Genomic DNA, 72,089 nt, shown 5'->3' on the forward strand with positions numbered 1-72,089 from the left:
ACAGTAACATCTTTTCCATGACTACGGGATCCATCTTCCGAAATTGTTATTTAAGAAATGAAAAACTACACACTGCATCAGTTAGGGTTAAAAGAATTGTTGCTTGCGGAAACATAATAATCACTGCAATAATGATTCAGTCATAGGCTCTTAACTATCTGCTTATTTAAATCCAAATGGTGATGTAATGAATAGATTACATCAGTGTAATTAATAGATAAGTGTGCTGTAAATCTACTGAAAATCTACTGAACTCTATACAGGTCATTTTTGATCCGAACATCACAGGGTACATATGCCTCGATTTGAGATCGGGTTACACAAATTATATAATAAAACACCAGATTTAGCTGTTTAGAGGTAATTGTATTTGCAAGTTACGCTGCATTTACGTCCTTTGACTTGGCTCGGGGATGTCTTTGTTTGTGCTGGTTTGATGGTTTAGAGTTCAAATGAAGAACATCATGTGCACGCCGGATGGGTGAAGGAAGAATCAGGCGGGGCGTCGAAGCGACTGCAGAAGGAGTCTCATAACTTCTACATTTTTAGAAACTTTAAATAACTCAGAACACACAGACTCCCGCGATTGGCAATCTCGTGGAATTTGAGCTTGGAACTCTAAATTTCTGCAAAAATTGCAAAAATGAGGAATCCTGCAAGGGGAGTCCGTCCTGGTTACTTTCGTAACCTCCGTTCCCTGATGGAGGGAATGAGACATTGTGTCGATGTAGTGACACTAGGGGTCACTCTTGGGAGCCCCAAACACCTCTGCTTTTTTTAAAAAAGGCCAATGAGAATTGGCGAGTGGAATCTGCATGCCACTTCCCCGGACATATGGGTATAAAAGGAGCTGGTATGCAACCACTCATTCAGGTTTTGTGCTGAGGAGCCGAGACCAGGTCCCGGCCATTTCAGTGGGTAGTTCAGCGTTGTTGCAAGAGGGACACAATGTCTCGTTCCCTCCATCAGGGAAAGGAGGTTATGAAAGTAACCAGGACGTTCCCTATCTGTCACTCACTCGATGTTGAGTCGATGTAGTGACACTAGGGGTCCCTATACAAAATGGCACAACTATCTGAACTGTGTTACGTGAACTGGTGGTGTGTGACGGGCAGACTGCTGTGTGCCTCATAGCCAGCACACCAGGCCGTCACATAACCTCCCCCAATGCTCTTATGAGCGTCGAATGGTCCATCAGGAACAAGTCGACTGCCCAACTACAGGGACAGGCTAGCCCAGCCGAGGCCTCTTTCCCTCTCTTTTCTCCCCATAAGTGTCTGCATCGGGGGGGTGTCCCTCCCAAGGGGAAGACACCGCGGAGACCACACCCTGCCCAAAAAGGGGGGTATTTTGAGTGGAATACGTCACATGGTCTTACCGAGTCTTGTTGGAAGTATGTCATGTGGAGAGGTCCCATGGTAGGTCCTACCCGAAGGGGGAGGAGTTTTACAGAGCATGGCAACTGGGGGCAGAGTGGCCTCTGCCCAAGGAAGACGCAGTTTGCCAACAGGGAAACGATTTTGCAGAAAATATCACATGGGGTCGCCTTCGGGGAACCAGCCCATGTGGAGCACCTACCTCAGTACAGGGGCTCATTAGCGCACGTACTGGGCTGGTCAGCAAGTTTCTCCGCAAACTCAACTGCCAGAGGGCTAAGGAGGAAAGTCATCCAGGGATCACAGTCTGTGAACACGACTGGGAGTCAAGAGTGCACGTCTTCACCTCAAGGGAGGGGAAAGGCGCTATGCGCAAGCGGTACATCCGGCCAGCTGTCCCGGAACTTACCTGCTCGTGCCTGCCAATACACGGGACGAGACCGGCTCAACCCGGAGATTGTAGAACCTTGCAAAGGTGTTGGGTGTTGCCCAGCCGCTGCTCTGCAGATGTCTGCCAAAGAGGCGCTGGGGGGACTCGATCCCCGTGGCCATGCTGAGTCCAGGGACATTGAAGCACTTACCTGGCTCCTGCCACCCACCATAAGATTGGCCAAGGAGGGGGGAGGAGGAATCTTGTCCCCGTAGTCCACTGGAACCAATCCCATGTTGGCATGTTTGTGCCACAGCTGGGCGCACAGGGACCGGAGGGTCTACCACTGGAGTGCCATACCTGCCAAAATTGGACGGTGGATGGTGGTCGTGACGACGGCCATGCATTCCGGATATGTGACCCAGGAGATGAGGGAACCGGCTGAGATGAGCCGGCGGTCTCATGCGAGAGCCCAATCGGGGCAAGCGAGCATGCTGGGGAATGGGAGGTCCGTGGGGGGATACCCGGCGGAGGTGGTCCCATTGATGTCCCCAAATCGCCCCCAGTGCTAACCGACGCGGCCTCAAACCCGTAGGTAGAAGGACCGGTGCATGGAGCCGCTGGGGTGGCTTGCTTTCTTATGAAAGCAAGCTGCGACTGCAACGTTGCCATGCTCATGTTCTCGCAATGAGGACATGACTCATCCACAAACGATGTCTCCGCGTGGGCAGTGCCCAGACACATAAGACAGCGATCGTGGCCGTCAGAAGTGGAGAGATAACGACGGCAACCAGGAATAACACACAAACAGAAATGCATCTTTAAAAAGACATTCCGTGTGTGTGCCGCTATTTTTGTGAATGAAAATGTACTCTTTTAGAATTTACTCTCTTATTTTCGCTCTGCCGAAGCACCCAGGGGTGTTCTCTGCACTCCACGGGTGCAGGGGGGAGAAGCCGATGAAATGCACCATAAATCCAGCAGTTTTGAGGTGCGTCTTTGGAGGGAATTGAATTCAGTGCACTGAATACAACCGCTCGGCTCCGAAGAGAAAATCTGAATGAGTGGTTGCATACCAGCTCCTTTTATACCCGTATGTCCGGGGGAGTGGCATGCAAATTCCACTCACCAATTCTCATTGGCCTTTTTTCAAAAAAGCAGAGGTGTTTGGGGCTCCCAAGAGTGACCCCTAGTGTCACTACATCGACACAACATCGAGTGAGTGACAGATAGGGAACTTGTGATCTCCAGGGTGCCCTTGAGAATTTTTGGAACTGCTTACTCCCCTCTGTTTGTTAAGGCGTGGTGTTTTTGTGGAGTTGGGGTGGCCACACCCCAAATAGGCTTTAAGCCAATCAGAAGTTACATTTGTGATGTCATGTGATCAACTCTCTCTCCTCCTCTCAAGATAAGTTCTCCCAGTTCCCCGCTCGAAAAAGGAAATATTTTAATCATGGGTTTTACATCATGAATACAATAGGAGATTTCAGAGACTGACTTGCATGAGCATTCAAAACATGCAAAATTAAATTCAGTGAAAGCAGACATGGTGTACTTTCATGAATATTCAACGTGCTAGTTACGAAACATGAAAATATGAGATTAAAATCATAATAGTTAACTTGTTGGTTTTAAAACCTGGTAAATACATGACACGAGTCATTAAAACAATTTGCTTGGCTATCATTTGTGTAAGGTGAATTTGGTCCAGCTTTGGTATCAAAAATAGACTGTGTAGAGCCATTCATCTCTTCAAATGTACAGTTCTGTGTCTACGGGAGAGTTCAATAGGGTCATTCCCTTTTGCAGTCTGTTTAGATCAGTAGTGACTCAGTAGTGCCTGATAACTGTTCCTTTGTTCTGAGTGTTGAGTTTTACATATATTTTTAAGTGTGCATTTGTTCTGACTGAATGAAAGAGACAAAGGAGGTCTCAGTCCTGAGTGGGGGCGAGTTCTGCTATGTCTCTCTGTCTTGGGATCATGTTTGCGAGTCATAAAACTCTGGGGAGGAATCCTGTACCAGTTTGTGATTCGGTTGGGGGTATATTTTCAGTTGAACAAGAGAGAGAATAAAGGAGGTGTTGCTCCCACAAATCGGCCTGTTTGTATGGCGGTGAGTTTGTTCAATGACTGTTTTAGAGGTCCAGATGTAGATTGGGAAGAGTTTAGAAGAGTAGATTGCTCTGTTTGTTAAATGGAAAGTGTCACTGCCTACAAGCTCCAGGTCCAACAGATGTCCATTCCTCATTTTTTAGGTCGCTTTGGATAAAAGCGTCTGCTAAATGAATAAATGTAAATAAATGTAAATATTAGCTAGTCACGATGAAGTTCACTGCTTTCTTCCTCCAGTAGCTGTTGCATCTCCATGCCAGTCTCTAGGTCCACCTCACCAAGATAAGTGACTAAGTGGCTGAATACTTCTGGCTGGCAAGCCAGATGTTGCACACATTCATCCATTCATTCACTCATTCACATACACCAGGGTGTTGGTAGTTTGAGAAGAAACACAACAACTCTCAAAGCTGTTTCTGGTTGTTTACTGAAATAGAGTAAACAATAAAAAGAGAGAATTAGTCCTATATATATATTTATATATAGTGCTGGGCAGACTACTTGTAATCAAACACTTTTTTTTTTTTTTTTTTTAACTTTTGGATTAAGTTTTGATTACTTTTAACCTAATTATATTTTATTTAATGTCACATGCATTTGAGTAGGATAATCATTTTAACAAAAAAGTACAAAGAGGAAGAAAATGTATTCCATTCTTTATTACAAACAAAAAGAGCCTCACAAAAAGAGCTCCTTATGACATTTTTAAAAAGTGCATTAAACATTACATGAATTTAAAAAACCTAATAATAAATCTAACAGGAATGACAGTGCATGGCCAAAGTTTATAATTCAAAACACTGAGACATCAAGTTCATTTTAAGTGCATAAAACAATAGCAGAATTATGAACATTAATGACAATATAATCAACATAAAATGATCATAAAATGAACGAAAATAATGACTATAAAATCAACAGCAATGACGTTGCCTAGGTCAAAGGTTTCATCTAAAAACACTGAAACACTTTGAACCTTTATTGCTTACTGATAGTCCATCGCCTATTCCAAAGCTGAGGTGCAAGATATTATCTTTTGAACAGCAAGTATATTTTAAAAGAGCAGAATATTTTTAAACAGCACAGTTCCACTGAGTTACACAACAAGCAATAATTGTGTCAAGTTTCATGCAGTGGACTCCATTGCATCAGCAACAACAGTAGAGTGATGGGCTTTGTTCCATATTGCAGTTGAACTATTGTGTACCTTAGAGATGGCATCCACTAGATCCTTTGAAACAATTAAGTTCAATGTGTGAGCTGCACACAATTGGTGAGTTAGTAAGAAATATATATATATATATATATATATATATATATATATATATATATATATATATATATAAACATATCTAGTTCACTTTAAGTGCATAAAACAATACAAACATTACATGAACAAACAGTACTGAACCTGGAATCAACAGCAATGACATTGCTAAGTCAAAGCTAACAGCTCAAAACTCTGACACCCTTACTTTTGTTTTTAGCACCATTCAGAGTAAATTCTAGAGACTGTTGTGTGTGAAAATCCCAGGAGATTAGCAGTTACAGAAATATTGTTGCCAGACAATTGGTTGAATAGATAATCACATTAATAAGTAGGTGTACAGATGTACCTAATTAAGTGGTCAGTAAGTGTATAAAAATGTTTTTTAGATGTAACAAATATGATTTTATCATATAATTAATGGTAAAAATGTATAGTATGTCTATCAAGAGAATACTTGTACTTTTACGAAAAGCTATGTGTTAAATGTTGGTTAAAAAACGATAACCGGCCGTTCCCAAAAGTCCCTGCTTGTCCCATATCATATATTTTTTATGCTAAATTATTGTTTCTTCATATATATATATATATAATTGGTCATGTACATTGGATGTTCTGTTATATTTTATGTAGTTTAGTTATTGTTTATTGTTTTAGCGTCACATGTTTTACGCTGACGGTGTTTTGTGTTTTTGTGAGTGACATTTGTGTCTCTTTGCTTGCTATGTTCCTCATTTGTAAGTCACTTTGGATAAAAGCATCTGCTAAATGACTAAATGTAAATGTACACATGTATTCATCGCTACTGAAAGGGCTACTCTTGATGAGCATAAAATCATAATGTGGCCTGCTCTTGTTACCGTAGTATTTAACAATACATTTGAACCTAAAAAAGGAGGTTTATTGTTTCTTTGTTTGTTTTTTACAGTGTTTTTGCAGTAATTGAGTGTTAATTAAATTATTGCATGTGTTCTTTTAACTTCTTGGCACTTTTTTGATTTACAAATGAGTTTCTAAGGGCTTTTTGCATATAATGATATGAGATTGACGGGATGGGCCAGATATTTCCATTTGGTCACGGGAAGAGAACAGAGAACAGTGGAGAAGGAGATGAAGTGAAGAGCGTGAGAGAGAAAACAGGATACAATAAATAAAAGAGTCATCTTTAAAAAAAAATAAAAAAAATAAAAAAAGAAGGTATGTTCTGTCTTTCTGGAATACATAGTGTAACGTAACTTGCATAATTTATGTTACAGTGCTGAATCAGAGAAAATACGTAAGTCATTTGTCTCATATGTCATGCAGAAGCATCTGTGTGTCTGGCAGTGACTTAGTGAGAAGTGAGATGTGGATGCCCAGATGTCTGTTGGTACTTTTAGGTGAGTTAACAATGACTATGTTAATTTAGTCAAAGAAATCTTCATCCAAATGGTCTGATAACAAAAAGTGTATTGAAGCTTGGCTCCACTGTCAAGCTTTCCTTTTTTTTTTTTTTTTTTTTTTTTTCGGTGTATGCTAAGGTAGTTTTCATACAATAAATACATTTGGTACAGTGTTGGGTTGCCATATTAACATTCAAAATAAAATCTAGGTCATGAAGTAAATCCAGCTGAGAACCACAGGGCTATTTAAAAGCTGCAAATAAATAAATAAATACATGAATAAATATGAAACTATTCATGAAACATAAAAAATACACATGTTTTAACCAACAGAAAACTTGATTAATAATTTGCATAAAATGGTAGCTTATCAAACACATAACAAACAAGTCACCCAAATGTGAAAATCATAAAATAATGACCTCATTGGCCTACTTACTAAGATATGGCCCTTAGAACTATCCCTGGTCTTTTTGTGATGTTCACTGATGTCTGTTTATCATTTGTCATTTGCCTACTTTAGGAACAGCCGTCTGTTCCATACAAAGCAGCCCACCCCATCCACAAGGTATGTAAACACTACCATCAAACTTTCTATACTGCAGAACAAACTATATGGAGAAGGGTTGTTGGGGGATGTGTATTTCTTATTTCATGGTTAAAGCACCACATCTTTTGTTTTAATAGTGGTTCGTCTTTCTGTGTACAATGTACGAACCACATTTATTTATTTATTTATTTATTTATTTATTTTTCCATAAGGCTCCATAATATCTGTTAAGATCTGCTGAAAGAAATTTTGTTGAGTGTTAATTGTAAATTATATAAGAATAATATTAATATTAGTAGAGCCTCGATGTGCATATGGATAAATCCTGATTGATTTTTTTTTCATAAACCTTTCTAGAGAATTTGGCATTAAGAGGACAGGCTGTGCAGTCATCCACATATGGACACCTGGTTGCTGCAAATGCCATAGATGGTGATAAATTTAAGTCCTGTAGCCATACAGCGGTTGATTTTAATGACCCATGGTGGAGGCTGGATCTTCTGGATTCTTACTATATTAGCCGAGTGATCATCACTAACAGAGGAGACTGCTGTCCAGAACGACTCGACGGAGCAGAAATTCTTATAGGAAACTCTCTGGAGAACAATGGCAACAACAATCCCAGGTAAAATTATTGATGCAAGATGTATTCAGTGGCTGGTGGTCTAAGGAAAGTTGAAAAAATCAAACAAACATCAAAACAGAGAAACACCTCTCAAAATGCACATTAACATGAAATATGTACAATCTTTTTCTTTTGTAGATGTGCTGTGTTATATAATATTACAGCGGGTGAGTCCTTTTCTGTCTCCTGTGGTGGTATGGAGGGAAGATTTGTGAATGTGTTCATTCCTGGAAATTCTAAGATTCTCAGTCTGTGTGAAGCAGAGGTGTATAAAACAGGTAATTCGTTGACTCGCTTATAGGCAGACGTTTGAGTATTGGCATAAAGTCTGGCACACATTACAGCTTACTGTGGCAAAGAACCACACACTTAAAAAGAAAGGGGCTCTCTGAATGACATGTAAAGCATTCAACCCATGTTTATTTATGTATTTATAACATTAAAGGACAGGCATTTTCATGCAAAAGAGGTACAAATTCAAAGCAAAATATCCATTTGTGCCAAAATATTTCCTTTTTTATATATATATTTATTTATTTATACTAGTAATTGCCTCCAACAAAATTCTGAATATCTTGCAATGATTTGATGCCACAAACCTTGCAAAGTTTGGCAAACTATTAATTCTTCCTCAGAGGCGCTCACTGCAGCAGCCTAGTAAAGATCACTAAAGTCATCAATGCTAAATGTGATGACAATAGATGAGGAATGTAAATTAGACAGTCAAATGAATTCAGCTGTTACCATAAGTGTTCAGAAGCCCAAATCTAAATTCATATTTCTCAGTCAATGAGTATGAAGAATTAAATTCTAAAAAAAATAAAAGAAGAAGAAGAAGAAAAAAAAGTCTTTATATCTTGGATAAGGATGGTCTACTCAGAGTTGACCTTTGACCTTTAATAGTAGAGCCATCAGTGACTTAATGGTGCCCAGACACATGTGATACAGAACTTTTGTGAGATAAATACTGGGACTGTATTTTCTGTGTAGTGTGTTGTTTAATGATTCCCTGTATATGCACATGTTGTTTGTTGTCTCATGTTAGTGCAGCATTTGTCTTTCAAAATTGTGATATATAGAGATCATTAGTTGAATCTTTGCTCTTTGTAACCCTATAAGACCTCCTAAAGCTCTTAATTAGTATTATAATAAACATCCCCAGTTACAGCTTAGTATAGCCAAAAGTATTCTACCATCATTTAGATTTGTTTACTGAAATGCAGGCTTTGGCTGTTTTCATACTTGGCTTGAATTTGTTTTGATATCTGATTCCCACAGTCCTTCCAGAGGAGTTTGGCTCATTGGCATTTTGTTTGTGCATTTTAAAGGTGACATTTGTTCTTCTCAATGTATGTTAACAAAACAAGCCCTCCTCTTTTTTTTCTGTGTTTGTTTGACTTGAATTATGTGTTAATTTGTTTTTCTAGATTTTACAGGAAAAACCTTTGTTAGGATGAAGTTTCACTCCAGTGCCGATACAACTAACCCATCAGTGAGAAACACAGTTCTTAATCAGGTAATAGATTGGAGAATTTTAATTAAGAAATATTTTAGTTTTGTTGTAGTTATATCGTTTTTTTTGTTTTTTTTGTTTTGTTTTTAGCTGTTTTGGTTAGACAAATCTGAGTTCACAAATCTCCACTTTAACCCTCCTATGGTATTGAAAAAGGGCACCTCCCTTTCGTATTTGCATTCATTTTTGACCGGAAGGGTCAGATGTATAACCCTTTTTTATGATGATAATGATACAATTTCTTCTTCTCTGATGTAAGAACAATACAATTATGCATTTCCTTTGGGATTTTATGCTATTTTGCTTATTTACATGTACATTTCTAAATTGTAGCAAGATATGCATTTGGATATAAATTTAGACACTATCAAACTATTATTTGTCAAAGTTTAGCATTTTAAATTGATTTGAAGTGTCAGTTTTTGCAGTTTATGTCATTATAATTGCAATCAAACCTGACCATGGCATTACAAAGACACAGAATAAGCATTTTTCTACCAATAATTTATTTCAAATATACAAATTTAATAACTCAAACTAAATACATAATAATGTCAATACAATGAACATCAAGAAACAGAAATAAACTGCTAAATTTAATTAGAGTATAAAACAGAAGAATCAGAGTAAAAATGTATTTTGAAAACGTGTGTCAGATTGCTGGAAAACAACAGATGACTTGTAATGCCAACAATGACCAAAAGATGGCTGTACAGCTCCACTTATTGATGCCCTGGTTCTGCATGTGCATGTGTGTGTGCGTGTGTGTTCTGCATTATGAGCGTTTTATCAGTGTTGGGTAGTAATGGATTACATATAATCTGGATTAAGTAATCCGATTGCAAAAATCAAGTATTTGTAATCGGTTTAAATTAAAAAACTCGTAATTGGACTACAGTTACCAATTTATAGATTACATTATTACATATTAACAAGGCAACGGCAGTAGACTGTTAATAATTTATTGATCATTTTCATATCAATATCCAGTGGGGTGTCCAGACGTTTTTGATTAGGCTGGCCTATGTGGGGCACAGACTCATTCAATGGTGCCATGAAGTGTATCTCAACACCCCTGATATTAATAATAATGACAATAAATATATCTGCAAGCAGCAATTATCGGGGCCAAGCACAGGAATGGCAAAAATATTTGAAAATTACATTTTTGTGAAGATTTTAGGCAAACTGCTCAAAAAGCAATGAACAGAATCACTTGTAATGTAATATACATTGTTCTTGGCATCAGCCAAAGAGACTATCAGTGACATCAGACTACAATTATCAAAAGGTATCAGCATTTTTACATCATTTTGTTAGGTAGAACATACATTCTATCAAGTCTTTCTGCTCTCCTGATCTGGAATTTCTCATGCTTCTGTGTCGACCATTCTGGCTACCGAGGGAATTCACAGCGGTCATTATCACTGCTGTGTACATCCCGCCACAAGCCGACACAGACCGGGCACTCAAGGAACCGTACGGGATTATAAGCAAACAGAAAACCGCGCACCCTGAGGCCACGTTCATTGTGACCGGGGACTTTAACAAAGCCAGTTTCAAATAAGTCGCACCAAAATACCATCAACACATTAGTTTTAACACACGAGGGGACCGGGTTTTGGACCATTGCTACTCTCCCTTCCGGAATGGCTACAAATCCCTCCCCCGCCCACCATTTGGTAAATCGGACCACTCTTCCATTCTGCTTCTGCCCGCTTACAGGCAGAAACTGAAACAGGAAGCACCCACCCTCAGAACGATTCAGTGCTGGTCAGACCAATCAGACTCTATGCTACAAGACTGTTTTGATCACAGGGACTGGGAGATGTTCCGGTCCGCCTCTGATGATGACATCGAGCTTTACGCCGATAGCGTAACGTGTTTCATCAGAAAGTGCGTAGAGGACGTCGTTCCGACCAAAACAATACGGATCTATCTGAACCAGAAGCCATGGATTAATAGCGATGTTCGCGTGGCACTTAATGTGCGGACCTCCGCTTTTAATTCCGGGAACACGGAGGAGCTTAAACAAGCCAGTTATGCCCTCCAAAAAAATCAGAACAGCAAAACGCCAGTACAGGAACAAGATTGAAGGACAGTATAACACCACCAACTCTAGAAGCATGTGGCAGGGAATTAATATCATCACGGACTTTAAAGGGAATAAAAACTCTGCCATGAACACCGCTGCCTCTCTACCGGATGAGCTACATACTTTTTATGCTCGGGCCGCGTCATCAGAGCGTGCTCGAACCAACTGGCTGGTGTTTTTACGGACATTTTCAATCTTTCCCTCTCATTGTCTGTAGTCCCCACATGCTTCAAAACATCCACCATTGTGCCTGTTCCAAAGCAATCCAAAATCACTTGCTTAAATGACTGGCGTCCTGTTGCTCTGACCCCCATCATCAGCAAATGCTTTGAGAGACTAATCAGAGATTACATCTGCTCTGTGCTGCCTCTCTCACTTGACCCATTGCAGTTTGCTTACCGCAACAACCGCTCCACTGATGATGCCATTGCATCTACAATACACACTGCTCTCTCCCACCTGGAAAAAAAGAACATTTATGTGAGAATGCTGTTTGTAGACTACAGCTCAGCATTCAACACAATAGTGCCCTCCAAGCTTGATGAGAAACTCTGGGCTCTGGGCTTAAACAGCTCGCTGTCAGCTGGATCCTGGACTTCCTGTCAAGCAGACGCCAGGTGGTTAGAATAGGCAGCAACATCTCCTCATCACTGACCCTCAACACTGGAGCCCCGCAGGGCTGTGTTCTCAGCCCACTCTTGTATTCTCTGTACACACATGACTGTGTGGCAACACATAGCTCCAATGCCATCATTAAGTTTGCTGATGACACGACGGTGGTAGGTCTGATCACTGACAATGATGAAACAGCCTACAGAGAGGAGGTGCACACTCTGACACACTGGCGTCAGGAGCCCAACCTCTCCCTCAACGTCAGTAAGACAAAGGAGCTGAAGAAAATACAGAACACAGTCCCATCACCATCAATGGAGCACCAGTGGAGAGAGTCAGCAGCTTCAAGTTCCTGGGTGTCCACATCACTGAGGAACTCACATGGTCCATCCACACTGAAGCCGTTGTGAAGAAGGCTCATCAGTGCCTCTTCTTCCTGAGACGGCTGAGGAAGTTTGGGATGAACCGCCACATCCTCACATGGTTCTTCACCTGCACTGTAGAGAGCGTCCTGACTGGCTGCATCTCTGCCTGGTGCGGCAATAGCACCACCCACAACCGCAAAGCACTGCAAAGGGTTGTGCGAACTGCCAGACACATCATTGGAGGTGAGCTTCCCTCCCTCCAGGACATATATACCTGGCGGTGTGTGAAAAAAGCTCGGAGGATCATCAGAGACTCCAGCCACCCAAGCCATGGGCTGTTCTCACTGCTACCATCAGGCAGGCAGTATCGCAGCATCATGACCCGCACCAGCCGATTTCATGATAGCTTCTTCCCCCAAGCAATCAGACTTTTGAACTCTTGATCTCCCATGATTAAAATACATCAGCACTGCACTTTATTACTCTTACTCTTATATCTCACACCGGACTGTCATAAATTATATATTATTATATTAGATTCTCTCTTAACAACTTACTATCAACCGACAGCCTGAATGTCAATACAGTACAATACAACCTACTGTACATTCTATATATACTATATATACTTTTTTATTGTATTGTGTGTATTGTATACTGTACAGTGTATGTTATTATTTGAATATTGTGTTGTGTGTAATTATGTGTATATTAGACTTTAATTGTGTTGTGTTAATCTGACGTTTATTGTAAATTGGTATATGTCTCATCAATTTCACGACTGCTATGTTGCTCAGAACTGCACCCAAGAATTTCACACACTATTGCACTTGTGTATGTGGTTGTGTGACAATAAAAGTGATTTGATTTTGATTTGATTTGATTATAAAATAAGTCTTGATGCAGCATGATACATCTTATCGTATATCAGTTATTTATCAAAATACACACTCAGATAGATGTGAACTCTTTTTTCATTTCAAAATAAAATTGATAAAACATTTAAATACTATAAATTAAAATGAAAGAAATTCCTTGCAAAATGTTGCAAATGTTTTCTTCTTTAGTTGTCATATAAACAATCAGACAGTAAGTATACTGAAGAGCTACTTTAGCCCGTTAACTGGCATCGTCCCATGTATGCTTTTTTAGTGTTTTTTATAGTTGAAGTCAGAAGTTTACATACACTTAGGCTGAAGTCATTAAAACTCACTCCACAGATTTCATATTAGCAAACTATAGTTTTGGCAAGTCGTTTAGGACATCTACTTTTTGAATGACACAAGTAATATTTCCAGCAATTATTTACAGACATATTGTTTCACTTTTAATTGACTATATCACAATTCCAGTGGGTCAGAAGTTTACATACACTAAGTTAACTGTGCCTTTAAACAGCTTGGAAAATTCCAGAGGTCTGGGCACGGGTGCCAGATAGTGCCCCGTCCCTGAGAAAAAAGGTCCTTCCTCAGGGGAATTCGCCAGGGGGGAGCTGTCGCGAGGAGCATGAGGTCCGAGCACCACGTCTGGGCGGGCCAGTAGGGTGCTACCAGAATGACCTGCTCCTCGTCCTCCCTGACCTTGCACAGGGTCTGTGCAAGCAGGCTCACTGGGGGAAACGCATATTTGCGCATGCCAGGGGGCCAGCTGTGTGCCAGCGCGTCTATGCCGAGGGGGGCCTCGGTCAGGGCGTACCAGAGACAGGGAATTTTTCAAAGGATAAATGTCAGGAATTGTGAAAAAGTATGTAAACTTCTGACTTCAACTGAATGTTTATTTGACTATATTACCTTCATATTCGACTTTAATCTTGACAAACCTTATATTGCTTGAAAGTTACAAGTCTCTAGCTTCGAAATATACCCACTGTTTTGCGATCTGAATGACATTATTACAGAAATGCATTAAAATACTGAAAGAGCAGATTTTAAAACAGGCAACATTTGAGTGGTATTACTTATCTTTTATATCTTCTGGTTTTGATCCGATCGGATGATGGCAGGAAATTCAAGCATACAATCCATGGTAAATGTCCACGATTGAAAGTAGACTTGACCATTTTATCCAAAACAGTGAAAATTTAGAAAAAAAACGACTGATCATCCTTTGCTTGCGTTATCACATAAATTAAAATGTCTATTATCAATAAAATATTGATTATAAAACTTATTTCATCAATCAGCATCGAGGTCTTGAGGTCTCCGCTATTCTGGTGAAACGTCCGCGTTATTTGAGCCCACCCACGAGTCTCTCTGTAATTCTCAGGTGGAGCTGTAAATCAAAACCAAATCAAAACCACAGGAGCGAACACTTGGACACACACACACACACACACACACACACACACACACACACAAACCAGGTGCATGTGGCAGTGGACTCAACGCATATACAGCAGGCGAGTGTTTCAAACAGCTAGACAGAGCGCAGCTAAACGGAACTGAATGCAGCATCTTCAAAACTGAAAGTGATTTGAAAATAGACGGTTCAGACAGTCACAAATAAAACTGGTGCGCGCTTACTAAGATTACTTCGGAAACCCGAAGGAAGAACAGACAGACCCGGGTTGTGCACATTCTGTCATTGATTTGGACAGCGAACCTTCACATAATGACAAAATATGTTGCATTATATTTTGATTATGCAATTTTTGTACATTTTGTAACAGATTATTTTATAACAGCCTATAAAAATGAATAGATAATACACTGGAACAACAAGATGCAATTCAGCAGCCAAAGATGTTTGTCAGACATGTTATTATACATACATTTATGTACATGTCATTGCCCCTCGAGTACTCGTGTAGATAAAATGACCAACAATGCCCATCCCTTGCAGCTATAGGGCTAAAGCTAAATGCACAGGCACTGATCAGTGTGAATGAATGGGCTCTTTGGATCATTTATTATTTTATATAGTGGTGTAAAAAAACTATTATATAATTTATGGCAGAAAAATATTATATATTTGTTAGAAATGTGAAGAATTACTGGCTCCACTGCTAACAATATTTTCACTGTAACCATGCATTATAAATATAATTATAATAATTATAATCTGTAATGAATTGTATATAATGTTTAGCAATAAAATAGTGTGTCCTCATGTGGTTTGAGTGGTGTTTCCGAAATGATTTTTTCAAAAAATTTCTGAATTTACTTTTCACTCTTGCACTAATGGAGTTCTGATTTCATTCTGTGGCCACTTTAATAAAAGAAAAGTTAAAGTGCATTACATTTTCATTTCAATAAACTTAAACTTCTATAACTTTTTATTTATTTATTTATTTATTTATTTTTAAATAACTTCACTTGCACAATAATCTCCCAAGTGTCTTCTTTAAAAAGAGTCCATAAACAGGTCTGTAGACCCAGGCATTTAAATCTGAGTATGTCACACTTGGAACAATGGAGCTTTGATATCATCTTGTGGCCACATTTGGTACTGCATCTACAATAATTCTCAGAAATTTGGCATTTTATGATTTATTTTACTTTACCAAAATTAGGTCTCTAGTCCCAAGCATTCAATAGTAAAGTTGAAAATGTAATTTTCTGGTAAATTCTAAAAAAAGGGGAGTGCCAGTTAAGGGGATAGTATACTGAACATTTGTTATTTGAGTCAGATGTTCATTTATTAACTGTTCTGGGCTGTGTTTCCCAAAAGCATCATTACTGTAAGTTGATCATAGGTACCATAGGCAACAACAGTCTTTAAGGGCAACTTGGGCTAACAATGCTTTTGGTTAACACAGTCCTGAGTGATTCCATTCATTTAGTTGAATGATTTAGCAGACTGAATCAACATGCAAGTTTGTGAGTAAGAGTGAATTATGGCGATGCTACAGAGGTGATGCTATAGATTAATTTTTTTAATTTGAGTAAATTTAGTGGAATGAGTGAAAATGACAATAAGAAAGAAGTGTTTTTTGGTATTATTTGGTGGTATGTGTTTTTTTTTTTTTTTTTGGTGTTGTTACATTCAATTTAGACTTCAAGCTCACCAAACTTTTGATTAGCATGGTCTGAAGATGATCTGAGCAAAATTTGGTGAAAATTTGATTATCGCTGTGGGAGGAGTTAAAAAAAGTAGGTTTTCAGGAAGTTTGGCCGACCATGACAAATGTGGTATCAATAAACTTGGCTTGACCCAAGGAATCTATCAAGACCAGTGTCATACCCATAGGCTAAAATTATCAAAAGTTATAAGTATTTTTATGTTTCATTATATTTTTTGACCACAAACTAGTGCTGTCCTGAAACTTGTTGAGCACATTCAGGGCATTGTGCCGATGACACAGACAGAGTTTTGTAACAATATGCCAAAGCGTTTGTAAAATACAGTATTTTACAACAAAATTAAAATAGTCAACACCCGAAATGGCCAATATAGGCAAAACTGGTATCATTCGACACGGTATGCCCCACAGAATCTAAAGAATCCAGATTCTTGATTTTAGGACAAACCGTTCATAAGTTATAAGTAAAAATATACATTTATTTTTTTTGCATCTCGTAAACAGTTGGTGGCACTGTGCCAAAACTGCTCAAGTACCCTCAGGTCATGGTTGTCATAACACACACCAAGATTGGTCTGAATACGCTAAATCGTTGCGGAGTTATAGGCTAACAATTGATTTGGAGTGCTCGTCGTCAAATTTCTTCACCAGTTATTCGAGAACGGTTTAGTCTTTCATAAATCTTTGAACTACTTTTTGTCGGCATGGTCTAAATAGGATCTGAGCCAAATTTGGTGAAATCTGACCAACCGTCTAGGAGTTTGAAAAAGTAGGTTTTCAATTAAATTAATAATGGCCGAAAGGAAGTTTGGCCGACCATGACAAATTAATATCGTTAAACTTGGCTTGACCCAAGGAATCTATCAAGACCAGAGTCATAACTACAGGCTAAAATTATCAGAAGTTATTAGCATTTTTATAGATTTTGTTATATTTTCCTAAAATGTGTTGAGCACCTTCAGGGCATCCTGCCGATGACACATACCGAGTTTTGTAACGATACACCAATGCATTTGTAAAATACAGCATTTTACAACAAAATTCTAAATGGCTGACACCCAAAATGGCTGACACAGGCAAAATTCAACATGGTATGCCCCACAGAATCTAAAGAGTCCATTTTCGTGATTTTAGAACAAACCGTTCAGTTATAAGCAAAAATAGCCGTTTTTTATATATCTCCTGACCCGTAGAGGGCACTAAGACGGAACGCTGCAGGTCACCTCAGGGCATGATGGCTATGACACAAACCAAGTTTTGTCACAATCCGTCAAAGCGTTGTGGAGATACAGCCTCAAATTCAATTTTGCACGTTCTTGTTGAATTTGTTGAAGCGGCATTCAAAAACGGTTTGGTCTATCAAAATTCTTTAAATAACTTTTTGTCCTGAGTGTCTCCAGATGACTTACGTCAATTTTCATGCAAATCAGAATTACGTCCTTGGATGAGTTTGAAAAAGTATGTTTTTCTGAAAATTCAAAATGGTGGAAAATCTAGTCGTGTGGAAATTGAAACCATGGTATGCTTTCGACTCCGCATGAGCTCAGGAATCAGGAGAAAAAAGAATTTTGTCTCTAGAACCATAAACATAATAATAATAATAAAAAGAACACTAACAAACACAATAGGTGCCTACGCACCTTCGGTGCTTGGCCCCTAATAAGATATGTACATTTGCAGAACGTTTTAGTCAAGTCAAGTCAAGTAATTTTTATTTGTATAGCGCTTTTCACAACACACATCGTTTCAAAGCATCTTTACAGGAAATCATGTATTAACAAAACATTTAACTGTTTTAAATATATACACTATATTGCCAAACGTATTCGCTCATCTGCCTTTAGATGCATATGAATTTAAGTGACATCCCATTCTTAATCCATAGGGTTTAATATGACGTCGGCCCACCCTTTGCAGCTATAACAGCTTCAACTCTTCTAGGAAGGCTTTCCACAAGGTTTAGGAGTGTGTTTATGGGAATTTTTGACCATTCTTCCAGAAGCGCATTTGTGAGGTCAGACACTGATGTTGGATGAGAAGGCCTGGCTCGCAGTCTTCGCTCTAATTCATCCCAAAGGTGCTCTATCGGGTTGAGGTCAGGACTCTGTGCAGGCCAGTCAAGTTCTTCCACACCAAACTCGCTCATCCATGTCTTTATGGACCTTGCTTTGTGCACTGGTGCGCAGTCATGTTGGAACAGGAAGGGGCCATCCCCAAACTGTTCCCACAAAGTTGGGAGCATGGAATTGTCCAAAATCTCTTGGTATGCTGAAGCATTCAGAGTTCCTTTCACTGGAACTAAGGGGCCAAGCCCAGCTCCTGAAAAACAACCCCACACCATAATCCCCCCTCCACCAAACTTCACAGTTGGCACAATGCAGTCAGACAAGTACCATTCTCCTGGCAACCGCCAAACCCATACTCGTCCATCAGATTGCCAGATGGAGAAGCGTGATTCGTCACTCCAGAGAACGCGTCTCCACTGCTCTAGAGTCCAGTGGCGGCGTGCTTTACACCACTGCATCCGACGCTTTGCATTGCACTTGGTGATGTATGGCTTGGATGCAGCTGCTCGGCCATGGAAACCCATTCCATGAAGCTCTCTACGCACTGTTCTTGAGCTAATCTGAAGGCCACATGAACTTTGGAGGTCTGTAGCGATTGACTCTGCAGAAAGCCTCAGCATCCGCTGACCCCGCTCTGTCATTTTACGTGGCCTACCACTTTGTAGCTGAGTTGCTGTCATTCCCAATCCCTTCCACTTTGTTATAATACCACTGACAGTTGACTGTGGAATATTTAGTAGCGAGGAAATTTCACGACTGGACTTGTTGCACAGGTGGCATCCTATCACAGTACCACGCTGGAATTCACTGAGCTCCTGAGAGTGGCCCATTCTTTCACAAATGTTTGTAGAAGCAGTCTGCATGCCTAGGTGCTTCATTTTATACACCTGTGACCATGGAAGTGATTGGAACACCTGAATTCAATTATTTGGATGGGTGAGCGAATACTTTTGGCAATATAGTGTATATATATATATTTATAAAGTCTTAGTCATCATTGTGTAGTTTGATTAAATATGATTGCAAATTGTGTATAGAAAATAATTAAATAATAATTGTATTTATAACCCCTGTGAGCAAGCCAAAGGCGACTGTGGCAAGGAACACAAAACTCCATAAGATGTTGGTTAATGGAGAAAAATAACCTTGGGAGAAACCAGACTCACTGTGGAGGCAAGTTCCCCTCTGGCTAACCAGCATGAATACTGTATAATGGCAATATTAGTTCCCTATCTGTCACTCACTCGATGTTGGTGTCGATGTAGTGACACTAGGGGTCACTCTTGGGAGCCCGAGACACCTCTGGTCTTTGATAAAAGGCCAGTGAAAATTGGCGAGTGGTATTTGCATGCCACTCCCCCGGACATACGGGTATAAAAGGAGCTGGTATGCAACCACTCATTCAGATTTTCTCTTCGGAGCCGAACGGTCATGCTCACTGAGCTGAATACTACTGTTCATTCACCTCTGCTGGATCTGACGGCACATTTCAGCGGCTTCTCCCTCTTCTGCACTGGTGCACTGCAGAGAACGCCCCTGGGTGGAATAACACACAGTCGGAAAAGCATCTTTAAAAAGACACGTCTTTAAAAAGACGTTCCGTGTGTGTGCTCTTTTAGAGAAATTTATACTCTTTTAGAGGGGAAAAATGCTCTTTCAGAAAATATACTCTCTAGTTTTTCTAGATCTTGGACCTGTGAGCTCTGAACTAGGCTTTACACAGACTCCCATTCAAGATGCTGACGCAAAAACGCATTCTGGCGAGCGTCCGGCATCAAGATTGGTTCGCGGCGGTAGACCTGAAGGATGCGTACTTCCACGCCTTGATCCTTCCTCGACACAGACCCTTCCTGCGGTTCACGTTCGAGGGTCAGGCGTATCAGGTCAAAGTCCTCCCTTTTGGCCTGTCCCTGTCTCCTCACGTCTTTATGAAGGTCGCAAAGGCTGCCCTTGCCCATTTAGGGAGGTGGGCATTCGCGTTCTCAACTATCTCGACGACTGGCTAATCCTAGCTCACTCTCGAGACGTGTTGTGCACACACAGGGACCTGGTGCTCTCACACCTCAGCCGACTAGGGCTTTGGGTCAACTGGGAAAAGAGCAAGCTCCTCCCGGTTCAGAGCATCTCTTTTCTCGGTTTGGAGTTGAACTCAGTCTCCTTGACGGCACGCCTTACGAACGAGCGTGCCCAGTCGGTGCTGGCCTGTTTGAAGGCGTTCAAACAGGGAACAGCAGTTCCACTGAAACTTTTTCAGAGGCTCCTGGGGCATATGGCATCCTCGGCGGTGGCCACCCCGCTCGGGTTGATGCATATGAGGCCGCTTCAGCACTGGCTCCAGACTCGAGTCCCGAGACGGCCATGGCACCACGGGACACACCGCATGGCCATTACGTCGGTCTGTCACCGTCTTTTCAGCCCTTGGACCGACCCCTCATTTCTACAGGCAGGTGTTCCTCTAGAACTGGTCCCCAGGCACGTCGTGGTCATGACAGACGCCTCCAAAACGGGCTGGGGCACTGTTTGCAATGGACACGCAGCCACCGGCCTCTGGATGGGTCCGTGACTGCATTGGCACATCAACTGCCTCGAGTTGTTGGCAATTCTGCTTGCCCTGCGGAGGTTTCGGCCGTTGATCCAGGGCAAGCATGTGTTAGTTCAAACAGACAACACGACAACGGTAGCATGTGTCAACCGCCAAGGTGGTTTGCACTCTCATTGTATGTCACAACTCGCCTGCCGTCTCCTCCTCTGGAGTCAGCAGCACTTCAAGTCGCTGCAAGCCACTCACATCCCGGGCAACCTCAACACTACAGCGGACGCGCTGTCACAACAGGTTACCCTCAGGGGAGAGTGGAGACTCCACCTTCAGGTGGTCCAGCTGATTTGGAGTCGATTTGACAGGCACAGGTGCACCTGTTCGCCTCCCAAGAATCCTCCCCACTGCTCGCTCTTGTACGCCCTGACCGAGGCCCCCCTCGGCATAGATGCGCTGGCACACAGCTGGCCCCCTGGCATGCGCAAATATGCATTTCCTCCAGTGAGCCTGCTTGCACAGACCCTTTGCAAGGTCAGGGAGGATGAGGAGCAGGTCGTCCTGGTAGCACCCTACTGGCCCGCCCAGACATGGTGCTCAGACCTCATGCTCCTTGCGACAGCTCACCCCTGGTGAATTCCCCTGAGGAAGGACCTTCTTTCTCAGGGAAGGGGCACCATCTGGCACCCACGCCCAGACCTCTGGAATCTCCATGTCTGGCCCCTGGACGGGACGCGGAAGACCTAAGCTGTCTCCCACCTGCGGTGGTAGACACGATCACTCAGGCTAGGGCCCCCTCTACGAGGCGCCTGTATGCCTTGAAGTGGCGTCTGTTCCCTAAGTGGTGTTCTTCCCGTAGGGAAGACCCCCAGAGATGCGCAGTCGGATCAGTGCTTTCCTTCCTGCAAGAGAGGTTGGAAGAGAGGCTGTCCCCTTCCACCTTGAAGGTGTACGTTGCTGCCATAGCAGCACACCATGACGCAGTCGACGGTAAGTCCTTAGGGAAGCACGACCTGATCATCAGGTTCCTAAGAGGTGCCAGGAGGCTGAATCCCTCCAGACCACGCCTCGTTCCCTCATCGGACCTCTGTAGTTCTTCAGGGTCTACAGAGAGCCCACTTTGAGCCTTTGCAGTCAGCCGAGCTTAAGGCACTCTCCTTGAAGACTGCCCTCCTGACTGCGCTCACTTCCATCAAGAGGGTAGGTGACCTGCAAGCATTCTCTGTCAGCGAAACGTGCCTGGAGTTCAGTCCAGGTTACTCTCACGTGATCCTGAGACCCTGACCGGACTATGTGCCCAAGGTTCCCACCACCCCTTTAGGGACTAGGTGGTGAACCTGCAAGTGCTGCCCCAGGAGGAGGCAGACCCAGCCCTGTCGTCGCTGTCCGGTGCGCGCTTTACGCATCTATTTGGATCGCACGCAGAGCTTTAGAATCTCTGAGCAGCTCTTTGTCTGCTTTGGTGCACAGCGGAAAGGAAGCGCTGTCTCTAAGCATAGGATCGCCCACTGGCTCATTGACGCCATAACTATGGCATATGTTGCCTAGGACATGCCGCCCCCAGTAGGGCTACCAGCCCATTCTACCAGGGGTGTAACGGCTCCCTGGGCCCTGGCCAGGGGTGCCTCTCTAACAGACATTTGCAGAGCAGCGGGCTGGGCAACACCCAACACTTGTGCAAGGTTCTACAACCTCCGGTTGGAACCGGTTTCCTCCCAGGTAGTGGCACGCAACACAAGCAGATAAGCCCGGGATAGCTGGCCGGGTGTATCGTTTGCACATAGCGCCTTCCACCTCCCTTGGAGCTGAAGACATGCACCATTAATTCCCAGTAGTTTTCACAAACTTTGTTCCCTGGTTGACTTCCTCCAAGCCCTGTGGCAGTCGAGTTTTCGGAGAGACTCGCTGCCGGCCCAGTACACGCGCTAATTAAGAGCCCTGTTCTGGGGTAGGTGCTCCGCATGTGGCGGTTCCCTGTAAGGCTAACCCCATGTGATCTATATCTTCCACTAGTTCGTTTCTCTGCTGGAAAACTGCGTCTACCTTGGGCAGAGCCCCTCTGCCCCAGTCTCCATGTTTGTAGTAACTCCTCCCCCATTGGGCAGGATCTACCTTGAAGGCTGTCCACATGGTTGGAAAGACCATGTGACGTATTTTTCCACTTAAATATCCCCCCCTCTCTTTGGGTGAGGTGTGGTCTCCGCGGTGTCTTCCCCTTGGGAGGGACACCCCCCGACTAGGCCCAGTCGGATAATCCCCCTTCTTTTTTAGGGAGTGGAAAAAGAGAGGGGGAAAAGAGGCCACGACTGGGTTAAGCCTGTCTCTATCTTTGGGTAGTCGACTTGTCCCCAAAAAGGGCCGTTTGACACTCATAACTATGTTGGGGGAGGTTACGTGTCAACCTGGTGTGCTGGCTACGAGGCACACAGCAAGTCTGCCCACCACACACCACCAGTTCGCGTAACACATTTCAGCCTTGTGGCATTTCGTATAGGGACCCCTAGTGTCACTACATCGACACCAACGTCAAGTGAGTGACAGATAGGGAACGTCATGGTTACTGGTGTAACCTCCATTCCCTGATGGAGGGAACGAGACATTGTGTCCCTTCTGCCACAATGCTGAACTACCCACTGAAATCGGCTCCTCAGCATAAAACCTGAATGAGTGGTTGCATACCAGCTCCTTTTATACCTGTATGTCCGGGGGAGTGGCATGCAAATACCACTCGCCAATTTTCATTGGCCTTTTCTCAAAGACCAGAGGTGTCTCGGGCTCCCAAGAGTGACCCCTAGTGTCACTACATTGACACCAACGTCTCGTTCCCTCCATCAGGGAACGGAGGTTACACCAGTAACCATGACGTTATTTATATGCAGTGCAAGTCATGGTTTAAAATGAGTAAACTAAGAAAGTGTTAAGGTCCAGTGTTTAAAAAAAAAAGATTTTGTATGAACTGTAAGATTAATGACTAATGTCTTTTAAATTCATCCTGGATTAACTGCAGAAGTTCACATAGATGCAACTGTCCTTTGTTAGTTGGCTGATGAAGGCTTTTGTTGGCAATTAAATGATAGTCTATGTATTCTATTTCAAGAGTGTAGTCCATCAATCAAAGGTGATGCAGGCAGAGATCAATGAGGTGCATCGCAGTTCAACCGGCAGGTCATTTCAGTGAGGTTTGGTGAGGTCTATCCTAAGTCCAAGGTTCAGGCAGTGGCATATGAAGTATCCCATGTCTTACAGTTGAAGTTAGCATCAGTTCATCCTCTGAGGTCCATTATAAAAGACTGAAGTGATGTCTGGTTAGCACCGGCTGTAGTTTTAATAGTCAAATGTTACTTAGCTAAATAATGGATTAACTGTTATTAAATGTTAATACTGCAAAACACAAAAGACTCCAAATAGCATTTCTTTTTATATCTTGTATTTTTTCAGTATCATTTTTTATGTATTTACTGTCCCTTGAAACTTTCTGCTAATAAAAAAAAAAAAAAAAAAAAAAAAAATGGATAGGTGTCTTAATTTAATTTTACCTCCAACTCATGATTATGATAAAGAACCTGCCAAAGTTTACAAAGTTCGTGGCAATGTGGCACTGTATCTTTTAAAGATTTTTAAAAACTTTGTTTGAGGCAGATAATTTTAAGTAAACGAGATATCCCCGCATGTTAAAACACAATACCTATAATGCACATATCAATGTTATACACTCCCCAAAACATCACGTGGGAAAATAGCCAGATATTTCATATCTAAATGTATGAACGGTTCTTGGCTAGAATAAGGTGATTAAATATGCAGGAGTTTACAGCATTACAGTTTTTTTTAGTTGGGATAGAAGAGATTACTGGCCTGTACACTTCAAGCACTGGTGACGGGACATAGAGTTGCATTCTCGCGGAACTCCTGCAGGGTGTTTCTTGTGGTGTGGGATTACATTTCCGAGTTGAGGGCGGGAGCAGATGGTGATTCCTTGAGATGTGGACGGGAGCAGGCGGTCAGAAAATATGCTGAAAATTCCAGTGTAGATTTTTTTTATTTTTTTTATTTGATTAATTAATGAATGCAAAAAAATAAATAAAAAATGAATAAATTACCAGGTAAAATAAATGTGCACACAGCATGTGCATCAAATTATACAATATTTAGGGCAGGCAGGTAGTCAACAGGGCATCTGATAATTGCAATAACGTCAATAAAACGTTTTTACATGTGCACACTTGTTGTCTATTTGTGTGGCTTTCGCCCTATGAGGAAAACAAATGCGGGGTTGAGGGAATGGGAGCGGTCGGAAACAAAATCCAGAGAGTGGCAGAGAGTGGGTGAACATGGAGTAAAATTCAGTGGGAGAGTTCAGGTGCGGGATAGAATCTTGCGGGAGCAGGAAGGAAAAAACATTTCCGTGCAGATATCTAATGGGACAGATGATCACAGTGCTTTTTTGTCACATTGTACAGTGTTTGCAGTGAATGTATCCATTGTTTATAGTCAAATGGTCCCTCACCTGATTTCCTCAAGCCCAATTCATGGGTGCATTTCAGTGTCACGGTCTCGCGATCATGTGAAATGCAGCACGATCAACCGTGCTCGTTCAAGACATATTTAATTTCGGATGACTGTACAGAGTGTTTCCCCTGAGTCCACTGGAATAAAAGTAGTTTCCTGACACTGCTTTCTGCTCTGATTTAAACCAACAGTGGTGTAGTAGCCCGGTTGAATAAAACAAATTTGCTATCTTCCATTGATGTTTGTGATTGTCTTCCTTTTATTCTTTTCACATATTTTGACTCCACAACACACCATAAGAGCTAAAAACAAGCAAATAAAATAGTATGGGATTTTGCAGTGGAAATGGATTTAAACAAATAAATGGGACAATACAATTGGCTATTTTACAACAAAATCACACATTTAAACCAACATCTAAGCATAAACAACATAAAACTGACAATAAACCAAATTAACTGACATGAAGACAAAGATATTGTTGGGCCTCATGTATTCAGATAGAAGACAAAGGCAGGCCTAACACAGTCGTAAAAACCTAACTCAGGCCCCCACATACCAAGTCGTAAATCTTACTGATAAAAATCGCGCCAAAATCAAACAAAGGGAGTCCAAAACAGACTACAAATCCCATGAAGCCTTGCTCACTAAAGGATCGAACTCTCAACTCCTATTGGATGAGGCACATGACAGAACGCACCTCAACCATGACATCATCAGGAGTAGAAATACCTCTGTAATGCTTCCGGGATTTGCTTCCAGCATCTTTGCTCGCCGTGGGTAGACGCAGCTCATCGCTGCTCTCAGGTGCAGTCTCGTGGCACAAGGAAGTAACGTCCGAATTGAAACTGTGGCCATACAATCTCCATCTCGCTGGACGAGTTGAGATTACTCTGTGTTCAACCGAACACTCTAACGGATCTGAAGGAGACCGCCGAGCAATCCGCATCGTCATCCGTTTGCCTGCAGAAGTGAAGAGATTAAAGATTTCTCTTCCATCTTCAATCAAGTCAACGTTTCTGATTTCTCCGCCAGCCCGCCGAGAATCAGCAGCTGTACTGCCCGCCGACAGAGTGAGGAAACGGCCTCCCGTCATCACTCAAGCCTTGAGGAACCGAGTCGGAGTTAAAGGACGGATGAACACACATTCTGCATCCTCATGTGATTCAAGTTAGAGGTTTACGTCTGGGCAGAGATAGAATATTGTAGTGTGTTATTCTTGTGTTTCAAGGTTTTTGCTTGTACAGTTTACAGACCGCCATGTCCGCTCATTATTAATACTCAGGGTATTAATTATGACGAATTTGATTTGCTGTATTGTGGTCCAACCACATTGGACTTTTGTGCATTTTCGCCATTGCGGGTGAGACCGGCAAACTGAGTTTATCCATTAAAGAATCAAAGAACGTGGGAATGTTTACGAGCCGTCCACTGCGTCTCTGAGTGATAAACTAACAGCTGCTTTCTCTCCCACGATCGTGAAATCGGCTTTAGGGCCGTCACTTAATTCTCTCTCTCTCTCTCTCTCTCTCTCTCGTACTAACCACACACACACACACACGCGTGACCCCTCACAAACATTCTGGCACACATTTTTGGCTAGTAGATAGCTTCATGATAAAGTTCAGCTTTGTCCCTAAGCTTCCATTGACTGGTTTCCCTCTGCCCACATTTGCGGTCATATTCCCTGGCCGGAAGTCTCGCGTGACATACTCTCCACGAGAGTCACGTCTGCCATTTTGTGCGCGTCCCTCCTTACACACACACACACACACACACACACACACTCTCACACACACACCCTTATGTGTTATAGGATTTCTTTGATTTCCATATCTAATCATATCACTGTTTAGTTTGTAGTTGTAAGTCGGAAGTTTATTGACTGCATTGTATTAATTATTAATTGATATTACTGCATAAATAAACTTTGTTTATATTACAAAGAGAAGTGTTTTGGTTTGTTTTGCATACGCCTGTGTCATGCTGATGGGATGTCAGTGCTCGGATTCAAACCTTCATTCATTGTTTTTTTCTGAAAATCTATATTCTTCGGATGTCGATTTTCCTAAGAAAACAATCTAATATTGAGACTGTTATACTATCTGGTTATTAGTCCCTGATTCCAGGGTGGTGCCCCGTCAATGTTAATCCTTATTAATATTCTGTTGATTTTTGATCATTGATAATTATCTTTGATGATTGTTGAATTTGAATGATCAATAAGCTAGTGTTAATTTTAATTTTAATGTTTCATCGATGTTAATGATTAGTGATTATCTTTGATAATTGTTGATTTAAAGGATTAAAAAAGCTAACATTGATTCTCATCAATGTTCTATTGATTTTAATAATTAATAATTATCTTTGATCATTATTAATTATTGCTAATAACCAAACCCACTCCTAAACATAGTGCACTACATTTACTGGAGCCCCATATGAGATTTTAATGAGTTAGATTCAATTAATTAATTTAAATATTAATTAATAACTAAAGAAATAATTACCAATTATTTCTGATAGTAACACTGATCTAAACAACCTGTAAAGCCATACAATATACAAAATATAAACATAAAATAAACATTACTGACCTTGTACCCTTATCAACCAGGTACTAAAATAAAAACAAAAAAACTAAATGGGCAAATTTCCACTTTACAGCTCCACCCCATGCCCCACATCTGGACACGCCCATGTCAATACCATGATATTATTATGCCGAAGCGCAATAGTCTCACAGATGAACATTTTGAGCGTGTGCTCTGTTTACATTACAACAGTAAGATATGCACCTCAGATAAGGAATTGGTGATGGACTAATACTAAGTAGTAAGGGTTAAAAGTAAGGGTGTCAGAGTTTTGAGCTGTTAGCTTTGACTTAGCAATGTCATTGCTGTTGATTCCAGGTTCATTACTGTTTGTTCATGTAATGATTGTATTGTTTTATGCACTTAAAGTGAACTACATATGTTTATATATATACATATTATATATATATATATATATATATATATATATATATATATATATATATATATATTTTTTTTTTTTTTTTACTAACTCATCAATTGTGTGCAGCTCACACACTGCTTCAAAGGATCTAGTGGATGCCATCTCTAAGGGTACTGCCCTTAGTTCAAAGAATGGAATACATTTTCTTCCTCTTTCGAATATCCTACTCAAATGCATGTGACATAAAATAAAACATAATTTGGTTGAAAGTAATCCAAACATAATCCAAAAGTAATTGGATTATAATACCCCCAAAATGTAATAAATAAGATTACATTACTGATTGCATTTTTTGTCATGTAATTTGTTTGTTCACAAGTAATACACCCAGCACTGTGTTATCATTTTTTGACAAATGTAAAAGAAATAAAAAGGTGTTATAGTATGTGTTATAGTCTCACCAGTTTATTTTTGTGTGTGTGTAAGTGTGTTTATGTGTGAGTGGGCATGTATGTTTTGCACTGAGGATGTTTTAGAGTCTCACCCAGTAATTTCTGTCTGTTTTTTTTTTTTTTTTTTTCACTGTGGCTGATTTATTGATTATATTTGACAGATCAAAAAAACACGTGCTCTGTTTTTTGGTCTTTCCCATTCATTTTCAATGATCGGTCAATTTTGACCATGAATATCAAAAGTGTCGGGGGTTTTTTATGACCACTTAGACTTATCGAATCAAGCCCATTTTTTATTTTATTTTTTATGTTCAGATGGCAAATGGAGGGAGAGTCACCAAGTCTTGTACTGCTCAGATAAAGGAAACCATTTTTATTAAATGAGAAACATTTATTTCAGTAAAAAAAAAACAAACAAAAAAAAAAACAGAACAACATAGGAGGGTTAAGTCTCTCAAGTTGACAAAAAGCATTTGCTAAAATAGCTCCACATGATGCCCCTTATCTACCATGTTCTGCTTAATACTGTTGTGCTTGCCCATTCATTAGCTGACTTTCATTACAATGAAAATTGTAAAAACTATAAAGCAACATTGCATTGAAACACCTCACTTACAGAATGTCGATAAATAAGAAGGTATAATTTACAATTAACCTCAGACCAAAATACAGAGATTTTATAATATAGACCTATCCATCTACATAACTATAAAACAAGATAAAATAATCTTTACATGGAGGATCTGGATCTTTTGTAATGAAGTCTTACTGCATCACATCAAAATGCCTCAGACCATAAAACTAACCCACAACACACAAGTCAAAATTTAAAAGTTATCGTATCAACAGACAAACAAATCATAGTGATCGTCCAGTGGTTGCTAGAGTCTGTTACTATTCCAGAAAGCACTTAGAACATATAATTTGCAATAACTTTTAAAAGAAACCATGTAAACAAGTAAACAGTTGTATATTTATTTCAGCTCCAGTCTGTTCTGGCATCCAGAGGGCTCTCTGATGTCAAACTGTCCTGGACACAACTCCCTCAGCCACTGAAACAGGCAACAGAGCAGGGTAAGTATCTTTACACTTCAAAGGCCTCAGTATATATATATATATATATATATATATATATATATATATATATATATATATATATATATTAATTACCATTATTATTCTTATTTTATTTTTTACAGGTACATGTGTTGAAAAATATGTCACCTGAATAAACAAATCGTCTTTCAAGGGAAAATAAATTAATATATTCATTTAGCTAAATATGTATTGTATTTAGTAGTTTCTTTGTTTCTAGTTATTAACAGATTTTCAGTTATTATTCCATTAACTATGCCTGTATTATAATTATAACTAGATATTTTTGCAACATACATGTGGAGGCTAAAGAGTAGAAAAGCACTGAAGAGAAACTTTTTGACTTCTTGGACAAGCAACCACACATGACGATTCACTTGTAGCCCCATTGCATGGTACTGTTTACAGCCACACATATTTGGAATTTGACATTGTCAGAGGTGGGTAGATTAGCCAAAAACTGAACTCAAGTAAAAGTATAATTACTTTAAAAAAAAAATACTCAAGTAGAAGTAAAAGTACTAACATAAATAATTACTTGAGTAAGAAAGTATCCAATTAAAAGAGTACTCAAGTAGTGAGTAACTCGTTATTTTCACAAATGACATAATGGACGTTAACTCCCCTATATTCCATTATATAATTATTATTATGATTAATGGAAATTCTGTCATCATTCACCATCATGTTGTTCCAAACCCTTGTGACTTTCTTTCTTCCATGCAACACAATGAGATATTAGACAGAATGTTTGCCTGAGTCACTCTTTACTTTCTGTGAATGTGTTTATTTTGAAAGTGAATGGACTGTCAGTCCTTAACATTCTGTCTAACATCTTTTGTGTTCCACAGAATACAGAAGGTCACATGGGTTTGGAACAACATGAGGGTAGGGAAATGATGACAGAATATTAAATTATCACTTTAAAGGGATAGTTCACCCAAAAATGAAAATTCTCTCATCATTTGCTCACCCTCATGCCATCCCAGATGTGTATGACTTCCTTTCTTCTGCAGAACACAAATTATGATTTTTAGAAGAATATTTCAGCTCTGTAGGTCCATACAATGCAATTGAATGTGTGCTACAATTTTGATGCTCCAAAAAGCACATAAAGGCAGCACAAAAGTAATCCATTTGACTCCAGTGGTTAAATCCATGACTTCAGAAGTGATATGATAGGTATGGGTGAGAAATAGATCAATATTTAAGTCATTTTTTGCTAGACAGCAGGGGCGATATGCAGAGAAGAATGTGAATCACCAAAAACACAAGAAGAAGAATGTGAAAGTGATCTGTTTCTCCGTTTCTCATCCACACTTATCGCTTGAAATATTTATTTAACCACTGGAGTCTTATGGATTACTTTTATGCTGACTTATTTGATTTGTTTTTAGCCTTAAAATGTTGGCACCCATTCAATTGCATTTTATGGACCAAAGGAGTTGAGAAATTCTTCTAAAAATCTTAATTTGAGTTCAGCAGGTGAAAGAAAGTCATACACATCTGTCATGAGGGTGAATAAATGATGAGAGAATTTTCATTTTTGGGTGAACTATCCCTTTAAGGGCTCTTGTCAGGTCTGCATGAATTTGTCAGTAAGAAGAGAGGTTTGGAAACCTTTCTAGTAATTATTACGATGAAAATGTGAAAATGTCCCACAGGGACATTATATATAATGCTGAAATATAAACCAAAGCAAGATCATATTTAATTAATGCCTACTTTTGCTATTTCATAGCTTTTAAAGTCCTATGTGGAGTCTTATTTCAGTGTAGTTACAGTTTTCAGTCAAAATAATTTAGATCATTAGTTCTGTACAGCAGTACCACCGCTCTCTAAACGCAGAGTATGCAGCCTGTGTAGGGCACCAACCCCGGTCACGCAACACTCGCTGTGTCTGAAACCACCCCCTATCCACTATATATCATTCATTATTCCTTTTTTTTAAATTTCTTTATAATTTAATTTTTTTATACTGTGTATGTTGTTTATATATGCCAATCGTGATTTCTGATGTCTGTGTGATTATGCTGCAAACCCATTTTCCCTACGGGGACAAATAAACAAACAAACTAACTAACTAACTATAGTGCACTTTTTCGGGTGTCCGCCATTTTGTAGAAGTGTCTGAATTCTGAGTGAGCCACTCGTTCCCTAATTTTATTCACTCATTCTTACCCACAGTGCACTCTAATTTCGAGTGTACATTCGACATACACTCAATGACGGTTAATTTCCCACAATCCACCACGGGGAAGACGTACGAGCTGGGAGTTTACTGCTTCCTTCACTCCTGCAATGTTTTATTTCATACTGAATGTATTAAATTACTTTTTTTCATTATTTGATTAAAATAACTTAACATATAGAGAGGCAAAACATGCAGATACATTTTAAAATATACTCTTTATTTATATTTATACAGAATTTTGCCATTAAGCTGAAGAATTCTTTATTTACTAAATAATTCACTGAGGTGATATTATTTTAACTCAGGAGACTGCACACAGTGAAAATGATAATTCTGTGGATGATTTAATTATTCGGTTATAACATGCAGGTTATGATAATTTGGTCGGATGTGGGCGCTATGCACCCAAAAACGCTACCCATCTTGTATTGGAGATTAAAGATACTAAAGTATAACAAATAAATACAATAATGTACATTTGATAAAATGTGTTTACTCTTTATATTAACATGATATTAAAAATGATAAACAGAATAAAAATGTATTGTATTAATACATTATTTAATTAGTATAACAAGTAAGGTCCAAATACATCAGCGTCCGAATTCACTCACTCATTTTGCTCACTCACTGCTGAGATATAGTGCACTCACTGACATTCACTATATAAGAAAAAGTGAACAATTTCGGACACAGCCACTCTCTTCGCCATTCGATCGCCTCGCGCCAGCACATCTCGCTCTGCACACACAGAAATGCTGTCTGTTCATGCTTCAGTTGTCAATCACACGTTCGGCAGAGCAAAAGGCATTTACACTTAACTTGGATGTTTACATGGGTTTATACAGTTAATCAGCCCGAAGTAGCTGCAATAGTTTCCAGTATCCCCGCGAGGGCGTGGGGTAAATGCATAAATACTGCTCATGACATGCGGGACATGGGACAAAGCACACTGATAAATTGCTGCACTGACTTAATAATGTACACCTAAAAACTGATGTCACAAGAGCCCATATTTACAGAATCACCCTGAAAATGACCATCACATTACACAGAAAAGCCCACATTATCATTAAAGCCAAAACTTACCTCAGCGTGCTGCCTTAAGTTGGAGCTGCAATTTTAATCTTGAAATATCCGCTTGGCTTGGTGTTAAATGAAGGCATTGCATGACGAAACTATTCTTTTTTCACTGTGCGGAGCGAAGAAAGTGTTTCACTTTGTTTGAAGAGCATGATGCTGCAGCAGTGATGGACTCAGCTTGAGTGACAGTCTGTAACAGCGTGCACAGCTGTGTGAACTTCAGCTGTCATAAAAGTCCCATTCAATAATCTCTCAATAAATTATACATTAATTCAAATTAAACCCAGTAATGTAACGACAGGAACGCCGCACATTGTAAAGAAGTAAAAGTGATTTTTTTCATTAGAAATTTACTTGAGTGAGAGTAAAAAGTACACACTTTTAAACCTATTCTAAAAGTACATTTTTTTCCAAAACGTTACTCAAGTAAATGTAATGGAGTAAATGTAGTGCCTTACAACCCACCTCTGGGCATTGTCAAAATAAAGTGAACATGCAGATTTACATTCACAATGCATGCAAAAATTAAACTGCTCTGTGGACTTAAAGTGCCCTCAAGGCAACTATGAATCTGAGTGGATTCCCACAAGGCTCAATTATTGCACTGCTCCTGTTCAGCCTATTTATGCTACCACTAGGCAACATTATGAAAAAGAAACAAATTGCATACCATAGCTGCTGCTTCTTCTTCTTACTGTGTTAATCAGTAAAGTAATCTATATAAAGTCCATCCATAGGTTCACGCCATTCTTCCCAACATCATTATATACTGCTACGTCAGTCAAATGGCAAGGTGAGGCCAGCAGAGAGCTTGTCCAGAGGTGGTCCATTGTTTGTTGGTCTACATTTCCGGTTGCTGCCGGCACACTGCATGAGTGTTTGTAGCTTGCTAGCCTGCGTAGCATTGCTTATTCTTATTCTTATATGTTCATCGTTTTATCCTTTGCCATTTTTCCGCTTTTCTGCTGTTTCAACTGCGTGTATTTTATCGCACGCACCCGTTTTCTCTCCTTTATTTTTCTTTTGCCACTTGTTTACATCTCGCATCTCGGCTGCATGCATTTGTTTTCTCCATTGTGTTTTACACAGATTATTGCATCAATCTCAAACATCTACTGATCAGGGACCACATCGAATCACATCGATCTCAAACCCTCGCCACTCAAGAACAACCATAACAACAACAAACAATTGTGGTAAGTCATGGCATCCGCTCATGTTACTTCTTCCTGCATTGCATGCCACATGTTTACTATAGCTTCTTCCATCAGCAGTGAGGGGTTTAAATGTGAGGAATTAGTCAGGCTGATGGAGAAGGTTAATGAGTTAGAGACATGCATCCAAACGCTAGTGGAGGTCAGTGAGAAAGAGAAGCCAGTAGATACTGTTTCGTATGCGGGTAGAACAGCGAGAAACACACACACTTTGGTTCTGGCTAAAGAGCCCCCACAGCAGGGCGTTTGGGTGACGTCTCGGTGGCATACTCGCTCAGCAAAGCGACACCACTCTCCTGTTCCTGTTAGGGTTTCCAATCGATTCTCCCCACTCAGTGATGCACCCACTGAGAATCATGTTGAAAGAGCCTTAATAATTGGTGATTCTATTGTAAGGAACTTGGAAATAGAGACTACCAACTACCAAACACAAACCTCTCACTAAATAATTTAGAAAAAATGCGATTATGGTCAAACTTGAAAAATAAAATTGAAGATAAACATCATATAAAGGTAGGGCTACGAAACATTACATCTCTTTCTACAAAAACACTAATTGTAATGAAATTATTACAGATCATAGTTTGGATGCACTCTGTTTGACTGAAGCCTGGCTTAAACCGGATGAATATATTAGTTTAAATGAGTCTACTCCCCTGGGTTATTGTTATAAACATGAGCCTCATCTGAAGGGTCGAGGAGGATGTGTTGATACAATTTACAGTGTTTTTGGTGTTACTCAGAGGAAAGGATATAAGTCTTTTGAGCTAATAATGCTTAATGTGATACTGTCAGATATAAATAAAACATCTTTGTTGTTTTTTGCCCTTGCTACAGTATATAGATCATCCAGGCCGTACTCAAGATTTCCTTGGTAAATTTGCAAATTTTCTATCAGATTAAGTAGTTAATGTAGATAGAGTTTTAATTGTTGGTGACTTCAACATTCACATAGATAATGAAAATGACACATTGGAATTAGCATTTATCGATATTCTCAACTCACTTGGAGTCAGACAAAATGTGACAGGACCAACTCATCGCCATAATCATACACTAGATTTAATTCTGTCATATGGAATTGATATTGATACTATAGAAATTATACCGCAGAGCGATGACATCTCAGATCATTACCTCATCTCTTGTTTGCTGCGATCAGCTAATGTTACTCAGTCTACACCACACTATCGTTCAGGTAGAACTATTCTTTCGACCACTAAAGATAGCTTCACTAATAATCTTCCAGAATTGTCACATACTCAGTAAGCCAAAAAGTCTAGAAAAACTTGATGTAATAACAGAAATTATAAATACAGACTTCTCTAGCACTCTTGATATTGTCGTACCCCTTTCGATTAAAGAAAATTCGAGAAAAAAGCCCCGCACCAGGGTACAATGATCAAACTCGTGCTCTCAAGAGAGCAGCTAGGAAAATGGAGCGCAAGTGGAAGAATACAAAATTATTTCGTAGTGCATGGAAGGATAGTGTCTGTAGCTACAGACAGGCACTAAAAGCTGCCAGGTCAGCATATTTTAGCAAACTCATAGAAAATAACCACAACAATCCTAGCTGTTTATTCATTACTGTGGCTACATTGGTTAGGAATAAGCATCGACTGAACCAGATATTCCATCGCAACACAATAGTAATGACTTTGAATTTGAATGCATTTCTTTACTGATAAAATTGAAATAATCAGAAATAAAATTGGAACTATGCAATCGACTGTCACAGCACCTCAGAAAACAGTGTCTCATAATTTTCCTCATGAGCAACTTCAATCCTATGCTGTCATAGGTCATGAAGAGCTAACAAAACTTTTCAAAAATTCAAAAGCCACAACATGTATGTTAGATCCTATATCAACTAAGCTCTTAAAAGTGGTATTCCTTGTAATCTCAGAACCTCTTTGTGGCAGGGCAGAGGGCAGGGCCGGGTCGTGATTCCACACACCCGGCCCCTAATAAGGCTGATTAAGCCCGAGAGGGATAAGGCTGACCGGAGACGGCAGTGCGACAGAGAGAGAGTTACAGACAGCTGTCCAACACCTGTGTGTGTTTGTGTCTTTTGGTTTAAGTTTATCAGTAAACTATTATTTATATTGTCAAGCTGGTTCTTGCCTCCTCCTTTCCATTGAACTGTGTTACACTCTTCTTAATATTATTAACTCCTCGCTCTCCCAGGAACAGTTATAATAACTGTAACAATCTTTCCCATTTTCCTTTTCATAATCATTGAAAACTCAGGGATAACAAAGGGTTGTTGCAATGTTTGATGTGTTTACCGATGTGAAGTGCTATGTTTTGATAGAAATTATGTTAGTTAGCCTAGTTAGAATTCATCTGCCCAGATGTTACCTACTATGACTGCCCAGGTGTCAAAAGCCTTTATGAACTGTTAATGCTTCCAGGAACTAAGCTCATGCAAACCCAGGACACATGGACTATACAACTTTCGGGTTGTCCTCAGGGACTGAACTGTTCAACGTTTGGGTTGCTCTCAAGGACTGTGGCAGGAACCCCAACCTTAAGACCAAAAGGGGGGGGGGCTGTAGGGCCTTGGCACACTCAAAATGGCAGAAGAGACTGCATGGCCCTTTGTTCTATAATCAAAGGAGAGACATTGAACTCAGTTTCCCAGGATCCTTCACAATTTCACAACTGGATGTGAAGTCTCAAATGCCATTGGTCGAAAGTGGACTACGACCAATGACGTCATCTTTTCAATAAAACCAGCGGTCAGATGTAGTTCGGCCTCTCTGTGCTAATCTCTGGCTGGCTGTTAAGGGACATCTGTACCGTGCACGTACTGAAGGAGTTTTCCCTCCTTTTTGGACTAAGAACAAGGAGACCACATTTTTCTAACCTCACCATTTGGCCATGGTAGTGTAAGATTAACTTAGCTTTGTTTAAGTCTTCTAGTATATTTATAATAACTGGTTCAGTTTCACTGCAAGACAACAGTGAATTTATTTTGAAAAACGGAAAGGTGACCAGTTTCCCTTCTCCCTCTTTTTCATTCAACGTTGAATGACTTCTGCATTCTTCTCCACCGCTGGATCCGAAGAATAAAGCAGAGACACGTCTTTTCACTGACGAGCGTAAGACAAGGGACCATCCAGACCATTCTCCTGACCGCTCAATGCTACAGGAATTCTAATGGACAACCCTACTGAAATCACACAGGATTTCCCAAGTAAGGCTTGATATCTGGGCAGATTTAGTTTAGAAACTGTGATTTTCTTGCACAACTAAATCTTATATTTGATTCTAAATGCTTATGTTTTGAGTATATTTTGTATGTTAAACTGTTTGCTGTTTTGAGTTGGGAGATTTGCATTTTCTTGGGAGTTAAGTTTGTTTTGTTGAGTGATCTGAACTAGTATTTCAGTCCCGCTGTTACGAGCGGTTACCCTCAATTAAATTGCATGCACCTTTCCTCTCTCTCTCTCTCTCTCTTTCTCATTCTCTCTCTCTCTCACTGATATTCACTGAGTGAGCGGCGCCGAGGTTTATGTCCGACTCAGGCTGGTGAACCAAATTCTCCCGCCTGTTTTGTCAGTTCCTTTGTGTGTCCGCTCATTTCCACCCTCACGTGGTATCAGCTCCATTTTAGATCTAATCCTCCATTTTGAATCTGATCCTCCATTTTGATTCCTTTGTTACAACATCTGGACACACACACACACACACACACACACACACACACACACACACTAGCATATAGCTCCACTGTTAGTTTAGGATTTCCTTGATATTTTTTTTGGTTATATTCAGCTAGTATTGGCTGTGTTCACAACTGCTTGATTATAATAAATCTTGTTATATTATAATAAGTACTCCTGTTTGTTTTTGTTTGAATATTGGGTTGAAGCCAACCTCTGCCACGTCAAGAACTCCCATGTTACCTCAGAGTACTGTTATTTTATTGGTGTTAGAAACGAACTGTTATTAGATTACTATTAGATTTGTATGGCAATAATTTAACTAGTTTCTCCTCTTTGTGATTATTTTGATTAATAATTAAAATACTCAACCTTCAGGGTAGATTTTTTTTATGAGACTCGATCAGTAACTTGCTATCATTTTTCTCTTGTCAAAGAATGGTGCACTGAGTATAGAATTTAATGAGTTAAATTCTATTATTTCACTTAAATATTATTTAATAATTAATAATAATTAATTATTGATTATTTCTGATAGTAAAACTGATCTAAACAACCAGTAGCACCTACACAGACCTTCACAGAGGACATGAGACTCTCCTTTATATTTCATTTTCACTAACCCCATGAACACTTTATTCCACTTTTCAGTGTTTACATTTTTAGAGGGTCAGTCAGTGTTATTTTAATTGAATAGTTGAATAGTTATGAATAGTGAAAAGCAGCTCACCTAGCGGCATGAAATAAAAGTGCTAGACGGAGTTGAGTGCACAGTTAAGGAATGCAGTTTAGCTGTGGGAATGAAGATGATTAGAATGAATAGAACAAAGTGTGCATTTTTTTAATTAAGAAAGTTAACATTATTGTGGAAAATGTGATACTCCTTAATACAGCAATAAGCCACAAGAGGCTGTTGGTTACCGATGTTTTACCTTGGGTAAGGGACATTATTAGGCAAGATGCAAAGTACATTTGACCAACTTTAACCATGGTAAAATCACTGTAACACACTGACTTAAGAATTGTTTATTTTTTTTTCTATTCTATTAAATTACATGGGTGCAACTATAGCAGTGTGCCGTTCTCTCCTTGTTTTATGAATTTGTACCTCAAAACTCCAGCATACCAACATCATGTTGTGCATTCTAAGATACTATTCTGCTCACTACAGTTGTACAGAGTGGTTATCTGAGTTACCATATACTTTCTGTCAGCTCGAACCAGTCTGGCCATTCTCCGTTTACCTCTCTCATCAACAAGGCATTTCTGTCTGCAGAACTGCTGCTCACTGGATGTTTTTTTTTTTTTTTTTGCACCATTTTGAGTAAACTCTAGAGACTGTTGTGCATGAAAATCCTCGGAGATCAGCAGTTACAGAAATACTCAAACCAGCCCGTCTGGCACCAACAATCACGCCACGGTCGAAATCAATGAGATCACATTTTTTCCACATTCTGATGATTGATGTGAACATTAACTGAAGCTCCTGACCCATATCTGAATGATTTTATGCATCGCACTGTTGCCACACGACTGGCTAATTAGATAATTGCATGAATAAGTAGATGTACAGGTGTACCTAATAAAGTGCTCAGTGAGTGTATTATAATTAAATATTGCATTAGATATCTTTTTTTATTTATTTATTTATTTAATTTCTAGTGCAGGTTTTGTACCTCTTTTTGGAATTCACTGACAGTAGGCCCAAATTACCTGAGCTAATGCAACTCAATTTTTGCATTAAAAAGCATTTTTTTTAAATGGATATGTTTACTATATTAAATACCATTCATACAATTTTCTGTCCTTTTCATCACACTACGTTTGTTTTATTGTTTATCCACATATTCTTTTAACTATTTTACTTTGTAAAAAATGTCACACTTGTGGTGTTCCTAGTCAAAAATGAACAGTCCATTAAAATGTATATAAATCTCTCATTATATATTTTCACTAGACATTGCATTAGATATTTTTGTTAACTTGATTTCTAGTAATAAGGACAGGTTTTGTACTTTTTGGAACTTATTGACAGTTGCCTTTATTAACCTGACCTTCTACAACTTTAGAGTTAAAATAGCATTATTTATTAATGATTTTGACTATATAAAAAAACATTCACAAATTTTCTGTTCTATTTTTCCACAATTAATGTTTTTTTTTAATATTTAACAAAGTTTGCTTCGACTCACCTTTATATTCTCAAAAATTGCACATACATTATTACTCTTTGTGAGAATGTAAAAGTTCCCAAAACACATTGTTATAATATTTTTCCTTTGTTCCTGTGGGGTCAAGAATAGTTCAGAAGTTGCCTGGGATATCAAAGGGTGTGTGTGTGCTCATCTAATGGTTGGACAGGCTCCTGAACACCTATTCATTCCAAGTGGCCGGTCATTTCTGACCTGGAACACCATGTGTGTGTTTGCACATGTCCAAGCACAAACATAATCTCACCCACGCACTCCAACATGCCCTTTGGATTCCCAGGCAACCTCTGAACCTTTGTTGCATTGGTAAAAATCATACAACATTTTTTCAGATAACATATGTGAACAAATTCAAGGCATTTTAATCCAATTGAATTTAATAATAATAATAAAAAAAAAATGTCTAGGTCAAAATGACCGCAACACAACATTAAATACCAATATAACAGAACATTAACCATTACCAAATCTCCTCCTGTTCTCATCTTGCTCAAAAATGCATAACATAACACTTAATTTCAACATTTGTTCTCCCTATCCAGTCTCATGCAAAGCATGCTTGGAAATGGAAATCCCCTTCCCTGTTTAATCAATACAAAATTGACACCACAAAAGTATTCATGTAGTCCCAACTCAAATGGATTAAGTAAACTTATGATAATGCAATAAAATCAAGTTGTGACAAAATGTTCTAGAATTGCATTGCATTAATGTATTTAAATTGAACAAACAATACAAATCCTTTTTTACAGTATGAATATTATGCAAATATGTGTTAACTATGTGTAATACAAGTCATGTATTAATTGAGTAAATGGAGTAGATTTTTGGTGGGCAATGGTTAAAAGGATATTGATTGAACTGTAAGATTAATGATTAAGTGTCTTTAAAGTTTATCCTGAATTGACAGCGGAAGTGCATGTAGATTAAGTGTTCTTAGTTATTTGGTTCATAAAGGCTGCAGTTGGCAACAATTTATTTTCTATGTATTCATTACTAAGAGAAGTCATACAAGCAGTGGTCAGAGAAGTGTTACTTGCTGTTCAACTGGATTAAGATTGAAGAAGTCTATTCACTGTGTAGTCCTTCCTAAGACCAAGATGATGTAGGCAGTGGTCAGTGATGTGTGTGTTGCTGTCCACCTGGAAGCTTGTGGCAGTTTATATTTGGTGAAGTTTATCCCAAGACTGAGGTGCAGGCAGTAGCCAGTAAAGTATCTCTTGTTCTGCGGTATCCTCTATTAAGTCCATCGCAGTACACTGTAGTGATGCAGACAGTGATCATCAAAGTGCCCCTCACTGTATGGTTGGCACAGACTGCAGTTAGTAGTCATCACTCAGTGACACAAATGTGGTCAGACTGGGACATTGGGTTGGACCTATATTAGAACTGGCAGGCTCTTGTAACCTCGGGATATGTATCACGAAAATGAGATGGAAACAAATGGAATAATATTAGTGTGGATGCCATTCACTTAATTTTGAATCAGAGTTATAAAATATGAGAAGTGTTTTTGGTTCTGGGAGACCTCACTAATACAGCATAGCTATGGGTTGAGGGATAAATTAGGTATATGCCTAGCTGAAGAGATGAGGCTTTAGTCTATACTTTAACTGAGAGAGTGTGTCTGAGTCCTGCACAATGCAAGGGAGGATATTCTAGTAGTTTAGGAGCCAAAAAGGAAAAAGTAACTACCTCCTTTTGCAGATTTTGATATTCAAGGTACTATCAACAGGCTGGAATTTTGCGACCGTAGTGAATGTAGCAGGTCTATTGAATGCTTGATTCTGATTGGTTGACAGACATTCTAAGCTGTGCAATTATTTTTCAGTAAATGTACAGCTATGAAGTAATTCCAGGTCTTGACCACATAAAAGTTCCATATCACTTTGCCTAATTATTTTAATTATATCAAAGAACCGTACAGGCTACCACAGCAAAATAACCAAATAAAACAAAGACATTGTTTAAATAAATTGGACAATGTCTATTATATCTTACATTTATTTCATTTTTTGTTAATAATATCCTTTTTTAGGGAATAAAAAAGGATATCCCTTTCTCTCTCTTTCACTCTTGTCTCACAGACACAAAAAAAAACACAGAGACTCCAGTCACAATCAACAAACAAAGCCTTGATGTCAGCGCACCCCCACAACTTGATCAATACAACAATTTTTATATAATTAAAAAAAAAAAAACTTTTAATATTTGTGGAAAGCAGCTTCAAGTTCCTCGGTGTCCACATCACTGAGGAACTCACATGGTCCGTCCACACTGAGGCCGTTGTGAAGAAGGCTCATCAGTGCCTCTTCTTCCTGAGACGGCTGAGGAAGTTTGGAATAAACCGCCACATCCTCACACGGTTCTACGCCAGCACTTTAGAGAGCATCCTGACTGGCAGCATCACTGCCTGGTACGGCAATAGCTCCGCCCACAACCGCAAAGCACTGCAAAGGGTGGTGCGAACTGCCAGACACAACATCGGAGGTGAGCTTCCCTCCCTCCAGGACATATATACCAGGCGGTGTGTGAAAAAATCTTGGAGGATCATCAGAGACTCCAGCCACCCAAGCCATGGGCTGTTCTCACTGCTACCATCAGGCAGGTGGTATTGCAGCATCAGGACTCGCACCAGCCGACTCCATGACAGCTTCTTCCCCCAAGCAATCAGACTTTTGAAATCTTGATCTCTCACGATCTAATACATCTGCACTGCACTTTATTAATCTTACACTGGACTGTCATAAATTATATTCTCTCTTAACAACACACTGGCAACTGACTATCAACCAACAGCCTGAATGTCAATACAGTACAATACAACCTACTGTATATATTATATATACTATATATACTATTTTTATTGTATAATGTGTATTCTATATTGTGTGTATTGTATACTGTACATTGTATATTATTATTTGTATATTGTGTTGTGTGTAATTATGTGTATATTAGATATGTAAATTGTGTTGTGTAAATCTGATGTCTATTGTAAATTGGTGTATGTCTCATCACTGTCATGACTGCTATGTTGCTCGGAACTGCACACAAGACTTTCACCCACTATTGCACTTGTGTATATGGTTGTGTGACAATAAAAGTGATTTGATCTGATTTAGTTTGAATATGAAACCTTCGTGCTAAGTGTCCGTTCCTGTAGACAATAACAGTAACACAAAAAATTCGGAGTCTCCAGTAATGAGAGACACTAACAGAATATGAAACATCAGAAGTTCTGTGTCTCCTGTAAAGAATCTCCACTTCACAGAGAGAGAGAGCGAGAGAGAGAGAGAGAGAGAGAGAGAGATTTTAAAACTCCTTTATTACAAAAATTAAGAAACATACCTTTAATACTGTACCCAAAATGTTTTCATTTAAATATGACATAAAAAAAAATAAATAAAAAAAACTCATAAGAATTGTGTAAAAAACAATTCACCTTCAAATACAGAGCACAGGGCCTCGATACAACACCAAATACCTTCAAAGGTAACAAAATCGTTCATTGATTTATAATAATAAAAATCAATCAATACTCTTGACTGCACCAGATTTGAAAATAACAATATTTTTTTGTTCTGAATTTTGTTCTATTTTCTTTTTCCTGCTTATATATATGGCCAATTTTGCCTGGCCTAAAACAAAATTCAATAGCTGACATACAAAACGTTTCTTCAACACATATTTAAATCCCAAAATAAATGTTTCCAAAGAAAAAGTTTTATTGCAGCTCCTGAAAACATTTCCCAAGGTTAAAAATAAAGGTTCCAATCTAAAACAATTCATGAAAGCATGAAAGATAGTTTCTCTATTAAAACAAAAAGGACAATCAGACCCAATCCCAGGGTTTAAAACTGAAATAAAAGCATTCACAGCAACAGCACCATGAAGAATTAGCCATTGCAAATCACCTGTTCCCTATCTGTCACTCACTCGACGTTGTGTCGATGTAGTGACACTAGTGGTCACTCTTGGGAGCCCCAAACACCTCTGATTTTGAAAAAAGGCCAATGGGAATTGGCGAGTGGAATTTGCATGCCACACCCCTGGACATATGGTATAAAAGGAGCTGGCTCGCAACCACTCATTCAGATTTTCTCTTCGGAGCCGAGCGGTTGTGTTTAGCGAGCTGAATTACTCTGCTGATCCATTCACCTCAAAAAGCTGTTGGATTTATGGCGCATTACAGCGGCTTCTCCCCCTCTTGCACTAGTGAAGTGCAGAGAATGCCCCTGGTTGCTTCAGCAGCTAAAAGAGTATATTCTTCCTACTGAAAGAGTATATTTTCCCTTCTAAAAGAGTGGCATTAACGGAGAGCGTCTTTTTAAAGATGCCTCTCCGTTTTTGTGTATTTCCTGGTTGCGGTCGCTACCTCTCCACTTCCGATGGCCACGATCGCGGTCTTACGTGCTTGGGCACTGTCCAGGTGGAGACCGTGTTTGCGGAAGGGTCATGTTCTCACTGCGAGAGCGTGACCATGGAAACGTTGCGGTTTTTCCTTTGTTAGAGGGAAAGACCACCCCAGCGACTCCCCACCTCGATCCTTCTACCTACGGGTTTGAGACCGCGTCGGTTAGCACTGGGGGCGATTTGGGGACCCCAATGGGAGCCACTCCGCCAGGTAACTCCCCATGGACCTCCCATTCTCCAGTTCGTTCGTTTGCCCCGCTGGGATGAGACTGCCGGCTCGTCTCAGGGCGAGTTCGCGATCTCGTTTCGGCACTCGCAAAGTGGATGAGCTCTCGATTGCAGCATCGGAGAGCGGGCTGTCCAGTCTGACGCTGAAGACTCGACTGGGCTCCCACCTTCGGGTGCGGTCGCCCAGTCGCAGCCTGATGCACAGCTGGTAGCCATGCTTGCCCGGGCGGCTGCGTGAGTCGGGCTGGAGTGGAACCCTCCACCCCCCTGAACCCTCACAGCCTGACGATTGGTTCCTGGGCCCGGAGCACCGCTCACGGCTGCGCCCCGCTCTGGTCCCTTTCTTCCCGGAGGAGCATGAGGAGCCCACGTGGTTGTGGCGGGCACCTTTCACTGCCTGGACCTCTGAGCTCCTTCACTCTCACTAACCTCGATGGTGGGGCTGCCAGGGGGTACTCGGCGATTCCCCAGGTGGATAAGGCAGTTGCGGTGCACCTGTGCCCGCAAAACGCCGCCACCTGGCGGGGCTGCCTGAGACACCTGTCCAGCGCCTGTAGGGTTACGTTTTAGCTTCAAAGAGAACAGCAAACAAAGGAAAGAGTCTTAAGGGTTTGGAGCACTGGAACCTTCCCAATACTCCATCAACAAAGTTTTTTCTGTTGTTTAAAGAAACGACTGCCATTTCCTAAGCAGTTGTACAATTTGACAATTGGATTTGATTCCCAAGTGTTGAGCTAATACCTCCTTCATTTTTAAAATCTAGTCCTGATATTTCCAGCCATTGACCCAAAGTAATAATTTTATTATCAATAAGAATTCCACTAAGTCCTGGAAAAAAGCCACCGACAGACAAATCCAAATGAGCTCCATGAATTAAAGGCTCTTCTAGTAACCAATAAAGAGACTGTGAATTCTCTGCTTTTTGAATAACAAACAGACTCCAAACCTTAAACAATATTCTTATAAAATATTGGCAGACCAGAAGTATTCAGTTTAAGGGGATCCATTAGGAAAAGTGATTTGTCCAATCCCATACCACCAAGGCTACACAGAATCACACTTGCAGCAGCACACCATTTAGAATCAGATGAACCAAGTAAAAGTCTTTGCATAAAACACAGTCGAAAAGTTGCTATTCTACTTTGAAGATGCACCAAACCATGACCACCCTTTTCCTTAGGCAAAAATAACACATTCTGTGGGACCCAATGTAAATTATCCCCAAAACTATTTACTAAAATAGCCTGGATTTTCGCCAATAAATGTGCAGGAGGATCAACGCAGGAAAACCTGTGCCATAATGAAGATGCCGCTAAATTATTAATTATTAAAATACGCCCTCTATAAGACATCTTTGGGGTCAACTATTTCCATTTTTCCAAGTGACTTTTAACCTTCTCAATAGCTCCTTCCCAGTTTTTTTGTACTACTATCTCATCACCCAGAAACACTCCTAAATATTTAAAATCTTCTTTTCCCCACAATTAACCTTCAGGGAGATTTGGTTTCCCATTTAACCATTTTCCTAACAGCAGTGTTTCACTTTTACTCCAATTTACACTTGCAGAGGATATACTTTTAAAAGTATCAAGTAATTTTGCTCAAATCTGTATATCGCTTTGCCTGCTAGTCATTACTACTATATCATCAGCATAAGCTGATAATATAAAATTACTTTTGCAGTTCAGCAGGCATATACCATGAAGTTTAATTCTTAACTGTTGTAAAACGGTTCAATCACCAAAGAGTAAAGCATTCCAGATAATGAACACCCCTGCCTAATACCTCTATGAGCCTTAAAAGGGGCACATAAACCACCGTTAACATTGAGAATACTCTCAACGTCACTATGAAGGACTTTTATCTGTTCTATAAACTTTTGACAGAACCCAAAAGCTTGTAACACTCTCCACAAATAACAGTGCTCTACCCGATCAAATGCTTTCTCTTGATCTAATGAGATTAATCCACAGTCAAGATTGAACATCTTGGAGACATCTATAACATCCCGTATCAGAGAGATATTATCAAGTATGAACCTACCGGGAACACAATAGGTCTGGTCAGGATGGATGACTTGGTCTATCACCTCTGCCAACCTGTGTGTCAGGGCTTTTGAGAGCAGTTTATAATCACTACAGAGTAGAGAAATGGGCCGCCAACACTTGATATCTGTGAGATCACCCTTCTTAGGTAAGAGAGTAAGGACCACTCTGCGGCAACTCAGAGGCAGCTTGCCTCCAACCAAACTGTCATTCAACACCTCTTCAAATCCTCTCCAACCTGTGACCAAAAAGATTTATAAAAATCAACTGGCAAACCGTCAATTCCCAGAGCCTTTCATGACTCCATGGACTCCATGACTTTGGAGGGCCTTATACAGTTCTCCCATGCTCAAAGTGCATGAGATCTTCACATTAGCTTCCTCCAATACCTGGGGTAGATTATCAAAGAATTCACAATCATCTCTGTATTGTGCTCTGATTTCATTTTTATATAAACTCTCATAGAAATTAACTGCTCTCTTACGGATGTCTACAAGGTCTGTTAGTAACACTCCAGACTCAAAGCGCAAAGCATGTATGGCCCTGTTCTGCCCATTCTTTTTCTCTAGGTTAAAGAAAAATTTGGATGGTGAATCCATCTGGTCTACACTCTGAAATCGTGACCTGACCAGAGCCCCCTATGTTTTAACCCCCAGTAGGTCAGCCAACTGTGTCTTTTTAACTGAAAGAGAATCCATATAACTTTGATCACCAGTACTCGGCCAACTCTTGCAAATTTAAAATATCAGTCTCCAAGGTGTTCATATTCAGAATTGCCTCTCTAGTGATGTTTTGAGTATACTGTGTACAGAATTGTTTTATTTGAACTTTCCCAAAATCCCACCACTGTTGCAGTGATTTAAAGGATTCCTTTGTAGTTCTAAATTCATCCCAAAACAATTTGAACATATCTTTAAAATACTTGTCACTTAATAAATTGGTGTTAAAATGCCAATATGCACTCTTTGGTTTGATATCATTTAAAATGACAGAACACTGCACCATACAATGATCAGAAATACTCAGTGGGGTAATTAAAAAATATTTTTAAAATACTGCAATGATGCTTAAAACATAAAACCTATCCAAACTTGCTAAGGAAATCACTCTGTCACGAACATGAGTCCAGGTATATTGTTTCTGTACCCCATTAAACTGTCTCCATATGTCACATAACTCGTGTGTCTTCATAAGCTGAATTAGACGTTTACGAGAAGGAAAATGAGGTTCAATATGATTCCTATCTATACTCAACTCTGTGCAATTGAAATCACCACCCAAGAATAAATATTCCTTTACACAGCAATTTTGCAGAACAGAACACAGTGTGTTTAAAAATAACATTCTTTCTATTGCAGAAGTTGGAATATACACACAGATAAAAACAAAAGTCACATTTTCAAAAGTAGCTCTTACTTTCAAAAGTCTACCTTTTATGACCTCTTCAACCTGATAAGAGCGTGGACTAAAGCTCTTATTAAAGAGAATGGCAACTCCCACACTAAGTGAAGTATTGTGGCTCAAAACAGAAAACCCCAATCAGAAGCATTTATCAAATCGCTGTGTGTTTCTTGTAACATAACAACATCTATTTTTTTCTGTTTAATCACTTCAAACACATCTGCTCTTTTTCGCATTTCTCTTGCTCCATTTACATTCAAAGTTGCAATATTCACTTCACTCATACTTAATAAAAACAGTGAAGCTAAAAACCATAGAAGCACCACCAACACCACTCCATTAAAATTCATACCATTAGGTTTTCTCACTGACCTCATTGATATACTCAGAATAATTTTTTTCAGACGATAGACCTCCTTATTTGTGAAAGATCCCTCCATCATCAAACACCTAGTTTTCTCAACAAACTGTTTTAAGTCAGGAAAATATTCACTAACAATCACCCCTCTCTTGTTCTTGGTAGCTCTGAGAAAAGGTTTGATGTCTTCCACTTCATAACTGCGACAAAAAATGTGACTCTGAGAAAAACAAATGCTAGAATCAGATGACTCACTGTCACTATCTGTTTCATCTTTATCATTAACTTCCACAGTCTTCTTAGCAAGTTTATTTTGAGTTTTGTCAAGTTTTTTCCTCTTCAATGGGAATTTAAACCCAGTTTGCTCTGTCTCCATTTCAATGTCTACACATATATCTCTCAAAATGGGAGCATCATTTGTTTGTTTTTCTGTTATAGTAAGATTTTTTTTTGGCTTAGTATTTAGCCCCTCCGCAGCTGCGTTTTTAGAACTCGCACCAGCTTTCTCCTCCAAACACATTGTCTGACTCTGCTGCACGCGGACCAGAATTAGATGGTCCAGCTTCAGCTGACACACCAACATTGTTGAACTCTGCCGCACACAGATCAGCCCTTGACAGACCAGCTTCAGCTGACTGTGGCAGCGGGGGCGTGGTCAAGCATCCGTCCGGAGAGAGAGAAAGCGGTAAGGGTGCTTGCACCTGAGCTAGATTATGTGTAACACCTGTCTCTAATTCCAGTGAGCATGGGGAGAGTGGCATATGAGCAGCCACGCCACCTGCAGAAGAGAGAGAGAGTTTGGCACAAGGAAGGCCACGGTGCTCCTGAAGCTGCTGCGTTCGTTCTGTTGTATTTGTGAAGCTGATGTTTTTAAGTAACTACGTGCCTATGAAAGCTGATATGTTTAAGTAAAAATGTGCCTGTGAAGCTGATGAGTTTGAGAAGTTGTGGCTGATTAAAAGTCTTACCTTCCCTGTGTTCTCCTTCCCCTCTGCTGTGAAGTTGTTACACTGACTCATCAACATAATCAGACGAGTTGCTTTCTTTGTTTTGTTCAGGGCAATTACGAATTAAATGACCAACTTTCCCACAGTTAAAACACTTAATTTTATTCGTTGTTGCATAAATGTTAAAATCATCAACTCGAAAATGGTGACTCGAAAGTCGAAAGTCAGGTCCAGCTCAGTATACATCTTTTAAGATCATATAAACAAATCATCTGAAAGAAAGTACATTTCAGCAGAGGAGATTCGCTACCCATTGATATATTTTTAATGGATGACACCAGTTTATAAACGGAGGAATATTTGACAAGATCACCTTTTTTGACGGCACTGAAAGTGGAATAACCGGAGTAAAAAGATTATTAATAATTACCTCTGTTTCAACCAGTTCATCTGCTTTCTCAACCGTGCTAAGAAAAATAGCAGTAGCATTATTCATTCTGGAGGCCGACATAATATTATCATACCCCACAACCTCACCCACAGCTATGCAGCAATCCTCAACACTCACTGCGGACGCCACTTTCACCACATGGCGCCGCGTGAGATTACTCAAACCCCGCACACCTGGGGCTGTCATGCTTCCCTCAATAAAACAGGTAGCATGCGGCCCTAAACAGAAAATAAAATCAATAAACTAATATACCAACAAACCAGCGAGGAAAAAAAGAGGAAAAAAGATTCACTCACAAGACGCACTCACACCACTCCGTCCACTCGCACTCAACAATCACACCAGAAGTGAGAGAGAGAGAGAGAGAGCGCATCCAACATTCTGAGTCTCCATCCAAGAGAGTCAGTAGAGGATCGACCAAGTATAAAATTTATTTTTATTTTTTAGCATATTAGTACCATTTACTAGTTGTTGGTTTTTCTTGTGTATATTTTTTGTAAATAAAATTAATTTTATTGCAACTGTGCCTTCCTTGTGTTGATAATAGAGTAAGGGCTCGAAAGGTTAGGTCGAATCTCACAAATTCTTCAGATTAATCAGATGACAGACTCCGTCAAGTTTACTGTTAAAGTGAAATTCTTTAGCTGGTGCCCCGAGGATGGAGGGAAGGGCCATCTGATATTCATACTCACACACATATACACACCTTAAGTGACAGGTGATCTAAAATCACCACATATTTTGGTGTCATATGTGAGCCCCAGTTCATTTCAATTGGTGCCCAGTGTGATTTTTCACTATGCTGTATGTACATGAATAGCAACGCTGTGCTGAGAAGTATATTTAAACTTACATCATGGCAATTTGAAGTGATCTTAATGCTGACGAGAGCCGCAGCAAACAGAGGTAAATCCTTTCACTATCTCTCTGTTTTCTCTCTCTCTCTCACTCAAACACAAACACACACAACATTTTACACTCCAGTAAGAGCAACACAAGCCTCCGTTGTGATGTTTTCGAACTAATTTAGTAATCCCAGCCGAACTTTTTTAAAGTATGGCTGAATCCCTGGTGGAAGAAAGTTGTTCTACTCACAAGAGTGTTTTTGGGACAAAAAACAGAAAATGTCTTGAGATAAAGCCCTGAAAGGTGTCATAATGTATGTTAACCATGGTATAAGCTGAATAATTGACCCTGTTGAATTATTGAAAAACACTGCACACCCGCTGCGCATCGTGGCTGCATTATCTCCTCAAGCATTATTTTTCAATAGTTCAATGGTCCATCGTCAATTATTCCTAATATTTTTATTAGGCCACTTAAGTACTGAGGGGCTAGACCTTTCACAGCTTTGATTTGAGAAACTGATTTGAAAACTTAACAGGCAACCAATGTAGTGACAATAAGTTAGGCTAATATAATCATATTTGTTGGTTCGAGTAAGCACTCTAGCTGCTGCATTTTGAACCAACTGAAGTGTATTTATTGAGCCTGTGGACAAACATTGGAAACGTGATTTTGAAAGAACAGATTGCTATAAAACATAACACTCAAGTTTTTAACTGTAGAAGATGATGTAACAGTACATCCACTGAGAGACAAATTCTATTCTAGCATCTTATTTTTAGAGTTTTTTGTCCAATAATTAATACCTCTTGTTTTGACAGAACTTTGAGAGAAATTTTGTCAGGTCTCAAATAAATACACTCACCGACCACTTAAATCCATCTAATCAGCCAATCATGTGGAAGTAGTGTGATGCATAAAATCATGCATATACATTTCAGTTAGTGTTCACATCAACCATCAGAATGGGGAAAAATGTGATCTCAGTGATTTTGAGCGTGACATGATTGTTGGTGCCAGATGGGCTGGTTTGAGTATTTCTGTAACTGCTGATCTCCTTAGATTTTCAAGAATGGCAAGACTCTTGTATGAGCTGACAGAAAGGCTACGGTAACTCAGATAACCACTCTGTACAATTGTATTGAGCAGAATAGCATCTCAGAATGCAAAACTCAACGAACCTTGAGGTGGATGGGCTACAACAACAGATAATCATGTTGGGTTCCACTTCTTTCAGCCAAGAACAGAAAGCTGAAGCTGGAACCCTTTTGGAAGACCAAGGCAGGCCTACACACAGTCATAAATCCTGACTGAGGCCTACATAGAGTCATAAAGCCTGACTACAACAACCGCAGAAAAATCAAACAAAGGGAGTCCAAAACAGACTACAAATCCCATGAAGCCTTGCTCACTTTACACCTATGTGTGAAATTTTGAAGGATTGATTCAACTCCTGTTGGATGAGGCGCACGACAGAATGCACCCCTCAACCATGACGTCATAGGTAGTATAACAACATCAGAGATCTTTCTGGCCATTGCTTCCAGCAACAGTACGTGCCGTGTTTATTTGTAGCTCTGCTGCTCTCAGGTGTAGCTACGCTGCCCAAGGAAATAACGTACGTACCTGAAACTTTGGTCATATGATCTCCATCTCGCTGGACGAGTTGAGATTTCTCCGTGTTCCACCGAGCATGCTAACATATCCCCGCCGACAGAGCGAGGAAATGGCATCCCGTCATCCCCCGAGCTTCGAGGAACCGAGTCTGAGTCAAACGACAGACGAACACACATTCTACCCACATCCTCACGTGATTTAAGAGGTTTACGTCTGGGCAGAGATAGATTATTATAGTGTGTTATTCTTGTGTATCAAGTTTATTGTTTGTACAGTTTACGGACCACTGAGTCTGCTCATTGCTGCTAATAATACTCAAGGTATTACTGTAACGTACTGTTACCACGAATGAGATTTGCTGTGTTGTTGTCCAACCACGTTGGATTGTTTATGCATATCTGCCATCGCGGGTGACACCGGCACACTGAGTTTATCCACTAAAGAACCAAAGACTGTGACAGACGGATTACGAGCCGTTCACCGCATCTCTGAGTGATAAACTAACAGTTGCCTTCTCTCCCACAATCACGAAAACCAGCTTTGGTGCCGTCACTATGTTCTCTCTCTCTATCCTACTAACCGCACACACACACGTCTCCTCACAAACATACCCACACACACATTTGGTGAGTAGATAACTTGCTGATAAAGCTCAGCTTTGTCCCTAAGTTATCATTCATGCGGAAACACGCGCTAAACGGGCAGACGCCATTAACCAGTCTCTCCGCCCACATTTGCGTGACGTACTCTCCACGAGAGCCACGCCCGCAATTTTGTGCCCTAATTACACGCACACTTACACACACCCACACACACACACACACACACACACATATACAGGTGCATCTCAATAAATTAGAATGTCGTGGAAAAGTTCATTTATTTCAGTAATTCAACTCAAATTGTGAAACTCGTGTATTAAATAAATTCAATGCACAAAGACTGAAGTAGTTTAAGTCTTTGGTTCTTTTAATTGTGATGATTTTGGCTCACATTTAACAAAAACCCACCAATTCACTATCTCAAAAAATTAGAATACATCATAAGACCAATAAACAAAAACATTTTTAGTGAATTGTTGGCCTTCTGGAAAGTATGTTCATTTACTGTATATGTACTCAATACTTGGTAGGGGCTCCTTTTGCTTTAATTACTGCCTCAATTCGGCGTGGCATGGAGGTGATCAGTTTGTGGCACTGCTGAGGTGGTATGGAAGCCCAGGTTTCTTTGACAGTGGCCTTCAGTTTATCTGCATTTTTTGGTCTCTTGTTTCTCATTTTCCTCTTGACAATACCCCATAGATTCTCTATGGGGTTCAGGTCTGGTGAGTTTGCTGGCCAGTCAAGCATACCAACACCATGGTCATTTAACCAACTTTTGGTGCTTTTGGCAGTGTGGGCAGGTGCCAAATCCTGCTGGAAAATGAAATCAGCATCTTTAAAAAGCTGGTCAGCAGAAGGAAGCATGAAGTGCTCCAAAATTTCTTGGTAAATGGGTGCAGTGACTTTGGTTTTCAAAAAACACAATGGACCAACACCAGCAGATGACATTGCACCCCAAATCATCACAGACTGTGGAAACTTAACACTGGACTTCAAGCAACTTGGGCTATGAGCTTCTCCACCCTTCCTCCAGACTCTAGGACCTTGGTTTCCAAATGAAATACAAAACTTGCTCTCATCTGAAAAGAGGACTTTGGACCACTGGGCAACAGTCCAGTTCTTCTCCTTAGCCCAGGTAAGACGCCTCTGACGTTGTCTGTGGTTCAGGAGTGGCTTAACAAGAGGAATACGACAACTGTAGCCAAATTCCTTGACACGTCTGTGTGTGGTGGCTCTTGATGCCTTGACCCCAGCCTCAGTCCATTCCTTGTGAAGTTCACCCAAATTCTTGAATCGATTTTGCTTGACAATCCTCATAAGGCTGCGGTTCTCTCGGTTGGTTGTGCATCTTTTTCTTCCACACTTTTTCCTTCCACTCAGCTTTCTGTTAACATGCTTGGATAGAGCACTCTGTGAACAGCCAGCTTCTTTGGCAATGAATGTTTGTGGCTTACCCTCCTTGTGAAGGGTGTCAATGATTGTCTTCTGGACAACTGTCAGATCAGCAGTCTTCCCCATGATTGTGTAGCCTAGTGAACCAAACTGAGAGACCATTTTGAAGGCTCAGGAAACCTTTGCAGGTGTTTTGAGTTGATTAGCTGATTGGCATGTCACCATATTCTAATTTTTTGAGATAGTGAATTGGTGGGTTTTTGTTAAATGTGAGCCAAAATCATCACAATTAAAAGAACCAAAGACTTAAACTACTTCAGTCTTTGTGCATTGAATTTATTTAATACACGAGTTTCACAATTTGAGTTGAATTACTGAAATAAATGAACTTTTCCACGACATTCTAATTTATTGAGATGCACCTGTATATACATACCTTCTCATGTATTATAGGCTTATTTGTTACCATATCTAATCATGTTACTGTTTAGTTTGTAGTTGGAAGTCAGAAGTTTATTGACTGCATTGTACTGATTATGAATTGATATTACTGCATCAATAAACTTTGTTATACTTTAAAGAGAAGTGTTTTGGTATTTGTTTTGCATGCACCTGTGTCAAGGGCTGGTAGGGGATGTCAGTGCTAGGATTCAAGCCTTCATTGTTTTCCTTTCCTAAGAGAACAATCCTATAGTGAGGTTGCTATACTGTCTGGTTATTAGTCCCTGATTCTAGGGTGGTGCCCCGGCGATATTAATCCTTATTAATATTCTATTGATTTTGATAATTGATAATTATCTTTGATGATTTTTAATTTGAGAAATCAATAAGCTATGTTAATTTTAATCAATGTTCTATTGATTGTATTAATTAATAATTCTCTTTGATAATAATTATTAGTCTAATGAATTTGATAATTGATGGTTATCTTTGATGGTTGTTGATTTAGAGTATTAAAAAGCTAACACTGATTCTAATCAATGTTCTATTGATTTTAATAATTAATAATTATCTTTGATAATTATTAATTATTGCTAATAACCAAACCTGCTCCTGAACGAAGCACCCAACATTAATGGTGCCCCATGTGAGGAATCCTACATGCCAGTTTGTCACAGTGTGTATGCATAAGAATCCAAAATCATAACCTGAATCATTAGTTCAAAGTTTGGTTCTGTTTGATAATTGACTTCTCTCACTACTTGCCAAGCATAAGCCAGTGTGGTGTGAAAGTGCTCTTAGAGTGGATTAGGGGTTGGTAAATTTACGATAGTCTGCTCAAAGCCTGCTGTTGTTGTTATTTAACTCCAAACGCTTTTGCCTGTATGTTACAGAGAGGTGCCAGGTCACATATAAACATCCACCAAGGAGAGAATGCAGTGAAATACACACATTGCATAACAGTAACCCATAAGCCACAGCTCGAGGCCTCTCACCTGTGCATTCATGTGAGCATTATAGCAACTGTAACATAACAAGCTATCAAAGCCACTGTATCACAAGCATTTTTACTGTCCTGGTAAAATGAGTCGCCAATCGCCCCACGTGGCCGGAGCTGAAGGTCCACAGAGGTCAGACGACCCAGCACTGCAAGATGTGGTCACCGCTCTCCTCCGTCTCTCCATAGAGGAGAGAGATAACCTCTAAACAGGTACCTTGTTAGTCGTTGTGATGAAGCATTGCAGGAACTAGTTGGTGGTCAACAACCCAGTCGGGAAACCAGCTTACACAATCTCAGACCTCGTGGGCCAAATGTTCCTTCTTCATCACCATAGAACACAACTGCAAACTGCAGAGCACCAGGCCCAGCTCACCCAGCTGCAGAACAGCTACCAAGCAGTGCAGAGGGAAAATCTCAGCCTGCACCAAGAAGTTAGGTGTACCCATGCTGAGAGAGTCTGGGCACAGGAAGATAATGCCCAGATGCAGGAGGTAAATGAAACCCTGCACAGGCAGCTCGAAGCTGCCCAGCTAAAAGCAGAGTCAGATCAGGTAAGTGCAGCTGCTGACCTGACCACCCAGGAAATGCACAGCACAACACATGACATCGAAGAGGGCACCCTCTTTAGCACAACCTGTAGAAATGTGCCCCTAGGAAACCCAGGGAGACACGCTAGGAGCCGAGCTGCCCCTAGTGGTACAGTCTCTGACTTCGTCCTCCTAGACGCCTTTCAAGCTCCTCCAGCGGCTCGCTGGTTAGATGCAGGTGCCCCTCCTTACGGTTGCCCCCCTCAGTCCGTTTTCAGTCATGTCACTTTGCGTTTCAACCAGAGGCTCGAGGGCCCCATTAGCCAGAGAGCTGTATGCAACACGGGGTCCACCCCCACACATCGACTGGACTCCATCTCCACCACGAAGGGGAAGAAGTTGTCTTTATCGCTATAGCGATCTGAGTGACTATGGTGTTTCGGATGAATCGGACAACCCGTGGTCATACCGACACCACGGCTTGCGCACTCGACAACTCGAGTCCCTCGCAAGGGACATAGAGCACGCTTTGACCCGAGTAATTGAGATTCAAACATCGATGACTATCTCAGAGAAATTGAGCGCTGCCTTGTTGACTTGCATCATGCTTCATTGCGTGAAAAACTCAAGCTCATATGGAAGACCATGGTGAGGTGTCCATGTGTTCATGGAAATGAACCTACTGGTACCCGAGACTGCTACTCAGCTCTGTGTAAAACCCTACGCTAGGAGTGTTCACTGTATAGAAGAAGAAGAAGCTTTATTGCCAAGTATGCTTACACATACAAGGAATTTGTCTTGGTGACAGGAGCTTCCAGTGTACAACAATACAAAAACAATATAAAAACAGTAGCAAGACATAGTTTTCATTTTTTATTTTTTATTATTTTCTAATTATACACATACGTAGAGACACACACATACATACATACACACATACACATGGGTAGTGCAAATCTATACAATCTGTTATGTACAGTGTAAATACAAATCTGTTATGTACAGTGCAAATTTTTTTTTAATTTTTTTTTCAGAGGAATGAAATGGCAGAAGAGGTTGGATGTGTTGGATAAATATAAGAAAGACTAAACTGTGTATTGCACATAGTTATTGCTCAATGGGGCAATTTAAGTGTTCATGAGATGGATAGCCTGAGGGAAAAAACTGTTCCTGTGCCTGACGGTTCTGGTGCTCAGAGATCTGAAGCGTCGGCCAGAAGGCAACAGTTCAAAAAGGTAGTGGGCAGGGTGAGTGGGGTCCAGAGTGATTTTTCCAGCCTTTTTCCTCACTCTGGAAGTGTACAGTTCTTGAAGGGGCGGGGGGCAACCAATAATCCTCTCAGCAGTCCGAACTGTCCTCTGTAGTCTTCTGATGTCTGATTTCGTAGCTGAACCAAACCAGACAGTTAATGAAGTGCAGAGGACAGACTCAATGACTGCTGAGTAGAACTGTATCAGCAGCGCCTGTGGCAGATTGAATTTCCTCAGCTGGTGAAGGAAGTACAACCTCTGCTGGGCCTTTTTCACAATGGAGTCAATGTGGGTCTCCCACTTCAGGTCCTGTGAGATGGTGGTGCCCAGGAACCTGAAAGACTCCACTGCTGCTTAGAATGGTGAGGGGGGTCAGTGTTGGGGTGTTCCTCCTAAAGTCCACAATCATCTCCACCGTTTTGAGCATGTTCAGCTCAAGGTTGTTTTGACTGCACCAGACAGCCAGCTGTTTAACCTCCCTTCTGTATGCAGACTCATCGTCATCTCGGATGAGGCCGATGACAGTGGTGTCATCTGCAAACTTCAGGAGCTTGATAGAGGGGTCCTTGGCGATGCAGTCATTGGTGTAGAGGGAGAAGAGTAGTGGGGAGAGCACACATCCCTGGGGGGCACCAGTGCTGATTGTACAGGTGCTGGAAGTGAGTTTCCCCCGTCTCACAAGCTGCTGCCTGTCCTTCAGAAAGCTGGTAATCCACTGACAGATAGACAAGTGAACAGAGAGTTGGTGTAATTTATTCTGGAGTATAGCTGGGATGATGGTGTTGAAAGCCGAACTGAAGTCCACAAAAAGGATCCTTGCATATGTCCCTGGTCTGTCCAGATGTTGCAGGATATGATGCAATCCAATGCTGAATGCATCATCCACAAACCTGTTTGCTCGATAAGCAAATTGAAGGGGATCTAGAAAGGGTCCAGTGATGTTCTTCAGGTGGGCCAACACCAGTCTCTCAAATGATTTCATGACCACAGATATCAGGGTGACAGGTCTGTAGTCATTAAGTCCTGTGATTTTTTGTTTCTTTGGGATGGGGATGATAGTGGAACGTTTGAAGCAGCATGGGACTTCACACTGCTCCAGTGATCTATTGAAGATCTGTGTGAAGATGGGGGCCAGCTGGTTAGCACAGGATCTAAGACATGCAGGTGAAACGCCATCTGGGCCCTGTGCTTTCCTTATCCTTTGTTGTCGAAAGACGCGGCTCACATCATCATCACATCACAAAAAGTCTGAGCAGGAGGGGGGAGGTGGGGGTTGCAGGAGGTGTTGGTGTTTGTGTGAAGTGAAGGTCAGAGTGGTTGTGGGGTGTGAGATTGGGCCTTTCAAATCTACAGTAGAACACATTCAGGTCGTCAGCCAGTTGTTGGTCCACCACAGGGTTGGGGGCAGGAGTCCTGTAATTTGTAAGTTGTTTCATGCCACTCCACATTGATGCAGGGTCGTTAGCCGAAAACTTGTTTTTCAGCTTCTCAGAGTATCTTCTTTTAGCCACTCTGATTCCCTTATTCAGTGTGTTCCGGGCCTGATTGTACAAGACTTTATCCCCAACTCTGTAAGCATCCTCTTTGGCCTGACGAAGCTGCCTGAGTTCCGCTGTAAACCATGGTTTGTTGTTGTTAAATGTTAAATAAGTTCTAGTAGGAATGCACATATCCTCACAAAAACTGATAAATCATGTAACAGTATCTGTGAGCTCGTCCAGATTGGTGTCTGCAGCCTCAAAAACACTCCAATCAGTGCAGTCAAAGCAGGCTTGTAGTTCCAGCTCTGCTTCATTGGTTCATCTCTTTACAGTCCTTAATACAGGCTTAGCAGATTTTAATTTCTGTCTGTAGGTTGGAAGAAGATGAACCAGACAGTGATCAGAGAGTCCCAATGCTGCTCTAGGGACAGAGCGATATGCATCCTTTATTGTTTTGTAGCAATGATCCAGTATATTTCTGTCTCTTGTGGGGCATGTAATGTGCTGTTTGCATTTTGGCAGTTCACGTGTGAGGTTTGCTTTGTTAAAATCCCCAAGAATAATAATAACTGAGTCCGGGTATTGTTGTTCTGTGTCTGTGATTTGATAATCAGCTGTTGCAGTGCTGTATTCACACACGCATTTGGCGCGATATACACACTAACCAGAATATACGAGGAAAACTCCCGCGGTGAGTAGAAAGGCGCGTAGATGTAACGCGCTGTCCGGAATGGCTTCACTCAGCCAGGTTTCTGTGAAGCACAAGGCAGCAGAGTTTGAAAGTCCTTGTTTGTGCAGGTGAGGAGATGTAGTTCATCCATTTTGTTAGGGAGAGAGCGGAGATTTGCTAGATGAATGCTCGGAAGCGTTGTTCAAAAGCCGCGCCGACGGAGTCTGACCAGCGCGCCTGCTCGTCTCCCTCGCCTGCGTCTCATAGCGCGTTTAAACAACACAGCTGCACCTCCAACTAGAATGTCAAACAAAACGTCCAAATATTAAAAATCTGGGAAAATACCGACAAAGCCTCCGCTACCCTAGGCACTTTCGCCATCGTGCAGAAGAGGCATGAGCCTCCGCAGGAGTATTACAGATACCTGAGAACCGCGTACTTCCAAGGACATAATGCACCAGGTCTGGAGAAGGAATGGGCTTTCAAGTCTCTCTTCCTTCACAACCTCCACGAGAGTGTACGATATGACGTCACGATGCACTGTAGAATGGGCAACCCCACCAAGCAGGAAATTAGAAGGTACGCGCAACTGGCATGGGAAATGCGCGTGCGTCCTGCTCAAGGGCACAAAGGCGACGCCAGAGTCCTGGGGATCCAAGCCTCAGAATACGTAGACCTAGCGCTTGAAGGCAATGAAATGCCTCACGTTAAGGTGAATGTTAGAACAGGACCCCAGGGGTACCGACCACCTCGCCAGCAGGGTGGGCAATAGAACTGTGGAATATTTTTATCAAGTTAAATATAAATTCATCAAGCATAATCAATGTAAATATAGCCATTTTATTCTACAATTATTTCTGATGGTCAAGCATGGATTTTACTGTGTGTGTGTGTGTGTGTGTGTGTGTAGAGGCCTGTGGGAAGGAGGCCCCTCAAAATGGAATGTGTGATCACATATGGTACTCATATATGGTAAACTTGAGCCTCATGTTTTGACACAAGAGAAAATATAGGATAAGGTCCCGTAAGGAGGTTCCAGTTGGAGAGGGGCCTCTCAAATAGTTTCATGTTCTCTAACAGACTGAAGACACAGAACAAAATGTATGGGGTGTATTGGTCACGCCCTAGGTGAATATATGTATATAGGCATGTTTGAATACAGAAAGTCAGTTGTGCTGGGAGCAACTCAGCTTTTTTATCTCTGATAATAAAGTCTATCTTCTGGCATCAAAACCCCAAGACTGATATTTCACAGAGGTGGCAGAAGCCACAACAAATTGACGCCCAACGTGGGGCACTGGAAAGGAGCAGAGTGGAAGCCACAACAGGCTAGCTGGTCGAGCAACTCAAACAGTGGCCATTTAAAAATGTAAGCTTTGCATATATAATTAGTTTGTGTTGCTTGCCAGAATCTGCCCGTGATAAGGACATTCAAAAATCTCCTCCAAATTCAAAGAACAAAAAAAGACTAAAAGGGTTTTGATTCCAGAAGAAACAATTGCATGCAATGATCTGTTTTTTTGTTTTTGTTTTGTTTTTTACAGTTAAGAGGGCCTTGACATATAGCAGTAAATGTAAGCAGATAAAGTATAAGAAAAAAGTTTAAGTAAAAGTATAAGGAAAAAGGAAAAAGGCCTGCGTGTAACGCTCTGTTGTGTTGAGGAAGTGAATCACAGAGTTTTGACTGGGTAGGCAAAATGCTGCAGGGCATTGCTTTTCACTGTGTCGAGGAAGTGTATCAGTGAGAGCAGAACTGACACGCTCTGTTGTGTTGAGGAAGTGAATCACAGTGGCCAAAAAGGTAGGCAAAAAGCCTACTAAATACGCTTTTTTGTCATGTGTAGGAAGTGAATCGGGCGAGAAGGGCTGTTTGGTAGGTCACCTAAGAGAGGTGGTAGAATGGTTGCGTTTTTGAATTTTATAGTATTTTTTGAGAGCTCTGTGTTTATAAAGGCCTTGTGTTTGTAAAAAGTGTGAAAGTTTCTGTGTCTGTGAGAGTGTTTATGTCTGTGTTTGAAAGTGTGTGAAGTGTGACTGAAGTGCAATTGCGTATGGAAGTGTATGACTGAGTACAAATATGAGCCGAGTAGAGGGACTGAAGAGTATGATGTGTCCTTAAAATAAAAGGATCACAGAGTGTATGTTATAGGAGTCCTATAAATAAGAAGACAAGTGTGAATTTGAATGAAATATAAATAAAAATAAAAAATAATGTTTTTAAAGGGACACGATGAATGGAGTAAATGTTGTCTAATAAAGAAGGATTGTCTTTTATATGTTGAATGAATGTTGGGAATGAAAGCCTGTCTCTTGTGAAAATTTGGAAAGAAATTTCCTTTGTTAACACAGAGAAAACTAAAAACGCTCTGAGATATTGGCTTTGTAGGTTGTTTGGCCATTCTTCAAACTGTAGAATTTGTGAGACTCAGCCTTTGCTGCGTAACTAATGGGGAGTATATATGTAATTTACAGAAAATAAAATCTATTTAGGCCTATTTTCAACCTTCCATCAATATATGAGACAGAAGAGATCTGATGATTAGAGGCAAAGAGGGCACTTAAAAATTATTCTGGTTGTATAGTGGAGTTAAAACCAATGATATATATATATATATATATATATATATATATATATATATATATATATATATATATATATATATATATATATATATATGGAAGGGTAAATATAATACAGTATAAACTGACAATAGGAAAAATAATAAAAATGGTGAGACAACACAGCTGTAAAACAAAATGTGCATGAAAGCAAAAAGTTAACTCTTAGCTGGCTGGACAAAATTTAGTCTTGGGCTGTTCTTTTCATGCCATGAAGGAAGCCTGATGTAAGATTAACTAAACTGAGAAAGAGCAGCAGCTGGACGTGTGCCAAATCATAACTCCTAAACTAGACTGTAGCACAGAAATTTATTTGACTTAATACAGATAATTTATACATAAAAGTTGTATAACTGTGCTTAGAGTTAAAGTTCATATCACAGTGACAAAGAAGAATATTAAAATGATAAAGAACTATAAAGTGATTGAATTCCATTTGGGAAATCACATTATCTGGACAAATAATAAAGCTTTGAGTCCAGTGTATTGCATTAAACGAAAGTCAACTAAGTAATTGAATTTTAAATAAAGGCTGTATTTAAGATAAGTGTTGTTATATTACATAAGGTATAATTATGGCAAAAACTCCAGCGGAAATACTAAAATCTACAAATCCACTGTGTAAATAATTGATTGATAAAATCTCAAAGAAATGAGAAAGCAAAATAAATAAATAATAAAGGGACTTGTATGAATGTTGTGTATTAAAAAAGTGAAAGAAATTAGAATTTTTTTTCAAGATATTGGCGTTGCAGATTATTCTAGAAGCAAATAAATTAAAGTAGTAAGATATACGTTTATCCTCTAAATTTAATGATTTATCTAAATGAATGGTGATAACATAATTTTTCATTCTTTATATGCCAAGTAAAAATAACAGTGAAAGAAATAAAGACTCAGCTAATCTAAGAAAAACCAGCTGTTATTGTGATTTGACACTATTTGGATACAGAGTGATCCTAAAAGTAAATTGACAACATGTAGAAAATTTGGACATGTATGTGGTATAATAATTAATACAATTAAAGTGCAGGTTATAAAAGAAGATAAGAAAAATTGGTTATAAATAAATAAAAATAACTGAATTTCTTTAGGAAGATCATATTAATTGAACAAATAAAATTGTCCAAAAATAAAAATTGTCACAAATATTGATACAGTGATACATTTTTCCTAAAGATAGGGTTTGTTGTCATCATGGCAGCCACTCCTGTGGACATATAAGGATTAAAATATCCATTGTGTAAAGACCTTATAGATTATATACCTTATTCAAGCAAATGGCAAAAAAGAAGCAAAGATATGATGACAAAATGGCCAAAGGAAGGGACATTTGATGTAGCGTTGTGCGAGGAAATGGAAACAGATAAAAAATTGTAAAACTAAAGACAAGAGTAAAAAAGTAAAAACAGAGAAACAAAAAGGAAAAAGAGAAAAGTGCTAGCACTGAAAGGAGAAAATTCACAGAAAAATATAAGACAGACAAGAAAAATACTGAAGGAGAGGTCCTTGTCAAATCACCTCCATATTTGCCTTCAGATGGTTAGTTCCCAATACTCAAGGGAACTGTAGAAGTTTTAGGAGAAATGCAGATGGAGGGGCATGTGGAGTTAGAAAAGGAAAGGGAAACGGGCAGGGCTGGGGAGCTGAAGAAGGTACAGGATAGAAAAATTAGAGAAACAGAAAAATTAATACGAGACACAGATAAATTGGTGAGAAACAGAAGTAGACTATTAGACAGTAGGGAGAGAAAAAGTGAAAAGGAGTCATCATTTGATGGAGGAAGGTGGGCACAGGGAAGAGAAAAAGGCTACAAATCAGACTCCTGTTAATGAGTTAGGGAGATATGCATTATGTAAATTGGGAATGTTTTTGGGAATTGCAATAATGATAGGAGGGCTATTGTTTTGTTGTGTACTTCCTTTATTGAGGTCACTAGTTATCAAAGCCATGGTTAAGCAAATGGAAATGTAAGATGTCAAGGAAATGAGGAAGAGAAATTAAAAAGAAGGGTGAAAATGACTAATAAGAAGATTCTATTTTGTAACTTAAGTGTGAAAAGTAAACCTTAAATGTGAAATTTCACATTCATGTGTCTGTTTTATGTTCTGTCTGGTCCAGTTTATGAGAGAATACAATTTTTAACAATATTAAACACTATAAAGTCTTGATATCTAAATGTAAGAACTCATGATTATTTGTTTTGTTTTTTATTTTCTCTGTGTTTAAATATGTCTGGAGAACAAATTTACATGTGAGTTGCAACTTTATCGGTGTAAACTTGATCAACCAACAAAACTAAGACAGGTAGAGTTTATTATTTTTGTTAGGGACTGTCTGGTAGAGAGATTGAGTGAGACCTGTTAGAGCCCTGAATAAACAGGGACCTATAACCCCATGTTCTGTAAGGAGAGTGAGCGGGAGGGGTTATACCCCTTACTATCTAAGGATGGCCTCTGCAGACTTTGAATGGGAGAACTCATCTCTCTTGGTGTCTCCACTCAGACAGGGGCGCCCCGAATTTAGAAAAAATAGATAGCAGATTGTTTTAGTTAAGATTAGATATTGTTTCTTTTATTTTCTTATTTTATATACACAGTGTTGGCATTGGTTGATCATGGGTACACTGAGAAGATGCCTTTGAGACTAGAATTAAAGGAAAGAACATTAAGAATAATTTGGATCATTTCATGTTCTCTATTTTTTCAATTTGCTGAAGTTGTGCTCTTAATATCTGTTCTCATGATCTTTATGTGTAACAACCTTACCAACATTGTGATGCTTTTTCTTGGGTTTGTTCTGTGACCAATCATGCCAGATAAAATGGAAAATAAAATCCCAACCTCCAATAAGGAGGCAGAACTAAGCAAACATTGTAAACAGTTTTGCTCAGATGCTCTGATATCTAAAAAAAAAAAAAAAGTTTTCTTCTTTTGGAAGTACATAAAATGGAAAATGTTATTCGCGCTTATAAGTTCTGATTTGAAGATTTAAGAAATATCTTGGACCTATTTGATTGTAAAAATTACTGATAATGCTAAGGAAAAAAATTGGTAATTGGTAGTAAGTGAAACCCATGAAGAACATTAAGATTAAATTGAACATCATAAATAACTTCATACTCATGCATCTAGTCTTTGATACTAACTATGTTTTATTTCTGTTATCACCATTATGTGTATGTTGTTTCATTAACTCAGTCTGGAACCAGTCTCTCACCATTGCAGATGGCTAGGCCAGATGATTTATTGAGACTGATAATATTGCAGGAGGAAGTCCTCAGAAAAAAGTCTGAGAATGATGTGGGCTTTTATACGATTGATCCTCCTGCCCACATCACTGCTGGTAATCATTACTGATTTAAAATTTCAAATGTGGATTCAAATCTCTCTGGATAAGTTGATTTCAGTCTTATACCATCAATGGGATGTATAATTTACCAGACTGCCATCAATGGGTTGAATACCCAGGTCTAAATTGTTCTGAGGGTCTAAATTTAAATCCAGCATCTAACCGCTGAGTTATTGATGTGAAGATTAAATATTACAAACTTGATGGCAAAGTTAGAGTTACCTATTGGATTGGTTACTCCGAAAAAATTTCCAGAGAGTACCCTCACTTTAAAGAAGAAGGTTAGTGGGTGCTAAAAAGAGTTGATTGAGTGTCTTTTTCTAGTAAACTATTTCTATTTTGAGATTAATCCATGAAAGTATCACTTTAGAGGCCTACAGTTTCTGCACTGTGAATTTTGGTTTTGCCATTTAACTGAATCATTTGTCAAGAAATGCTGAGAAGTATAAAAGAATTATAACTGAAAAATCTTATTGTTAAATTATGCTTAAACAGTAGATATTGTTAAGCCTCATGTATTCAGATAGAAGACAAAGGCAGGCCTAACACAGTTGTAAAACTCAGGCCCACATACCAGGTCATAAATCTTACTGATAAAAACCGCGCCAAAATCAAACAAAGGGAGTCCAAAACAAACTACAAATCCCATGAAGCCTTGCTCACTAAAGGAACAAACTCTCAACTCCTATTGGATGAGGCACACAACAGAATGCACCTCAACCATGACATCATCAGGGGTAGAAATACCTCTGTGAATAACAATTCACAGAGGTATTCACAGTTTCTGTAGAAATACCTCTGTGGCCATACAATCTCCATCTCGCTGGACGAGTTGATATTACTCTGTGTTCCACCGCATGGAAGATGCGGACCGCTGAGCAATCCGCATCTTCATCCATTTGCCTGCAGAAGTGAAGAGAGAAAAGATTTCTCTTCCATCTTCAATCAAGTCGACGTCGCTGATTTCTCCGCCAGCCCGCTGAGAATCAGCAGCCATACCGCCCACTGACAGAGTGAGGAAACGGCCTCCCGTCATCACCCGAGCCTCGAGGAACTGAGTCGGAGTTAAAGGACGGATGAACACATTCTGCATCCTCATGTGATTCAAGTAAGAGGTTTACATCTGGGCAGAGATAGAATATTATAGTGTGTTATTCTTGTGTATCAACGTTATTGCTTGTACAGTTTACGGACCGCCATGTCCGCTCATTTCTAATACTCAAGGTATTTAATTATCACAAATGAGATTTGCTGTATTGTAGTCCAACCACATTGGACTGTTGTGCATTTCCGCCATCGCGGGTGAGACCGGCACACTGAGTTTATCCATTAAAGAATCAAAGACCGCGGGACGGTTTATGAGCTGTCCACCGCGTCTCTGAGTGCTAAACTAACAGCTGCTTTCTCTCCCACGATCGCGAAACTGGCTTTGGGGCCGTCACTTAATTCTCTCTCTCGTACTAACCACACACACACACACGCACGACCCCTCAAAAACATTCTCGCACACATTTTTGGCTAGTAGATAGCTTCGTGATAAAGCTCAGCTTTGTCCCTAAGCTATCATACAAGCAGATACACGTGGTAAACTGGTAGACACCATTGACTGGTTTCTCTCCGCCCACATTCGCGGCCATATTCTCTGGTCAGAAGTCTCGCGTGACATACTCTCCACGAGAGTCACATCCGCCATTTTGTGCACATCCCTCCTTACACACACACACACACACACACACACACACACACACAAACACACACACACACCTTATGTATTATAGGATTATTTTGGTTTCCATATCTAATCATATCACTGTTTAGTTTGTAGTTGGAAGTTGGAAGTTTATTGACTGCATTTTATTAATTATTAATTGATATTACTGCATAAATAAACTTTGTTATATTACAAAGAGAAGTGTTTTGGTTTGTTTTGCATACACCTGTGTCATGCTGACAGGATGTCAGTGCTCAGATTCAAGCCTTCATTCATTGTTTTTTTTTTCCCCGAAAATTGATATTCTTCGGATGTCGATTTTCCTAAGAAAACAATCTAATATTGAGACTGTTTTACTATCTGGTTATTAGTCCCTGATTCCAATATTAATCCTTATTAATATTCTATTGATTTTTGATAATTGATAATTATCTTTGATGATTGTTGAATCTGAATGATCAATAAGCTAGTGTTAATTTTAATTAATGTTTCATCGATGTTAACAATTAAAGATTATCTTTGATAATTGTTGATTTAAAGGATTAGAAAAAGCTAACATTGATTCTCATCAATGTTCTACTGATTTTAATAATTAATAATTATCTTTGATAATTATTAATTATTGCTAATAACCAAACCCGCTCCTAAACGTAGCACACTACATTTACTGGAGCCCCATATGAGGTTTTAATGAGTTAGATTAAATTAATTAATTTATATATTATTTAAGAAATTAATTAAAGAAATTATTTTCACAATATTGCATTCAGCCTTGTTCTGCTCAACTAACAGAATTAAAAGCTCTTACTGCTGCATGTCAGTTAGCTAAAAGACAAACAGTTAACATTTTCACTGACTTGGCTTATGCTCATGGTGTTTGACACCTATTTGGAGCAATATGGAAAAATTGATGGAAGCCTAATTTAACATGCAGAACAGATTGAACAGTTGATTTCTGCAATGATGTTACCTAAAAGACTGGCTATCATTAAATGTCAAGCCCACAAAAAGGGCAATGACTTTGTCATTAAGGGAGATAATGCTGTAGAGTTAGAAGCCAAGAAGGTTTCTGGCTGTCAATAGGATGATATAATTCAAATTAAAAATAAAGGTCCATATGAACACACTACATGAGAAAATAGGGGTGCAAAGAAAATTCACAAGGTATATGGCATTCTCATGAAGGACAGATTGTTGCAACAACTACATTTCTCAATGTTTTTATTTACAATGCGCATGGTTTGACCATTGCGCAAGGGGGGAAGTGATAAGGAAAATTAAACAGCAGGGATATTGGTCTCCATACTTATATGCAATGATAGACGATTTTCTGCCACATGTGAAGTCTGTACTCAAAACAATGTCAGAAAAGAAATAAAAACACCTATAGGTCACATACCAGTGCCAGAAGGACCATTCAAGCATGTGGTTATGTATTATGTGGACATAATAAAGAAAGTGCATGGAAAGCATTCATTTTGCTTGTAGTAATATGCAGACTTAGCAGATGGCTGGAAGCAGTGTCATCAGCAGATCAGGGGTCAGGAACACTAATCAAATTTATAACAAGAGAGGTAATACCTAGATTCGGAATACCAAAAGGTTCTAAAATTTTTGATGTATGTTGTTTGAATGGACAAAAGAATGTAGGGAATGAGTAGATTGAAAGTTCTGGGAGACGTTTTCTTGAAGATTGTTTAAGATGGGAAAGTTTGAAAGCAGTTAATATAATTAATTATTATAATTATCACTATTTTTACTGTTGATGAGTAACTTAAATATATTATTGTGAGATGTAAAATGAAAAAGGAGTGACTGTATTGACAGTGGAGACAGTGTGGGGGAGTGGAGTGTCCCCCTCTGTGTTCAAACAGCTTTCCTCATCATGATTAAAGATTTTATATATTCAGAGGGCAATTTGAAGTTGTGTTTATACTAAAGATAAGAGATTCAGTTGAACATTAATCTGAAAGAATAAATGTATGTTCAAAAACTATTTAGAGACTATTATTGAATTAAGGTGATGTTTTTAAATTAAGCTTCCTAGAAGTTACAAGACAGAGACAAAGGCAACATAAGGCAGGGCATCACCGTCCTGGAAGGGGTGATATGGGTTTAAGGAAGTGGATGGATGCTTTTAGGTCAGAAGCATCAAAAGGGAGGTATAGAATAAACCTGCCCGCAAATTGTGAATTCCACTCAATGCTGAGATGCATTTTAATAACCACTTTATTAAAACATTTTATCACAGTGTTAAATACCAAGCATTCTGACACTGTGCCAACAGGGAATCATACCCTGTGTAGAAAATTAATTATAGATTTTTGGGGGTAAAGTTTTGAGAACCGTTGCAGACAAAAGAGTACCTGACTTATTAAAGAAGTATTAAACAAACCTGGGTATGTTTGTATGATGAAGAATTAAGATTGAAAAATGATTTATTACTTTTACTTATGCTTTTATTGAACTCATGTACAATTTAAAATTAATGAAGAATGGAAAAAGAAAACATGGTGCTGACTAAAGATTAACATTGCTTGTCTTGTTTGTTTATAACCATTTAAATAGAATTGTTTAAGAAATGGGGTGCACAACTGGCTAAAATTAATATAATGACTGGAATAACAATCCTTGTGGGAGGAATAATTTTCTGTTGTGTGATACCATTAGTAAAATAATTCTTGATCCAAGCAACAGTGAAGCAGATGACACTGATCAATGTGAATGATCCAATGCAATACAATTACAACTACCCTGAATGGACAGAAAGACCAAATTGGGAGGAAATTGATTATTCCAATGAATATATATGATGAAATGAATGATGAGCCATGCCCTGGGATGAAAGTGCTAGCCTAACCTCTCCCCGGAGGTGACCCTCTACGATGCGCAAAGTATCTGGGTTGAAGATATGTACACTACAAAAGACAACTCTTAATATGATGATGAATATTTGTTTTATGTTTGATATATTCTACATAACTGTGACAACCACAGGCAAGGCTGAACCAATTGCATGCTCACGATTACAGTATAACATGCTTATAGGTTTCATTTATTGAATGAAGATATAAGGAGACAGAATATTTTTACTCTGTTCTTAATCAAACTTGAATAGTGACGTTTGGTTCTGTAAATCTCCACCGGAGTGCGGTTGCATAATCTGGTCATTGGTAAAGAAGCTGTGTGACTTAACTTAGTTACTAGATAGCATAGCTGAAGTGACTGAATTATGAAACTGCACTCTGAATAAAGAAAGTGAAGGTGTGACTTCTGAAAGTCGCAGAGGGGGGATATGTGGAATATTTTTATCAAGTTAAATATAAATGAATCAAGCATAAACAATGTAAATATAGCCATTTTATTGTACAATTATTTCTGATGGTCAAGCATGGATTTTACTGTGTGTGTAGAGGCCTGTGGGAAGGAGGCCCCTCAAAATGGAATGTGTGATCACATATGGTACTCATATATGGTAAACTTGAGCCTCATGTTTTGACACAAGAGAAAATATAGGATAAGGTCCCGTAAGGAGGTTCCAGTTGGAGAGGGGCCTCTCAAATAGTTTCATGTTCTCTAACAGACTGAAGACACAGAACAAAATGTATGGGGTGTATTGGTCACGCCCTAGGTGAATATGTGTATATAGGGATGTTTGAATACAGAAAGTCAGTTGTGCTGGGAGCAACTCGGCTTTTTTAATCTCTGATAATAAAGTCTATCTTCTGGCATCAAATCCCCAAGACTTCAAGAGAGATGTTTCACAGAGGTGGCAGAAGCCACAACAGAACCAGGGGGATAGTGACCAGACACACCCCCAGGGTCACGCCGGGCCAAAATGGCAAAACGCTCACCGGCCAAAAGGTAAGGTATGGTTCGAATGGAAACCCAAACAAGAAGGTGAGGGGGAAGACAAGGTTTCAAACCCCCTCAGAGAATAAGGTTTGAGACAGGAAATGGAGGGTATAATCAGGAGATGCCTGAAGCAGGTAGTAACACAGCTTGACACGCTCCGTCGTTCACCAGGTCCACCGAACTACTCAAAGGAACACGGTGCTGACCCCCTGTCAGCATGAGTAGATTATGTACCCCCTCCCATTAACGCCAAAGTTTACTTTGTAGGTTGGGAAAGGGGAACAGGGGAGGCCAAGTTGCTCCCCAAAACAGTCACTCCTTACAAGCCACACCCTCCTTTTCTTTCTTTTTTTTAATTTCTCCCCTTTTCTCCCCAATTTGGAATGCCCAATACGCTCTAAGTCCTCGTGGTGGCATAGTGACTTGCCTCAATCCGGGTGGCAGAAGACGAATCTCAGTTGCCTCCACGTCTGAGACGTCAATCTTATCACATGGCTTGTTGAGCGTGTTACCGCGGAGATGTAGTGCGTGTGGAGGCTTCACACTATTCTCCGTGGCATCCATGCATAACTTAACACGTGCCCCACTGAGAGCGAGAACTACACATTAT

The 72,089-nt window shown here is 39.8% G+C and overlaps 1 protein-coding gene across 1 annotated transcript; it reads left to right on the forward strand.

The window, feature by feature from the left end:
* Positions 1 to 6,215: 6,215 nt before the first annotated feature.
* Positions 6,216 to 30,085, forward strand: LOC127456300 (fucolectin-4-like). The gene is made up of 8 exons (XM_051724722.1): positions 6,216 to 6,323; positions 6,432 to 6,505; positions 7,032 to 7,076; positions 7,416 to 7,683; positions 7,822 to 7,850; positions 9,111 to 9,199; positions 29,791 to 29,881; positions 30,007 to 30,085. Exons 2-8 carry the CDS (start codon positions 6,472 to 6,474, stop codon positions 30,033 to 30,035), a joined length of 585 nt encoding a protein of 194 aa, XP_051580682.1. The 5' UTR covers positions 6,216 to 6,323; positions 6,432 to 6,471; the 3' UTR covers positions 30,036 to 30,085.
* The last annotated feature ends 42,004 nt before the right edge of the window (positions 30,086 to 72,089 follow it).

The sequence above is a fragment of the Myxocyprinus asiaticus genome, chromosome 2 (genome assembly GCF_019703515.2).
Source record: "Myxocyprinus asiaticus isolate MX2 ecotype Aquarium Trade chromosome 2, UBuf_Myxa_2, whole genome shotgun sequence".
Taxonomy (NCBI): domain Eukaryota; kingdom Metazoa; phylum Chordata; class Actinopteri; order Cypriniformes; family Catostomidae; genus Myxocyprinus; species Myxocyprinus asiaticus.

What these genes read in the sequence shown, in the direction of transcription:
- LOC127456300 (XM_051724722.1), top strand. Translation starts at nt 6,472, where the DNA reads ATGTGGATGCCCAGATGTCTGTTGGTACTTTTAG. An exon ending in GAAACACAGTTCTTAATCAG is followed by an intron (nt 9,200 to 29,790) that starts GTAATAGATTGG and finishes TATTTATTTCAG; the next exon opens with CTCCAGTCTGTTCTGGCATC. An exon ending in GAAACAGGCAACAGAGCAGG is followed by an intron (nt 29,882 to 30,006) that starts GTAAGTATCTTT and finishes TATTTTTTACAG; the next exon opens with GTACATGTGTTGAAAAATAT.